The following is a 51,769-nucleotide window of genomic DNA, read 5'->3' on the forward strand; positions in this document are numbered from 1 at the left end:
GGCTTAAAGTAGAGCGAGTTTATAAAGTGCCGAAAGCAGGGTCTGGCACGCACTCCCCAAATGGCCTTGATCATTCCGTATAACCTCCAGCCACGGGTCCAACCAACTTTTCCTGGTGAGCTCAGGGGCTGGGAGTGCAGCTGGAGGAGCTGGGCAATGGTCTGTGCCGGCTAAGTCAGAGGCAGAGTCCAGACTTGTCCCAGCAGGCACCCACACTTGAGGGCCAGCCCCCAGGAGCTACAGGTTTCTTATCTGCTTCCTGGACAGCTCGGCCCTCCAGGTGCTCAGGGGCTTTGAGGAGAGCAGGCAGGGCTGCAGGAGGGAGCCCCCACCGTCCCTGCCCTCTGCAGGCAGCCTGTAGCCTTCCCAGGATGAGGTCCCTACTCCTGGGAATGGAACTGGAGATGGGGAACGTCACGGGAGGGAAGAGCAGGCAATAATAATCCCCATCGTCCAAGAACACCTTCCATTACTGGGCGCCTGGCTGTGTGCCTGGCAGTATGCTGGGCCTTTACCTGAGTCCTTGAATATGGGTTTCACAACGACCCTAGGAGGGAGAGGCTGTTATCCCTGTTTTATAGTTATGGAAGGTGAATCTCAGAGAGGTTCAGAAACTTGCCCAAGGCCACACAGCCAGGATTGAAAGTCTTGTGTGTCTGGTGTCTGAACCTGCGCCCACGACCGCTGCACTCCGCCGCTCCCTAAAACTCTGGGCGTCTTCTTCACGCCCGGCCAATGGGGAGGGGAGGGGAGGGGAGGGGAGAGTTTTTGCCCCAAAGTGCTTCCGAGCCTCCGCCCGGGACCTCCTGAGTGTGCATCCCAGTGTGTCACCGCGCGAGGCACTTTGGGCGCGCGTGTCTGAGAGTAAAGCGTGTTAGCGTGAGGGTGCGGGAAGACGCCTCGCCTCGGTGTGCGTGTCCGACACGGGGACTCCCCCGGTGGTCTGCACGTCCCGGTGTCGCGGGGGCGCCCTGACCGTGGCTCGGCGCGCGGTGGCTCGGGATCCACGTGCGGACGTGGGGCGCGGGCGGGTGAGTGCGAGCGTGCGCACGTGCGGCGGCGGGGTCCGCGGGCCGGTGTCCGCGGTGCGGCTCCGTGTCCCCCACCCCCACCCCCGCCTCGGTGCTGATTGGCTCGGCGCCGTGACGGGCCGGCCCCCGCCCGGGGCGGCGGCGGCGGCGGCGGCGGCGGCGGCGGGCGCGGGTGCCCGCGTGTGCGCTGTGTGCCGGCGTGTGCGCCGGGGTGTGCGCCCGGCCGCCGGGTGTGCGGGAGAGCGAGGGAGCGCGCCGACGCGCCGGCCGCTGCGGCCGAGCTGGAGGGTGCGCGGCGCCCCCGCCCGCCCGGCCCGGCCATGGCCCCCGCCCGGGGCCGCCTGCCCCCCGCGCTCTGGGTCGTCACGGCCGCGGCGGCGGCGGCCACCTGCGTGTCCGCGGCGCGCGGCGAAGGTGAGCGGCGGCGGCGGCGGCGGCGGCGGCGGCGGCGGGGCGGGGGCGGCCGAGGGGCCGGGGCGCGGTGCCCGCTGCCCGAGGCTCAACTTCCTTCCCCTCGACCCGAGCGCGCGCGCATAAGGGGCTGGGATCCCTGGGTTTGGGGGCGGGAGGGGGGGGGGTGACAGGGATGGCACCGCGGGAGAGAACCGAGGTCAAGGGACGGCGCGATGGAGACCGGGGACAGGACTGGGGAACAGGGACCCGTGGGCTGGAGGATGAGGGACAGAGGCCCCCGGGGGTCTGGGGAACAGAGGGCTAGGACTGAGGGATTCGGAGCTGGGAACAGAGAACTGAGGGTTGGACATTGGGGATGATGGAACAGGAGGGGGGCGGGTGGAGGGGGGTGGGACAGAAGACAAGAGGTATAGAGGAGAGGGAACAGGACCAGGGGACAGGGCGGGGACAGAGGACAGAAGACAGGGATACGGGGATACAAGATGAGGTTCGGAAGGCTGAAGAAGAGGGCAGGGGTGGCCTTGAAAGGGGGGACCAAGAACTGAGGACGGAGGAGCAGAGAGCGGGACCAGGTTGCAGGAGGACGAGAGAGGGGCAGGGAGTGAGAGTCTTAGGTGGGAGGGCTGGAGGGCTGGGGAGGTCACAGCTGGAGGGGAGGGGCAGCTCTGAGGGGCGGGACGTGGCCCTGGGCGCAGGGCACAGTGAGGGGCAAGCCGAGGGACTGCAGAAGGGCTGAGGCAGGCAAGGCCTCGGAGAGCAGGGTCTTGTCCAGGGGCAAGGCCTGGGCAGTCCAGTCACCCAGGGGACGAGGGGCCAGGGGGATGGGGGGTGGAGGGTGGGAGCAGGAGTGTGGGCTGAGCGGTCAGGACAAAAAAGGTCTGGGAGGTGACCTCCTGGCAGTGGGTGGGAACAAGGAAAGCTGGGAAGAGGCACCCACCAGGTTCCCCCAACACCCAAGGCCTCACACCTGCACACCTACGCACCTGCACGCACACACTCATACACACACACAGTCAGTCCCACTGAACACTCCAGGTCCAGCCCAGGATGCCACCCTGGATTCTGTTCTGGACCCCACCCCTTGTCCCCCAGGACTTCCTCTGCCCCTACAGCTCTGCACAGAGGATGCGTATCCTGGTGCTCTGTGCAGGGTCCAGGGGCTGATGTCCTGGGTCCAGGGCTGCGTTCTTACCCCGGCAGGATGAACTTCTTCCACCTGCGAGGGAGCTCCAGAGCCAGTGTGCCTCATCCACGCTCAGATATACCAGAGATCCACCCCCTTGCACACGAACAACTCAGAGATACAGCTGTCCCCGAAAGCACACGTGCGCACACAGACACGCATCAGGATTTGCACACATAGACCCAGGCCCGTAGAGACTCGCTTGCATGGACAGCCCCCACCTCCAACGTCACCCACATCAGATACACAGAAGTGCAGCCAGTACACGTGTTCACACACATGTGGGGACAGATGCACGCACATGAAAATATGCACATTTATGGGCAGATACCACGTATGTAAGAGGACCCTCAAACCTGCAGTTATGCCCACAGAAATGCATATGTACATATAAATGCACCCACAGATAAACTTACAGTCTCCAGTGAAAAAGGGACCACGTAGGGAGCAGGGACCATAGCAAGGGAGCTAAGAGGCGAGGTGGTAGGCAGAGCAGGGCCAGCTGGGCGGCTAGCGATGAGGTGCAGGTTCCTGGGACACCAGAAGAGAACTGAGTGAGGGTCGGGCCTGTGAGCCAGGAGGAGGGCGGGATTGGGGCAGAAGGGCCTGGGGGCTCTCGGAGCTACGACCTGAGAAGACAGTTTTCCCAGGTTTGGGTTGGAGGGAGGGGAACAGTTTCTCATCAGTAGATGCCGAGGGGTCCACATCTGGGATCCGGGCTCTGGGCTCTGGGCAGTACACCCTCAACTCCTCTCTTCCATTATCTTCTCCAGGAAGGAGGCAGCACCTTCCAGAATTGCAGGCTGGCAAACCCCAGAGTCCTCCTGCAGAGGTGACTTTGAACAGGCTCACCTGCCGAAGGCAGGCCACTGGCCTGAGAGAGAGGACATGTCCAGGGGAGGGGCAGCAGCTGGGGAAGAGACAAGGTCCACAAAGAGAGGCAGGAGGGAAGTCTTTGTCCAGGACAGGGCTAGGCATTGTCCAGGGGCCAGTGCACGCCGTCCAGTCAATGAAGCAGGGTACCCATAGTGGGACGGAGGGCAGCCACGCAGGTTGGACAGCCTGAGGCGTAGGTTCCACGAAGGACAGTCCTTCCTCCGGAAGGACACGAGTCCCTCCCGGGATCATCCCCGGGCTGGTACAGTGCCAGGACTGGCAAGGGAGACTGTTGGAGCTCCGGGAGGGGCGTCTATTCCCAGCCGGGCTCTTGCAAAGGTGGCAGTGCCCCAGCCTGGCCAAGTGCCCCTACGCCAGGTTCCTGCCAGGGGAGGGGAGGGCCCTGCACCTGCAGAGATGCCCCCCAAGCCCCACCAGGCTCATAGCCCCTTATCACTCTCTGGTGTGGATTATCCACCACTTTGGGGTGATCACCGAGGCGTTCACAGCCTGGCTGACATCCCCTGGCCACCCGAATTCTCCAGCCTCACCATCATGCACCGCGTCCTCAGGGAATGTAAATCAATTTAAGTATTAGTCTCAGCGAAATGGAATGGGGGAAGGTGACAGTGCTGGAGAAAAAAAGAAATCGCATAATGCCTTCCACAGTGGAACAGGAAAGGCTTAGGAATTATCTGCGCTTCTCAGAGCAGGAGAGGGACCCGTTTGATCTCCCAGAACAGCCCAGGCGGGTAGGCCCAAGAGGGATGCCCATAGACATCTTGCAGATGAGGAAACTGAGCACAGAGGGGTTAAGCGATTCAGTTCCCTGAAGGCCCTGAGAGATGGTGAGTTCAGTCCTCCCATTGGCAAATGCGGAGACCGGGCCCAGAGAGGAGAACTGACTTCACAGATGTCACACAGACCCATAGGCCAGCAGTGCAAGAGGCAGGGGGGAGCCCAGGCCTGGTGACCAGAAGGGTCTGAATTTCCAAGGGGACTCGGGCCCGGGCCATGTGGGCCTCATGCTGGAGTTCTCTCCAGTCTGAAGAAACCTCCGGTGGGCCTGGAGCTTTCCCGGACAGACATCCTGCATCCCCACCCCACCCCCGGGCCCCCCTAGGAGGGTGTGCGAGGTAGGGAGGAGGGGCACAAAGGGAGAGGAGAGGAGGGCAGGGTCAGGGAAGCTTCTGGAAGGAGTCACACCAAGCAGCCCTGGAATCCTATAGCTCTTCCTGAATCCGATAGAATCGACTTTTGACTTATCTTTGGATTATCTGAGCCCCCTGGCTGGCTGATCAAGAATCCGCAGCAAATGTGGTGAGGCTTCCTGGGGTGGGAGGGGTCTGGAAAGCAGGGTCTGCAGACGCCCACCCGCCCTGAGAGTCAGGACCCTCCAGCGGGGAGGAGTCCGAGTGGCGGACATTTGTTCTGATTGCCCCTGGGTCCGGGCAGGTCTGAGCTGCCTTCAGGGGAAGCTGGAGAAAGGGCCCTCCGGCTCCAAGACCCCATCTGGAATGTGGGTTGGAATGGGGGAGCCCCCGGGTCCCCGGCCCCGTCATCTCCCCGGACTAGGCTCTGCTAGTCTGGGGGAAACTGCAGTGCGGCCCCCTCCCCCTCCCACCAGCCAGCAGGAGGAGAGAGCTTGCCTGACCCAGTTTTCTCTCCATTGCCTGAGAGGAAGGGAAGGAGGCGGGAGGGCTTCTCTCTGCCTGCGCCCCTGGCGTGGGGCCGGCTGGGGAGGGGAGATCCCTCTGCGGGCGCTGGCTCCGTGGCCTGATCCCACCTGACCCCTGGGGACCCAGGGAGGCGGGCAGAGGCCCGACCCTCGTTCTCCGAGCTCTCTCTCCAGCCGGCCTTCCCTCTGGGGGCTCTGACAATGGGGTGGGAGGGTAAGAGGAGGGAGAAAATCAGCAAATAAGAGAGAGCATCCTCACTCCAGCATTTCCTGAAGACACTTGTCTCCATCTTTGAGGGGCAGGCGCAGAGCTATGCAAATCACAGGCAGAAGGACACCCAGCCTCCCTGCAGAAAAGTTCCAGGAGGGCCCCAGCTTTAACCCTCTGTAACCTGGCCCAGCCAGCCTAGTTGGAAGCCCATGACTGAAGGCTGGGAGAGGGGGTGCGCGGGAAGAGAGAGCGAAACGGAAAGGCGTGGGGAGGTGGAGCCCAAAGCCCTCCGAACAGTCATCACCGGATAGATCAAAGGAAGCAGGGGCCCAGAGAGGGGAAGGGACTTACCCAGGACACACAGCATTTGAGATTCAAACCCTGATTTCTGAACAGGTTAGTGCCGCTTCCTCACCTCAAAGTGAATGGGTAGGTCTGAGGTCCAAGGAGAGAGGCAGGAGGGGCAGGACTTCGGGAAAGGGAATTCGCGTTAATAAGGCATTGACTCCGGGCTCCACGGTTTACCCTCCGTCAGCGCTAGGTATTATTATCCCCATTTTACAGAGGAGGAAATTGAGGGTCAGAGAAGTGAAGGTCACCTGCTACTGTGTAGCTGCATTGGGAGATGAGCCCAGCAGTGTCTGGGTCCAAAGGCGAGCTCTTCTCTGTTGTGGAGGCTTTGCAGGGTCCCCTTGGAGGATCTGGCTTAGAATAGACTCGCCTCCCAGGCCATCACTCCTTTCCCAACCGCGGTGACTGCTCACGGGTCCTGCCAGGGCTGGGGGTGCTGTCTGCGGTTGCCTCGGCAGGTGCCCTGAACACCAGCCCTGCCGGTTCCGCCTGTGGGGCTCCAAGCATGTTCCCGAACTTCCCCGAGGCTCCGTGTTCTCATTGGTAAAGAGAGAAGAATCAACACCTCTCCGCAGTTGTGCAGGTCACAGAGGAGGCGTCCAAAGCGCCCCTCGCAGAGCTCAGCACATAGTAGGTGCCGAGAGGCCGCTCTTACTCCTCCCGATCTCTTCGCATCAGACATGCACGGAAGACTTATTAGGTGCCAGGCATCTCTAGCAAGACGGTGGTGATTGCAGAGCCGGGGCCAGTCCTCCTGTGGGACAAATGACCGCAGAGTGTGAATGTTGGTGGGTGCTTTTGGATGCTGTCGTGTCCCACGAGCGAGACGGGGATCAGGTTGTCCCTCACAACACCCTGTAAGACAGGATCCGCTGTCACACCCATTTTTCACAGGAGGAACCTGGGGCTCAGGGAGGGGCAGGGACTTGTTCAGGGACATACAGCTCCTAAAGTGGCAAGGCTGGGATTCTGGCCCGGGCCTCCTGGACTCCCGAGCCCGTCTCTTAACCATCCCGCTGCATCACCAACCCGGGAAACCCAGCGCTTGGGGCAGCTTGCGTTCTGGGGGTTTGGCCGAGGTGGTGGAAGGAGGCTTCGGGCAAGAGGCACAACTCGAACCGAGCCCTGAAGGAGAAGGGAAATGAGAAAGACCACAGACACAGAGCTGGTGTGGGCTGGCCTGAGTGAAGACCCGAATGGCCAGGTGGGGCTGCTCTGTGGGACAGGGGAAGCGTGTCCCAGGGGCTGATGCTTTCTTGTCTCCTGTTTTACAGTGAACTTGCTGGACACATCAACCATCCATGGAGACTGGGGCTGGCTCACGTATCCGGCTCATGGGGTAGGTGATAGGCAGTGGGGCCAGCGTCATCCTCTATGAGCAGAGAAAGGCTCTGACTCACAGTCTTATCATCAGATAGATCAAAAGGAAGCAGATGCCCAGAGAGGGGAAAGGACTTACCCAAGGCCACACAGCAGTTAGAAACAGAGCTGCTGATTCTTTCCTTCCTCCTCCCTCCCTCCCTTCCTCCCTCCCTCCCTCCTTTCCTTCCTTCCTTTCTCCCTTCCTTCCTTCTTTCTTCCCTTCCTTCCTTCCTCCTCCCTCCCTCCCTTCCTCCCTCCCTCCCTTCCTTCCTCCTCCCTCCCTCCCTTTCTCCCTCCCTCCCTTCCTTCCTCCCTCCCTTCCTCCCTCCCTCCTTCCCTCCCTCCCTCCCTTCCTCCCTCCTTCCCTCCTTTCCTTCCTTCCTTTCTCCCTTCCTTCCTTCTTTCTTCCCTTCCTTCTTTCCTTCCTTTCTCCCTTCCTCCCTCCCTCCCTCCCTTCCTCCCTCCCTCCCTCCCTCCCTTCTTCCCTCCCTCCCTCCTTTCCTTCCTTCCTTTCTCCCTTCCTTCCTTCTTTCTCCCTTCCTTCCTTCCTCTTCCCTCCCTTCCTTCCTCCTCCCTCCCTCCCTTCCTTCCTCCCTCCCTCCCTTCCTCCCTCCCTTCCTTCCTTCCTCCCTTCCATCCATCCATCTTTGCATTCATTCCTACCCTCCCACCTTCCCACCTTCCTGCTTTCCTACCTTCCTACCATCTTCCTACCTTCCTTCCTTTCCTGTGTGCAGACCCTTGGGATTACAGAACCATCTAGTGCTGGGCTGCCAGTCCTTAACTGTAAGGCCCCAAGTGCGGGATCCTTATATCTGGGTTCTGGGCCTACAGAGTCACATATCACAACTGGGCCCAGGGTCGCCGGGGACGTGCCAATGGCCAGGAACGGCCAGGAAAGGGCCCCAGCCAGGCCTTTTACCCCTCACGCCCCTTCCTCGCCAGGAGCTGTCCAGACCCCTGGACCCCCCCACCTGCCTCTCTCTTCTGTCAGAATCATCTGGGTGGCACTGCTAGAACCCACTGTGGCCAAACCCCCAGGCCCATATGGCCTCCACGGTGACCCTGGGCTGAGCCCATCAGGTCTCTGTGGGTTGTGTGCTCTCAGGCAGGGGGCCCCTCCCATCTTCCCGGGGAGCTGGCACGGTAACCTCGGGGTGTCCAGGGACAACGCTGCACCGTCCCCGTCCCTCCACGTCTCTTATCCAGATCCCAGGGTGAGCAGGGCAGTCAAGCCAAAGTGAACCCGTGAGCCTGGTGGAGGCCCGATTCTGCCATCGACAAACGGGTGGCCCTGGTGGTCACCACTTCACTCCCTGAGTCCCAGTTCCCCAGCTGTTGGAAGGGATGTGCCTGTGACAGTGTCATGGGGTTTGCTGCAAGGGTGAGGGGAGGTGACATCTGGTCTGGGCACCGTGCCTGGCACATGGTGTGCCCTCACTGGGCACTGTCATCGTTATTAGTGTGTGTCAGTTACATGTCACATACGTGTCCTCCTGCAAGGGTGCTCGGAAACGCACCCTCACATCCCCGCCACCGACACAGGCACATCTCGTACGCATGACTTGTTTCATGAACACTGGCTTCCACGGCTCTGGAGACGAGGGGAATGATATTGATGATGATGACGGTGATATTGATGTCAAGAGTTAGTGTTCATGAAGGGAGTAGGGGTATGTCTTCACTTTGGGGTAGGGTTTTTGTTTATTTAAGTAGGTTTCAAGCGATAGGGCTTTAGTTTGTTTTAAGTAGGTTTCATGTCCAGTGTGGAGCCCAGCTCGGGGCTTGAACTCATGACCCTGAGATCGAGAGTTGGACACTTACCCCATTGAGCCACACAGGCACCCCAGGGTGGTGTTTTCTTCCGGGTCATTTGTGGCCTGTGGCTGGGGTCAGGACAGAGCCCCCCTCTTCTCTCCCTGGAGGTTTCGTGTCCTGGCAGCAGTAAGCTGAGTCCATTGTCATCAGCCCCCATGCAGCAGGCTTCAGGGAGCTTCACAGGCAGGCCACATGGGCCTAAGAACCAGGAGGGAACTCCTTTCTGCCAGAGCAGGTCAGCCCTGCTTAAGGGTAAAGGCTGGGTCTTTGGGGTATCTCTGTACCTCCCTGGGCCTCAGTCTCTCTTTGTGGAATGCTCCTGTGTGTGTGTCCCAGATGGCTGTCTCCCAGGGGTGCGCATGGGTGAGAAAGGGCTTGATAAAGTGGGCCAGCTCTGCCAGTGGCGGGGGGCCGACCTTTGAATGGGTGACTGCCTGGCTGATGGCTGGGTCAGCATTTCCCCTGAGACTCAGCAGCCAGGAAGGAGTGGGCCTGGCCCCAGGTTGGCTCTGGGTGTCTCTGTCCCTCTGTCCTACTCAGAACTCAGGACTTGGTTTTTAGAGTAACAAGGGATTGTAAAGGTTTTAAGCAGGTGGGGAGCATGACCAGACTTGTCGATGATTTTCTGGAAATCTAAGGCTTGTTTGCTTGCAGAATGCTCTAAAGCATGGCTCAGAGTTACCTTACTTGTTTAGGAGTTAGAATAAATAACGTATATTCACATAGCTCTGAATAATTCACAGACATTATCTCGTAATCCCCACAACCCATCCTGTGAGTAGGTACAGCCACCCCATTTCACGGATGAGGAAACTGAGACTCAGAGCAGCAAGAAATAATTTGTCCCCCATCAGGCAGGTTCCAAATGGTGGTCTCAAACTCCAGTCTCTCCGGTCCGGAGCCTGTGCTGAGTCCCTTGTGTTCTCTTTGGTGTGTGTCCTCATTGTGAGGGGGTGGGAGGCAATCCAGCATTGTCTGCTCAGCCAGGGGCCACATTCCACCTTTATGGGACCTGGAGAATGGGCTTGTCCAGAGAGGAAAGAAGGCTGGGTGAGATCCCTGGGTCCCAAACTCTAGATGTCGAGCCTGTTCCAGGCTAGCAGGTGAGGCATACAGATCCCTGCATCCAGGGGGTCTGGGGAGGTGCCTGGGAATCTTTTGTTTCATGAACTTTCCAGGTGATTCTCCTGCCCAGCTGGCTAGGGAGCCTGTGGATGTGGTCCTTGTGTTCCAGGCACCCCTCTGATTCTGAAGTTTCCTAAACAGCCTGGGAACAAGGGTCATCCAGGGCTGTCTCCAGCATCAGCAAAATGACCGCACGGCCTAGGAGCCAAGAGTCTGGGTCTTGGATGAGCCATTACGCTGCTGCCTTTAATCAGCGTGACTCAGGCAAGTCGCTTACCTCGCCTCCTCCACCTCCCCGTTTATAACACGGGGATGATCGCAGTTGCCATCAATGAGGATGCATGAAAGGGACATTTCCCGGTGAGAAATCGGAAGCCCTGAGAAGTTAAGCAACTCTGCTAAGGTTGGAGGGAGTCTGGCCCCAGGACCCAGACTCTTAATCAGGATGTGCCCTTCCTTCCGCGTTGTTGGGACGCACTCTCCCTCTTCTGGTGAATTAACCGATGATGCTGCCCTGGGATGAAAGTCACCTTCTGTTGTCTCACCTGATCCCCTGGAGTAGGTGGGAGGGGCTGGTATCAGCCCCTCCCCACCAATTTCACAGGAGCACAAGCTTCAGAGAGGGGAGGTGATGTGCCCAGGGCTGCACAGCTGGTCCAGGGCATTCTGTTCCAGACAGAGGACGGAGTTGCAGAGCAGTGGTGGGGGCTGGAGGGGGGCGGGGATGTGGGCGGTGCCGGGCTCATTCCATCCTTGAACCAGCCTCCAGGAATTCGTGCCTCTCTGGGTGTCTCCAGCAGCCCCTGGGGCCGGCAGGGCAAGGCCAGGCCATTGGCACCGGTAGGGCGGCTGGGGCGGACTCAGATGGAGCTGATTAATTTATCCAGGTTCCTGGCAGGAAACAGACAGGGAGCAGCTGGCTGGCTCTTTGGTGCTCCGTTAATTGTGACAATGACTTTAACCCCAGATGTGACACCGCGCTGCCCGGAGGCCCTGGCTGCAGTGGGGGGCACAGGGGGGCCCTGTAGGGGTAGGGGGTGTAGGAGGCATCAACTCTCGGGTGAGGCTGGTACACCGCGGACCTCTTCCCCAGGGGGCTCGGAGGCAGGCGCCGGTGGGCTGGGAAGATGCTGCTGGGTCGGCGTTGTAGGAATCCTGTTCCTCTGGTGCCTTGCTGGGCCAGGCCCAAGCCAAAGCACTTGGCAGCCTACGTCTTTCGTCCTCTCGAGCCTCACTGAGGCGGGCCTGTCTGAGCCCCATTTTACAGGGGTGGGCACTGAGGGTAGAGACCACGTGGCTGGCCAAGACAAGGAGAGATGGAGGGGCTTTTGCCAGACTTCAGACCCCCGAGGCCCCACTCCAACCCTTGTGAATTACTCAGAGCCCCACAGATTCTCAGAACATCATGAGGAGCAGTTTTTACCTCCCACCCCCCTTAAGTAAGAGGATCTCTCGTTCAAGGGCAACTGCCCATAGTGGCCCGAGAAAGGACAGCAAGGCATTGCATCTCTGGCCGAGCCAAGGCAGGGACCCGGAGCCCGTACCCTCCATCTGCCCTCAGCCCCCAGCCCCTCCTTGGGGCCATCAGGAGTCCACTGAACTCAGCCCACAATAACTGCTTCTGGCCAACCAGCATTCTGCAGTTGAGGAAGCTGGGGCCCAGAGAGGAATGGGAGCTTGCCCGAGGTCACACAGCAGGTTAGAGACCAAGAGGTCTTGATCTCTCGGCTCCTGGCTCATTGGATCTTGGAGGTGAATCTTCTGTGTCCAAACTGGGCTATTTGGTGCTCCCTGGACATTGCTCATACTCCCCCTGCAAGAGCTTCCTGCTTCAGCCTGCAGGAAGTTCCATCCCCCTCTGGATGCCCATCCTCTTTGGCATAGAGCGCCCAACCACCTTGTCTGATGCACTGTGAGACGGTCAAGGGGAGGGAGTATTTCTGGCATGTTGCTTTCCTTGTTTTTAAAAAAGTTGTGGGAGAGGCATCTGGGTGGGTCAACTGGTTGAGCGTCTGACTCTTGATTTCGGCTCTGGTCATGATCCCAGGGTTGTGAGATCGAGCCCCGCGTAGGCTCTAAGTGTGGAGCCTGCTTGGGATTTTTCTCTCTCTCTCTTTCTCCCTCTGCCCCGTCCCCCCGTTCACTCTCTCTCTCTAAAACATTAAAAAAAATTTTTTAATGAAGCCGTTGAACTGAGTTTAAAAAAACAATTGTGGTGAAATACACATAACATAAAATTTCCGAACCACATTCTAACCGCTTTTTAAGTGTACAATTCAGTGGCATTAAGTACATTCGCTGTGTCGTGTGACCATCACCACCATCTATCTCCAGAATTTTCATCTTCCCAAACTGAAACTCTGTCCGCATGAAACACCAGCCTCCCATTCCCCAGCCCCCCGGCCCCTGACAACCACCATTCCATTTTCTGTTTCCGTGGATCTAAGTGCCTCATATAAGTGGAATCATAAAATATATGTTCTTTTACTGGCTTATTTCGCTTTGTAGAATATCCTCAAGGTTCACCCATGTTGTAGCATGCATCTGGATTTCCTTCCTTTCAAGGCCGAATAATATCCCATTGTTTGGATATACCGCATTTTGTTTACCCATTCATCCAACGATGGACCCATTTGGGTCATTTCTACCTTTTGGCTGTTGTGAATAATGCTGCTGTGAACATGAGTGTGTAAGTATTTGTTTGAGACCCTGCCTTCGATTCTTTTGTGTATGTGTTCCCAGAAGTAGAGTTGTTGGACCGTAGGGTAGTTCTATTTTTGACTTTCCGAGGAACCTCCTTAGTGTTTTCCACGGTGGCTGCACCATTTTACTTTCCCACCAACAGGGCACAGGGGTCCAGTTTCTCCACGTCCTCACCAACATTTGTTATTTTCTGTTGTTTTGATAGTAGCCATCCTAGTGTGTGTGTGTGTGGAGTGGTATTGCATTGCGGTTTTGATTTGTATTTACCCTAACGATTAGGGATGGTGAGCATCTTTCCATGTCGTATTTGACCATCTGTATATATTCTTTGGAGAAACGTCTATTCAAGTCCTTTGCCCGTTTTTTAAATTGGGCTGTTTGGTTCTTTGTTGTTGAGTTGTAGGAGTTCTTTATATATTCTGGATGTTAATCCCTTATCAGACACGTGATTCGCAGGGATGTTGCCTTTCGCGCTGTTGACTGTGTCTGATTTATTTCTGAATCACTGATAACCTGGCTAGCGCCTGGCCCAGAAACCACCACGCTCAACGTCCCCACATCCTAGTACTCCCTTTCTCAAGGATCTGAGGCATAGTCAGGTTCACGAATTAGAAAGATCCCTCTGGCAACTGATACGGAAACTGGACCCGTTGGCTCCCTGAATCACCCAAACAGAATACCCCCAAAGTGCCCCCCCCGGGAGTGTTTGGAGTTGCCATGTAGAAACAAGGTTGGATTTTGTAGCCTTGGCATCAATTCCAGTACTGGCTCCACCAGTCACCAGCCGGGTGACCTCAGACATGTGGCTCACACGTCTGAGCCTGTCTTTGCTCCAATGCAGCAAAACACGCTTTCCCAGAAGGATGTGGAGCTCTCTAGAGTGCCTGACGGCTGTGACAGTCCAGTAGGAGGTCAGCAACCCCAGGGCAGAGACCCAAGTCCCATCTTCTTCCCCAGGATGCCCCGGGGCCATGCATGTTGCACGTGGCACGTGGCACGTGGCCGGGGCGACCGGCAGGAGAGGGCGAGGTGCTGCCTCTCGCGTCAGCGCTGTGCTCTCTCTGCCCGCAGTGGGACTCCATCAACGAGGTGGACGAGTCTTTCCAGCCCATCCACACGTACCAGGTGTGCAACGTCATGAGCCCCAACCAGAACAACTGGCTGCGCACGAGCTGGGTGCCCCGCGACGGTGCCCGGCGTGTCTACGCCGAGATCAAGTTCACCCTGCGTGACTGCAACAGCATGCCCGGCGTGCTGGGCACCTGCAAGGAGACCTTCAACCTCTACTACCTGGAGTCGGACCGTGACCTGGGCGCCAGCACGCAGGAGAGCAAGTTCCTCAAGATCGACACCATTGCGGCTGACGAGAGCTTCACGGGGGCCGACCTGGGGGTGCGGCGCCTCAAGCTCAACACGGAGGTGCGCGGCGTGGGCCCCCTCAGCAAGCGCGGCTTCTATCTGGCCTTCCAGGACATCGGCGCGTGCCTCGCCATCCTGTCTCTCCGCATCTACTACAAGAAGTGCCCCACCATGGTGCGCAACCTGGCTGCCTTCTCGGAGGCGGTGACGGGGGCCGACTCGTCCTCGCTGGTGGAGGTGCGGGGCCAGTGCGTGCGGCACTCCGAGGAGCGGGACACGCCCAAGATGTACTGCAGCGCCGAGGGCGAGTGGCTGGTGCCCATTGGCAAGTGCGTGTGCAGCGCTGGCTACGAGGAGCGGCGGGACGCCTGCGTGGGTGAGTGTGCCACACGGGGGGGAGGGGCACGTGGGCTCAGTCCGGGCGGGGCGTGGGGGCCGTGGCGGTCGGCAGGGATCCGGGCGGCGAGCTCAGCACCTGGGAAGATGGGTGACCCTCCAGGGTTCGTGGGTCAGCGAATACACCAGGCCGCCTGCGTGCGTGGGAGCATGTGTGTGTGTGGAGCAGGGGAGAGAGAACGGAGGCAGGCACGCCGCAGCCGGGTGGCGCCCTCTGTGGGCGCCGTGGAGGGGTACGTCTAAGCACGCCCGTGTGCTCGGGCACATACCTGTGCGAGGGAACGATTCTAGGAGCTCATGTGCGTGGGGCATCGTTTTAGGCACTTTTCACATATTAACTCATTTAGTCTCCGGGCCTCCCCTGTGACATAGAAGCTACTTTTATCCTGGTTTCATAGACAAGGAGACGGAGGCACAGAGAGGCAGAGGAACTTGCCCGGGGGCACACAGTGCGGGAGTGGCAGAGCTGTGACTTGAACCCAGAAGTCTGGCACCAGAATCTGTGCTTAAAACCCGCCAAACTTGTACGGAGTGGAGGGAAGTGGAACCAGTCCGTGGGTGAATGAGTGCAGTCTGGGGCACCCAGGGGGTACTCTCTAGGTTGGGTGTGTCACTGGGGCACCTGGGCCAGCCTGCCGGTGTTTGGGGGGGCGGGATCTTACCCAGGGACCTGTGGGAGGGGACAGCCAAGGTCCTTGTGAAGGGGAAGGCGGAGAACGCAGCAGCATGGGACCTGTCTCCCCATGAGCATGCTGCTGGGGTTCCCACGCCAGAGACCCACACCCCAGGCTGCGTGGACGTGCTTCACGCTTGCACTGTGCCCCTCTGGGGGCAGTGTCACGAGGCATCCCAAGCACCCGGGTCACCGGGAGAGTCGGCTGGACAGACAGCTGGTGACCCAGCTGTACTGGTCTCCGCCTGGTTGCCCTCTGCCCTTCCTCGGCCTCCCCGGGGGCTGGTCACACGGCAGCGCAGCCACTCAGAGCATAGTGAAGCCTGCTGTTGGGACCACTGGTTCTTCTGGGGAAGGAGGAGGTTCCTGTGCAGGGAGCAGAGAGGCTAGGGCCTGGCCCCAGATAGGAATTGGGACGGGGCCCATCCCTCGGCCCCAGCAGGCAGGCAGGGCCCCTCAGTGCTCACAGGACTGAGGAGGGCACAGGCTGACAATTTCAGGTGATGCTCAAGGTAGTTCTGTGGGGATCAGGATCTCCCATGCAGCCACTAGGCCCTTTCCAGCCCCTCTCGGGGGGCTCTGGTTTCCTTAAGAAGTCCTTCTTCGCACTCCCAACTGCTGTGAGTCTTTGCTTCTCCAGAACCCTAACCCCCAAAGCACCTTCGGTGACATTTGCCTGTTTCTGGACTTGTTCTATCACCTGTGGCCTAGTTGGCTCTCAGGCTCCCAGGCTCCCAGGGTCCCAGGCTCCCAGCCTCTCCTGGCTCCTATCACAGCCATCCCTGTGCTTCTCAACTTCCCACTGGGTAATTACAATAACAAACACCCCCGTTGCCTTTACAGCTCACAAAGGGATGCTCACACATCAGTTCATTTGCTCACTGTAGCAAGGCGGGTATTACCATTCCATTTTACGGATGGGAAAACTGAGGCTTAAGAGGTAGTGTCGCTGCATAGGCCTCCCGGCTGGCGACAGGTAGAGCTGGGGCCTGAGTCAGGTCTGTCTTGCTCGGAGCCATGTGTAGGTGCGTAACCTATCCCTGGCCCAGCACCAGCGCTCTCTCTGCCTGAGCTGGCTTCCAACATCCCCTCATTCTGGTGCGGATAATAAAGTCCCTTAGCGACAATTTGTTGAGCGTTTGTCACGTGAATGAGTGCTTCTTACTCCTCACGGCAGTTACTCATTTTGTTGAGCGTCTAGTGTGGCCCAGGCACGGGGGTTTCGGCACAGGGAGTCCGTGCAGCCGGGGAGTTCACACACTTTCTCATGCTTACAAAAGTCCTCTGAGTGAGGTCGTGTCTCCCCATCTTACAGATGCAACAAACTGAGCCCCTTCCACCTAAGTCACAGAGTAGGGCTCTGATCCCAGGCTGGCTCCCTCTAGAGCCCTCAGCTGCTCCCTCTGTCCCTAGAGCCTTCTGCCAGACCCCACCGCCCTCCTCTCTGGGGTAACATCAGAGCAGTTAGGAACTGGCATAGCACAGGCCATAATAATCAGGCCAGCTGCTCAGCGGATACCTGCTCAAGGTCAGCCGCTGGCCCCAACTCTGGTGCAAGTAAGCCCCTTGTCTGTCCAGCGTGCCGTGGGACACACTTGCTCGTGGGAGGGAGACTGGTCTTCCTGACTGGGGGATCGGGGGTCTCCGGTCCTGCTCCAGCCCCCTTGTTCGACAGGGGTGGGGAGTGGAGCCCAGAGAGGGAGTGTGTTTTGCCCAAGGTCCCACAGCGAGTCAAGGGCAGCACTCCTGGTAGAAGCTCCCAAGTCCTGGGCAGCAGGACCGTCCCAGGGCTGGGAGAGGCTGAGGCCAGTCTCGTTTCCTGGCAGCACTGGCACACTAATAAAAAATAACAAAGAAATGTCAAAGCGGGGTTAGGCAATGGCGGCACATTTCGAATTTTACATCTAAATCACAATACAACATAATTATGCCAGTTGCGAGATAATTACAGGTTTTATAAAAAATATTAATTCCTGGGGCGCCTGGGTGGCGCAGTCGGTTAAGCGTCCGACTTCAGCCGGGTCACGATCTCGCGGTCCGTGAGTTCGAGCCCCACGTCAGGCTCTGGGCTGATGGCTCGGAGCCTAGAGCCTGTTTCCGATTCTGTGTCTCCCTCTCTCTCTGCCCCTCCCCCGTTCATGCTCTGTCTCTCTCTGTCCCAAAAATAAATAAAAACGTTGAAAAAATATTAATTCCTAACGCACGGCAGGCAGTGAGGTTTGGGGACGGGATGCCAGTGGTAGGTGGCACGGGGAGAGACTTCGCTCACTCCTGTCGCGGGTTTCTGTGATGGTCTGTGTAACCTCCTTTGAAGAAGCAACGTGGGTCTGAAACTGAGCCCCCCACCCTGATGCGAGGCCCTGCCAGCGGTCCCCATCCTCACCCCTCCTTGGGTGGGTACCCTGAGAGGCTGGGGGGCCAAGCAGGGGCTGGGAACAGACTGGGGGTGCCCTTCTGGGCTGCTTGAGTTGTCCTCTCAAAGCTGCGGCTCCCTCCACCGCCGATCCACCTGTGTGGGACTCCCTGAGGACCGTGGGCCCCTGGCTTCTCCATCAGACAGTTGTCTCTGAGCAAACCGTTGAGGAGGAAGGCTGGGCCCTGGGGTCCCCCCCTGCCCAGCCTGAACCCTCCACCTTCCTTCTAGCAAAAGGAGAGGATCCAGAGCCTGAGGCCTGCAGCAGGGGCCGGCCCACGGCGATGGCCTCCCTCCCGGCCTCCCTTCCCCCTGGTTTCACCCTCACCGCTCTCCTCAGAAGTGGCCGGGAAGCACTCAGTTTGACAGAGAAGACAGTGAAAGCCCATGGGAAAGGGACCAAGCCAGTCGCCTGGCTCTTTGAGGCCTCACCGAGACCCCTCAGGCCTCAGAGACCCACAGAAGAACGTCAGAGCCAGGCGGAGCTCGTGCAGTCTGCCAGTAGGGAAACCGAGGCCCAGACAGGTGATGTGACTGGCCCAAGGGCACACAGCTAGGGGTGTGATTGCATCCCAGATCGCCCAACTCCTTGAGCAGAGCGGTCCCCTCACAACACAGTTCCAGACCCAGGCCTCCCCCCGCCCCCACCCCCAGCTGGCTGCAGCCCCCTCCCCGCCGGGAAGGGGAGAGGCCTCTCAGAACATCACCCAGCAGAGCAGCAGCCCCGAGTCTGAAGTCCTGGTTGCCGTCCTTCCCGTCACCTGGACGCAGAATACAAACCACCCTCCGAGGCCCTAATCATTTTTCTATAAATATCAGAGCGTCTCGTTTCGGAGGGGGAGCGTGAGCGACGAGCTCTTTTGCCTTCCTGACTGTGTTTAAAATCTGATTTAGAATTAATTTCCTTTGGTCATCCACCGGCAGACACCTTATTTGTCAAATCTCAGGCTCTTGGCGGGGGAGAGGGGAGAGGTGGTGGGGCCTCAGGCAGCTGCCGGCCTGACAGGCGGCCTGGGCAAGGTGCCCTCGGCAGGGGCAGCAGCCCCGCCTGGCTCCCGGCCGACACGCGGGCCACGCAGACTCCGGAAGCGCCCCGGGTCGACGGGCGGGGCCGGGCCCCTGCCCAGGGCCGCTCCATCTGTCTCGGCCATTAATTCCCGGCTCTGCCTCCAGGTCTCCGGGCTCCCCGAGGCCTGGTGATTAGTATTCTTATTAAAGATTATTTTATTTTCATTGCGCGGATTAATCTGGCTCTGACACGTTACAGCCATATGGGTATTAGCAGAGCGCGTGAGAACCGCCCATCGGTGAGCGGCAGAATGGCCAGGCCGTCTCTAAGCCCCGGTCCATGTTGAGAGGCTGGTGGGGGAAAGGCCCGGGCTCCAGAGGCTCCCCCACCTGGGTTTGCATTCTGGCCCAGCGAGGAGCCTAGAGCAAGGCACTCCGCCGGCCGGTTTCCTCTCTGCCAAACAAATGGATTAATGGCAGCCACGTAGCATTGTGGTAAGTGCCAGGCGCTGTCCTGACGTGAATTCACATGCATTTGCTCATGCCATCCTCACAACAGCCCAGGGAGGTGGGGGACTATTATTATCCCCATTTTACAGATGAAGAAACTGAGGCCCAGCAGGCTGCCTAGCGTCCCTTCGCCTAGAGCAGAAGAGGAGCCCAGGCAGCCTGCTTCCAAGTTTCCGCTCTTAACTGACAAGAACCAGATGGACTCTGAACGGCCAGGGGCTCAAGACCCGCAGGCTGTCGTGCTGTGCTTGCTTTATGCCATGAATCACCCCAGGGTGTCACCATACGTGTGCTGTGCGCCTCTCACTGCTCCGACGGCACACTGAGAGCAGGACCGACTCCTCGTATCTCGGCTCCATGGTAGAATCTCAATAAATGTGGGTGAAGGAATAAATGAGGGGAGGAAGGAGTGAATGGTCCCCGAACTGCTAGCCGATATGGATCTGCTATAACTATAGAGAGGGTCACTGTCATTCAGTTCAACAACAGGCTCAAAAATGTTTGCTGATGAAGTGCAGAACCTTCCTCTGCCCCATTCCTGGGCCTGGAGGAAGGCTCCTAGGCTGTGCCCCCGGGCTTTGTCTCCCGGAGGGCTTCTGGGAGGAGGAGGTGAGATCACAGTGTGTCAGCTAGGAGCCCCACAACCCGGAGCTCCCAGCGAGCCCTGAGCCCTCGTGGGTCTCTCCAGGGGGGAGGGAAGAAGTCTCAAAACTGAGGCACACGTTCGCCAACTCTCCAACCTGTGAGCCCCTTCTGGCTCCACCCCCTCTGAGTCTGGGAATCGGTATCATTTCTCCCGATGCCGGGTTTTCTCTCAAGCCTGTAGCGTTTTACAAATTAACTTGATTTTAGCTGTTATAATACACAGTGAACTTCCCGGTGGTCCCTGTTGCAAAGGAAGTCAGGTCCGTGGTGCAGCTGAGGACCACCTGGCTAGGTGGCATTTGGTCCTCCTTGAACTCCCGGGATCTCTCCCTGCTGCAGAGCAGATCACGGCGGGATTAGCTCACTTTGAAAACTTGGCACTGACCGCTTCTGCTCCGAGCCAGACTCTAGGAAGTTTGAGATGAATAGGGCAGCCCTGCCCTTGTTCACCAGGAGCTGCCCACAAGCACCTTCCGGTGTAGGAGGAGGGCCAGACATACCGATACACAAGTACAGCCATAGTGTTATTGGTGGCGATACTGAGCAGGGACTGCAGAAGTGGGGCAGGGACGAGTTGTGTCTACGCACCTGCATATGTGTGTGTGTGCGTACACGTGGAGGTGTGGAGAAAGGCTTCGTTCCAAGGGACAGGAAGATGAATCTTGAGAGTTTGACAGGTGGACAAAAAGGACAAGCCATCCCAGGAAGAAGGCTTAGCACGTGCAAAGGCCCCGACGCAGGAAACAACCTGCTGGGTGTGGGGAGTGGCTGGTCCTTTAGTTTGGCCTGTGGATGGCGAGTGAGAGGTGACACTGGAGGAGGCTGCGGGAGGGCGGTGCCCGCCACGCTTTATTGTTAGGCCGTGAGGGTGTGAGCCGGCAGTGACCAAGTCAGGTGTCGTTTTAGGGAGTTCCGTAACGTAGAATACCCCCACTCCCTGTGTGGCTGACAACTTCTCACTGCTTAGACCCGATCCAAATACCATTTCCTCCCCTGAGAAAGTAGCTCCTCGCACAGTTTACCCTTTGCCACCTCACCCGCTTTATTTCCTTCCTGGCAATGATCACGGCCTCGTTTACTGCACTCCAAGGTGCTGGCTCTGTGAGGACAGAATGAATGGCAGTCACACTGGCAGCTGGGACTGGGGACTAGGGAGGCAAGGCTGGAGGCCGGGTCATCCGGGCGAGAGATGAAGCAGGTGTGGCCGAGGCCGGGGAGAAGGTCACGTACAAGACTGGTCAGTCCCGGTCACGGCGACAGGCTCTGGGAGGGGGCGGGAGCCTGCGAGTCCTGGAGAGTCAGCATTGCTTGGGGAGCTTGGAAAACAGATCCCCAGGCCCCACGCCTGGCTCTTCTAACTGGTTGGCCGTGGTGGGGCCTGGAATCGATATTTTTATAGGGGTCCTATCACCTGGGTCTCTTTTCCACATTCCCACCCGCCCCATTCCCTTCCAGCTTTCGTTCCTACCCAAGTCCCAACCCCAACCCTTGGATGCTGAGCCTCCTGACCCCCACACCCGAGGCAGTGTCTCACTCAGGGCCCGGTGTCCGGTGATGGGCAGATTCAGGCTGGAGACCGGCCTGGGTGGGAAGGGCCGCAGCAGGAGACGTGACCCTGGTTTGAAGAGGCTCTTTCCTGTGCCGACTTCGGGGCCGGGACTCAGGTACCGGGGTCCCAGCCTCAGTTCTGCCCCCGACTAGCTGTGCAACCCTGTGTAAGTCACAGGCCCTCTCTCTGCGCTTCGGTCCCTCCATCTGCAGATGAGGGTAGGACCTGGTGATGCTGAAGGGCTACACCCGTGTCCCTCGGGAGATCCCACTGGAAGCCTTGGGTCAGAGGGAAAGCTGCCCCGAGGCCTGCCAGGGTGGCCCGGCTGGCTCACCTGAAGCCGCCTTGTCCTCCGCAGCCTGTGAGCTGGGCTTCTACAAGTCGGCCCCTGGGGACCAGCTCTGCGCCCGCTGCCCTCCCCACAGCCACTCTGCAGCCCCCGCTGCCCAGGCCTGCCACTGTGACCTCAGCTACTACCGTGCGGCCCTGGACCCACCGTCTGCAGCCTGCACCCGTGAGTACCACCCCGAGCCCCAGCATCCTGGAGATCAAGACCGGGCCAGGACCGCATGCTCCCAGGACTCCAGGGACCCAGTCAGTGCTCTGTGGGTGAGGCAGGGACAGGTGGCTCTCTTGGGCCGGGGGCCAGTCTGGGGTAAGGGGGGTGACTCCGACTGACTCCTCCGTGGTGGCCTTGACCTCTCTGAGGTCCCTACTTCTTGTCACATGTCACCTGCCATCTCTACAGGGAAATCCTTCCTTCCTTCCTTCCCTCAGTCTTTCCTCTTTGCTTCGGGGAGCAGACAAGAGCTGGACTCATGCCCCGCCCGGTACCGGGCGTTTTGGGTCATCTTCTGATCCGGCAGTGATCCTGCTGTCCTGGGAGCTGGGGTGGGCGAGCCAGGGGTTCCCGTGAAGCAAGGGCCCGTCAGAGGAGCCCCCTAACCGCCACCATCCTCGATGGACTGCCTGAGCTGCCTTAGTGGGTGTGGGGTGTGGGGTGAGTGTGTATAGGAACTATGTGTGGCCGCCTGCTTGGATGTGGCATGCGTGTGTCGGATTCTGGTTGTGCCCTGGGAGGCCGGCAGCGATCAGAACACTGTGTGTGTCTGTGTCGGCAGCTGCTCCCGTAAGAGGGCCCCGCATAGTGTTTGTGTGCCTGGGCGCGAGCGTGAGAGTCTCGTGCCCACGTACGCAAAGGACTCTGAGGGGTGCGTGTGCACATGTGGGTCCCTGTAGGGGATTCCCAGGTCCCCGCAGAGCTTGGACGAATGTGCCTTGTGAGCCCAGCGTGTGCCCACGTGGCCCAGCAGGGGAGGCGCGTGTGCCCGGAGAGGGCGTGGTCGCGTGTGCTCATGCCCTGTGCACCTGAGGGGACTCCGAGGGGCTCTGACACCGCGCCTGCAGGGCTGTGTGCCTGGGTGTTCTGCGTGCTGCGGGCGGGGCTGCTTCATCGCCTCCTCTCCTGGCCGGAAGGGGCCTCTCACGCTCCCATCCCGGCTGGGAGGCGTGGCAGCCAGCTCAGCCTACCCCGTTTGCCAGTGCTGGTCTCTTGAGGTGGAGTGAGGGGCACTTGTCACTGGTTTTGCCCCCCAGTCAGTCTCCAGTCTCCCCCTCCCCCCACCTCCATCACACCCAGCTCCCGGGCTCCCTGTACATGGCATGCACACACACACACACACACACACTTTGTCCCTCCCTCCCTCCGTCCACTGTCCTGCCCAGACCCATGCGTTTTCCCCACATGGGACCTGCCGCTACAGAAAGGATGGCTGCGCGATGTGGCGCCTACCATGGGCTTTGCAGGCAAGGTGAGCCCAGCTCTAGGTCACGGACACTTGTTCTCAGCTAGCCGGACTCCAGTTTTTCTCCAAATCCACAATTCAGTGCCCTCAGGTTCTAGAAATCTTACGACTGTAAACGACTAAGCTTTTAGTATTCCGCACCCTTCAGATTCTACTATTCTCTGTGATTTTGAGATTCTACTCTTCTATTTTCTTGAGATCTGAGAGTCTCTGCCTGAGATGCTGAGGCTTGAAATTCTGAGCCCCAGGGCCCACCCCCCTCAGCACCCCCAGTCCCTCCAGACTCGAATCCCCGCCCCCAGGAGCCTACCCCAGCCCCACCTTTCTCTCCAAAACCTCTGCGCTTCCCAGACTGGGGCTCTGGACACACACTGCTGCAGAGACCTCCACTGGGCTTCCCGGAGCGGTGCTCAGCGGTCTGTGCTTTAGGTCCAGCGCAGGGTGAAGGAGTGAAATGCGGCAGGCAAATGACAGAGGCATTTCGCTCCCGCCCCCAGGGTGGCTGCTGTGGGCCCCTCTCCCTCCCCCCCAGGGTTGTCAGTGTGTCCACCTGCTCCGCATGAAAACGCTGGGAAACGCAAACCCCGATCCCTGTAGGTCCTGCGGTGGGACAGGGCAGGGGGTTCTGCACGCGGACCTGACGCCGTGGTCCGGGCTGGCACCGCCTCTGCCATCAGGGGTGACCTTACCCTCGGGGAGCCCCATGTATCACGGGGGGGGGGGGAGTCCCGGCCCTTCCCTGGTGTGTGATGAGCGGGAGGCCGTTGCTGCCCACCACGGCCGCCTGCTGTTCTCTCCTCCCCAGGGCCGCCCTCGGCACCGGTGAACCTGATCTCCAGCGTGAATGGGACATCCGTGACCCTGGAGTGGGCCCCCCCCCTGGACCCAGGCGGCCGCAACGACATCACCTACAACGCCGTGTGCCGCCGCTGCCCCTGGGCGTTGGGCCACTGCGAGACGTGTGGGAGTGGCACCCGCTTCGTGCCCCAGCAGACAAGCCTGGTGCGGGCCAGCCTGCTGGTGGCCAATCTGCTGGCTCACATGAACTACTCCTTCTGGATCGAGGCCGTCAACGGCGTGTCCGACCTGAGCCCCGAGCCCCGCCGGGCGGCTGTTGTCAACATCACCACGAACCAGGCAGGTAGGCGGAGATGCTCCGTGCCCCGGCTTCCCTGGCCCCTGGCCCTCGCAGGATCGGAGCACCGCCCCGTACGCGGTGGTGTTTCGGGCAAGTGCCTGCCTCTCCTGGCCCTGCCTTCCTCCCCAGGACTGGGAGTTGCAGGCTCTCCAGACCCTTAGAAAAGTAGATCCTGCCCCGTAGGTGGGAGGAATACGGCAAGGTCAGAGACGGGCCTCCACGGCCATCGTAGGCCTGGGTTCCAGAGCTTTCTCTCTGCCTCTGTTTCTTCCTTGGTGCACTGGGAATAACAGTACGTGCCTCAGGTCCTATTTGGGGGCTTAAGTGAGAGAAATGAAAACTCCGAGCCCAGCACCTGGCCCAAGGTACCTGCTCAATAAATGTCATTAAAAAATAAAATCACTCTGATTATCATTTTCCAGAACACCTGCCACTGCTGCCCCTGGGAGGGATTTGGTTGCACTGGTTTGGACAACAGCCATTTATCTCTGTGTGTCTAGACAGTTGCTGGGCTGAATTTAGCCCCTGGAGCCCCTCCCTTTCCAAATTCTGGTGAGTCCTGCCTGTCAAGTGACAGCCCGGCCCAAGAGCCCACCACAGTAGCTTCTCCATTAATGGCCACCCCAGCACACATCTAAGCCCACCGTGGCCCCGACCCTGTCTCCCGCCAACACCACGCAGGCCTGGTCCAGCAGTCACTATTCTCACCATGTCACCGAGGAGGAGTCTGAGGCTCTGTGTCACCCCACAGGAAGTGGCAGAGGCAGGATTCAAACCCAGGTCTGCCTCGTTCCCAAGTGAAACAGGAGATCCAACTGTGAGCCCAGGGCACCCTCTCCCTGATGCCAGGCTTTGTCCATTCAAGAGACCCTCTTCCAACTGGCATTTGTGGGGCACGCGCCGAATGCCCAGCTCTGTGCTCGGGGCTGGCGACACAGTGGGGAATAGGCCTGTGTGCCTGGTGCGTGGGGCCCTGCCCTCGGCCACTGGTCTCCAGGGAGACTGGGGCAGGTGGCTGGCTGGCCGGGGTGCAGGTGGAGTAGCACCCAGGGGCATTCCCGACACCGTCAGTACGCTCCATCATTAAAAGAGAAACCCTCCCTTGAAGCCACGCTCCCTTCCAGCCCCCAGACCATTTCCGTTCCCAGGAAACCTTCCTGAAAGAGCTGTCTGTCCTGCTGTATCTGCGTCCTCTCTCGGTGAGCCTCTTTGGGCGGCTCCAATCAGGCATCTTTCCCCACCTGGCCCCTGAAGTCCAATGCCTCCACCGGGCCACACGCCGCAGGGACTTCTCTCCCTGTTCTTTTCTCATTGGTAGAACACTTACGTCTTGCCCCCAAGCCCTGCACATCCCCCATTCTCTGTTCACCTGTCTGGCCTGCCCTTGTCCATCCTGCCAGCCCCACTTCCCCGAACAACCTCAAAAGGCTGGAAGGACCCTGGGCTTGTCCCAGACGCTCCTCCCTCCCCTGTTCAGCCAGGTCCATCTTTTCCGAATGATCTTATCAGGGCCCGTGGCTTAGAATCCGCTCTCAGTGTGACATCCCCCAAATGTACCGGCACGGACCTCTCCCCTGAGGCCTAGCTGCCCACTCCCGCCCCCACTTGGATGTGTTTTAGCCACACAGCACCCCCAGACCTGCACCTCCCAGAGGCCCCCCACCTCAGGACACGGCACCACTGTTCAGGGGGATGCTGGAGCCCCACACCCCGTTGTCAGCCTGACTCTCCCTCCCTCCCTCCCTCCTCCACCACCCGCCGGCCCCACCGGACCTCACTTCAGGTGACCACCTCCCCCTCAGAGTCCTTCCAGTGCATCTGCCTAACTCAGCTCAGGCCGTCGTAGCAAAATACCGTAGGTTGGGGGCTTAAACCCTGGAGGTTTTTGCTCACGGTTCTTGAGGCTGGAAGTCCAAGATCAAGATGCTGGCCAGTTTGGTTTCTAGTGAGAACCCTCTTCCCGGCTCGTGGACAGCTGCCCTCTTGCTGTGTCCTCACAAGGCAGAGAAAGAGAGAAGTGTCTGGTGGCTTTTCTTATAAAGGCACTGATCCCATCATGAGAGTCTCACCCGCATGACCCCCTCTGTACCTAATTATCTCCCTAAGACCCTACGTACAAAGACTACCAGGCTGGGGGGTAGGCCTGCAATATCTGAATTTGGGAGGGGGACACAATTCAGTCCACAGCACTGTCCACACCCCCAGCGTGTGCTGTGTGGGCAACCACAGGGGCCCCCTTCCCCTCGCCCCGTGACGCCTTCTCTCACTGCGTCCTGAATGAGCTTCCCAAATGTCAGCGAGGCCCGGTCATACACGAGCCCTTTACCGGCTTCAGCCTGAGCTCAGATCCCATTCCGATCCTCCCAGGGCCGAGGGACACCCATGCCACCCACCCTACCCGCCTTCTCCAGCCTCGCCTGCCCACTTTTACCCAGCTCCCTCTCTTGCAGCCACCCTGGCTTCCCCCTGCCCTGCCCTGCCCTGGGCCTTGGCTTTACCTCTCTTTCTGAGCGACAGGCCCCTCCCTGTGATGTCCAGTGGCTGGCTCCTTCAGTCTTCGGTTCCACTGTCACCCCTGCCTTGGGGAGGCCCACTCTGACCACCCCCAGCTGAAATGGCCTGACTCCACCTGGCCCCTGCACACAGCGTTCCCTCCATCACACGCAGTGCCTTCTTCTGTCCCTCATGGCACTTCACCAACCTGTTGACTGCACATGGATTTACCTTCTTGCTTTCTGCCTCTGTCATAGATCATAAGCCCCTCGAGGGCTGCCGTGGTCACTACAGGAACCCCAGGTCCTAGCTGGCCACAAGGCATATGGGGAAGGCATTCAGGAAATCCTGAGGGGGCCAGGGCAGACAACAGCCCTGAGCAAATGGGTGAGGTCTAGCCTCACAGAATGCTGGCCCCTCCCCGCTCTGTCCTCCTTCTCCCCTCTCCCTCCTCCCTCTCACCTCTCCCCTTCCCCCCCTCTCCCTCCCACTCTGTCTTCTCGGCAGCCACCTCCTCCTGGAGCCCTCAGGTGACCCCACCCTGTTTCCCTTCCACCTCTGCGCTCTGTCCCCCTGTGTCTGCTCCACTCACACGGGACCTCTGGCCTTGGAAGTTCTTTGGTTTTTAAGAGGCGCCCACATACTGCTGGCACCACGATGGTCTTATCTGATCCTCACCTCCTCCTGGCTGGTGGTGCTTCTAGCTTCTCTTTCTGGTTGGGGAAAGTGCCCCCCCCCCCAGATGGTATCGGTCCCAGCCAGCAAGAGAAGGCCGGGTTGTGAACCCAGGCCTGATTCCCAGGCTGGTGGGGGGCCCCCTGTGCCACACTCTCCAACTTCACTCTGGACTTCTTAATTTTTCACATCAGAGCCACCCAGCAATATTTATTGGGCACCTGCTGTGCGTAGTCCCCGCCTTCAGGGAGCTCCGGGGAGACAGGATGCCCTGATAGGGAGCAAGAACTGGGCGTGGGGGGCAGCCAGGGGCAGCTGGGGGACCCTGGAGGTGTGGGGCCGAGAGTCAGCTTGGCTGCCGTGGGGTCTGTATCTGGTACTTCCCAGCAGACTCACATCAGGGGTAACTGCACAGAACGCAGAAGGAGGGAGGGACTGAAAGGCTCAGTCAGTGAGTAACGGGGGTGCACCGGGGACCTAGCGTGACACGGGAATGCTTGAGCTCAGATGGGCTCAGCTCAGGTCCTTCCCCTGAGTGTCAGAGCTGCTGCAGTCACACTCTCCAAGCCCAGGCGGTGAGGACGCTGCTTCCTTCCGTCCTGCCCCTCCCTTCCTTCTCTTTTTCTTCTTCCTCCTCAGGCACCCCTGAGATCCTGCTCCACTCCAGGCCTTGGGCTCGGGGTGGGAGGCATCGGGGTGGGACGAGGGTGTCTGTTGGATGAGGCTGGCAGGGCTCCAGCACGCTGCCAGGGGATGGGCCTGGCCAGCGGGGAGGTGGAGGCAGTGGAAGCTGGACTAGTCAGGCCTCCTCTGGGTCAAGCCAACCCCAGCGTCCCAGACCCCTGGACCGCAGCCAGGCTGTGCCGACCCCGGGTGACCGACCAGAGCGGCCGCCGGTGATTTGCTAGGAGGATTGGAGGGTGCCGGCTGGCCTAGGGCCGGGGCAGGACTGTTGGCAAGGTGAACACGGCCCAAGCCAGGGTCCCTGGGACGGAGGCCGGGCTCCATTATCACCCACCCTCCCATCTGACCGAGGCTGGCCTCCCGCCCCCAGCCCCGTCCCAGGTGGTGGTGATCCGCCAGGAGCGGGCGGGCCAGACCAGCGTCTCCCTGCTGTGGCAGGAGCCAGAGCAACCCAATGGCATCATCCTGGAGTATGAGATCAAGTACTACGAGAAGGTACCAGCGGGGAAGGGAGGAGGGGGGAGGGGAAGCAGGCGGGAGGACCCTTGGCCGACCACCCCTCTCGTGGGCAGGACAAGGAGATGCAGAGCTACTCCACCCTCAAGGCCGTCACCACCAGGGCCACCGTGTCGGGCCTCAAGCCGGGCACCCGCTACATGTTCCAGGTCCGAGCCCGCACCTCTGCTGGCTGCGGCCGCTTCAGCCAGGCCATGGAGGTGGAGACCGGGAAACCCCGTGAGTGCCGGGGAGGACGAGGGAGCCGGGCCAGGCCAGGGGCCGTGGGGGGTGAGAGGAAGGGGATGTGCTGAGCGGGTGCCTGTGCTGGGTTGGCATTTTCACAGGTGAAAGCCTGAGGCTCAGAGAAGGGAGGTTACTTTGCCCGAAGGGACAGAGCTGATAACGACCCATCTGCCACTGGCTTTTCCTGAGTATCGGTGTGACGTGCAGGCGGCATGGCGCCCTTTGCCAGCACGGTCACCTTATAACCGTCCCAGAGGCCCTCTAGTGCGTTGCCGTTATCCACATCCCCATTTCACAGATGAAGAAAATGAGGATCAAAGCAGTAAAATGAATCGTCCGAGGTCACCCAGCAAGGCAGGATTTAAGCCTGGTCAGTCTGGGGACGAGTTCTGTGCCCCTTCCGAAGTATCCTCCTGCCCCCAGCCTCCAGAACAGTGGTTCCCACAGCGTAGTCTGGGATCAGCAGCAGCATCACCCGGAAGGTACTAGAAATGCTGGTTCTCAGGCCCCACACCAGACCTTCTGAATCAGAAACCCTGGGGTAAGGGCCCAGCAATGCAGCGTTTAGTAAGCCCTCGGGGTGATTCTGAGGCACCTTCGGGCTTGGAAACGCCCTGCCCCTTTCTCCGGCTGCTTGGGGTCCTTTCTCAGCTCTACACTCGGGTACCCTCCCCGGGGTGGTACTGGGATAGAAAGGTTCAAGGCTGAGTTCATGACCCCCTTCCACTGGCACTGCCTTGGCACTCCCGTGCCAGATAGGAATCCTGCCTGGCTCGGTCCCGTTGACTGTGTGACCCTGAGTAAGTTCCCTGAGTTCTCTGAGCCACACCTTTCTTGTCTAAACACAAGATGACCCTGGGATTGCCCTGTGATTGGGAGTGAAACCTGCACCTCTCAGCACATTCGGCTTTGTTACTGTTTGACTATCAGGCAGGACAGGCCCGTTACAGCTGAGGAAACTGAGGCTCAGACAAGTCTAGTGATTCTCTGCGGCTCACAGAGCCCCAGGAAGTGGTGGCACCGGGGCGGGAAGCCAGGAAGCATGGGTGAGCAGGGTCTTGAAAGGGAAGCTTAGTGGAGGGTGGGGGCAGAGGGGGAGGTGGCCTGTGACCGGACTCTGGGCTGACTCACAGCTGAGGACGCTGCCCACCGAGCCCGGAAGAGCCACCAGACCCCCGGGCCTGAGAGGCTGGTGCCCCACCCCGCTTTCCTCCTCTGCAGGGCCCCGCTATGACACCAGGACCATTGTCTGGATCTGCCTGACGCTCATCACGGGTCTGGTGGTGCTTCTGCTCCTGCTTATCTGCAAAAAGAGGTGTGTGGTCCCTGCCCCCAGCCACCCCAAGCCCCTCCTCTGGAGCCCTGTGTCCCCAGCCCGTGCCGAGCCCCACCAAGCCAGCGTTCCCCTTGTGCCTGCGGGCAGGTTCCTCATATAAACCTGCTCTTCTTTTTCCTCCTTCACTTTGTCTTGCCCGCTACCCGCCCCCCTCCCCCGCATGCCCCGCACATCCCCCATTTTCTGTCCGCCTCTCTGGCCTGCCCTTCTTCCTCTCTGCTAGCCCCTCGTCTCTGAACAACCTCGAAAGGCTAGAGGACCCCGGGCTTGTCCCGGACCCTCCTCTTTTCCCTGTTCACCCAGGTCCGTCTTTCCCGAGGGACCTTATCAGGGCCCCTGGCTTGGAATTGCGCTCCCGTGCAGTCCATGGGGTGGACATCACTTCGGGTGACCACCTTGTTTAAGCCTGTGATGTGGAGATCCTGGTCTTGTGTTGCAGGGGAGCTAGTTGGGGACCAGGGACGTTAGGGCTCTTCCACCAGGTAGATGTCAGAGCTGGGACGGGACCCCAGGTCTGCCAAAACTGAAGCCGTTGTTCTCTCTCTGACTCCATCGCAGAGGGAGGTAGCGATGAGGACGCTTGTGTACTTCCTGTCACAGGCAGTGAGGATTGGAAGCATTGTCCTATTTCCTGGAGACACAGGCCCAGGGGAGGGAGGGGGCTTGCCAAGGTGACACAGTGTGGTAGACACCCGAGGCCTCGCCTCCCGGCCACCCCACCAAGGGTGGTTTCGTGTAAAACGGGGCTGATAATGCATAGACTGCTGTGCGGGCCGAGTGCGCTTGACTTCGCAAGTTGTGATTGTCAAAGATGTCACGGTCCAGCCGGGTCGAGAGCCGGAGGGCAGGGACTTCCCTCTGCAGGGGCTGACCCCGAAGGGGAAGGAGCTGGAAGGGAGGCGTTCTGGCCCTGCACGGGGTCAGGGCTGAGGCTAGGGCCGTCCTCCACAGGCACTGTGGCTACAGCAAGGCCTTCCAGGACTCTGACGAGAAGATGCAGTATCAGAACGGGCAGGGTGAGTGCGGGGGACCCAGGGACGTGGGGTCACAGTGGGAACCAGCACCGGCCGGGGGAGGGCACGGGTGGGAGGAGCAAGGGCCCACAGGGAAGAGCAGAGCCCCAGGGAAAGACAGCGAGGTCAGAGAGACTTGGGTTTGCAGACGCCGCTGAGAAGGCTAAAAACCCTCCGCCCAGGGAAATGCACAAGTTTGTGCGCTCACGCACAGTTCTGCACACTGGTGGGGGGCAGGGGGGCATCATATGCTCTTGGATAAGAACCTGTCCTACCGAGAGCTTTCTCAGGACCCTGCAGAAGCCCCAGAAAACAAGGATAGTTAGGAGAAAGCCTACCTCCGTACCGCACTTCTGTGCCCATGGTAGACATTAGTATTACTTATGGTACTGATTCTCACTGAGCTGAACGCAACATCAGAATCCTCCTTAACACGGTCTTCTAGAGAACTACTGTGAATCAAAATTGGCCTTTGTGATGAAAACATTTTTGCTACGTTTCTACCCCAGAATGATTTAGAAAGACCTTAAAGACTCTAGCAGTGACCCCAGAAAACCTAACAGCAGATATACTCAGAACTCACTGGAAACCCCAGTGTCCTCTAGAGACCCCATAGCTTCTCCACAGAGACCCTGTTATCGCGCTCGGTAAGCACGTATTAGGCACCTACTGTTTGCCGCCACATCCTGAGATACCCAGGGATGCTCCTTACCCTCCAGCCCCCACCCCAGACCTCTCCCAGGCCCATAGAACGCTGCGAAAGAAAGTCTCCTGCACCCTCCTGATGGCCCTTCTTTCCTGGTCCCTCAGCACCCCCACCTGTCTTCCTGCCCCTGCACCACCCCCCAGGGAAGATCCCAGAGCCCCAGTTCTATGCAGAACCCCATAACTATGAGGAGCCAGGCCGGGCGGGCCGCGGTTTCACCAGAGAGATTGAAGCCTCCAGGATCCACATCGAGAAAATTATCGGCTCTGGTGAGCCTCGGGGGTTGTGAAGGTGGGGACAGCACAGGGGGGTGCCCGGGGGAGGGGCACCCAGGGCAGAGGGAGAGGGGAACCGAGGAGCCCGTACGGCAGACATGTGGGGCAGGGGGCGTGCCAGGGACCAGGCGTGGAGAGGAGGGTCCCATAGCCCTCCCCTGCCTGCCCTGCTCGGGATCCACAGGAGAGTCGGGAGAAGTCTGCTACGGGCGGCTGCGGGTGCCAGGGCAGCAGGACGTGCCCGTGGCCATCAAGGCCCTCAAAGCCGGCTACACAGAGAGACAGCGGCGGGACTTTCTGAGCGAGGCATCCATCATGGGTCAGTTTGACCACCCCAATATCATCCGCCTTGAAGGTGTCGTCACCCGTGGTAGGTGCCAGGCGAGGCCAGCCTCACGCTGAAGGGCCCCTCCTGCCCAGGACCAGGAGTCTGGGTCCATCCCTGGACTGTCATGCTCTGCCCCTGCCCTGCCCCATCCCCCTGGTTCAGGTCCTTGGATGACTTGGTTGGGAGGGGGCCCAGAGTCCGGGACCTCAGGGGGAACCCTAGACTTTCTGAAGCTGTTAAGTGCTGGCCCACCTCCTAGCAGCTCTCAGAGGGGGCATGTTCCTGGGGTCTCCGATCAGCAGGTCTGATCCCCCCACCAAGAGCCACCCTTGCCTCTGTCCCTCCCCAGGCCGCCTGGCAATGATCGTGACTGAGTACATGGAGAACGGCTCCCTGGACGCCTTCCTGAGGGTGCGTGCCCCACCCGTCCTTCCACATGGGCTGGGGGGAGGGAAGTTCAGTCTGGGTGTTGGGAGATCATGTGAAGCCTCCAAACACCCTCAGGAACTTGGACCCAGTGGACCTGGGGAAGGGAAATGAGGCAAGGGGAGGGGTCTTAGGGTCAGCCAATCAAGTTACCTTTCAGGGCCCCATCACATGAAGGTCCCTCTGCCGCACGGGTCCTCTGCCCTGCACACAGGCTCAGAGGGGTGCCTCTGCGGGGACCCAGGGCTCCAGCCAGCTGGAAGGCATGGTGGGTGCGGTGGAAATCGCTAGACTCCCAGCCCCCACCCTACCATTTATTTGCTGAGCATTCAGGCGCAGGGCTTAACCTCTCTGGGCCTCTGTTTCTCCTTCTGCAAAATGGGTGGGAAGTCATCAGAGCCCCACCTATACTTCGCAAACTGCCCAGAGCCTTCCTGAAGCCCAGACGTGTCCCCCTACAGACTCACGACGGGCAGTTCACCATCATGCAGCTGGTGGGCATGCTCAGAGGTGTGGGTGCCGGCATGCGCTACCTCTCAGACCTGGGCTACATCCACCGAGACCTGGCCGCCCGCAACGTGCTGGTTGACAGCAACCTGGTCTGCAAGGTGTCTGACTTCGGGCTCTCCCGGGTGCTGGAGGACGACCCCGACGCGGCCTACACCACCACGGTGCGCAGTCCACACCCCTTCCCAGGAGGCCCGGGGAGGGGCAAGGTGGCAGGGGGTGGGGGTGGGGGCTCCTCACACGTAGTCAAGTGAAGTTGGAAGTGTCAGGGTCGCCTTCATTCTGGGGCACGTCCTACCTCTTCTCTGCAGCTGTTTCCCCCTCCGGGAAATGCAAGCCGCCATTCCCACCCTTTCTGTACCCCTGGGCGGCCTGGGCAGACACCAGGGCTGGTCTCCCCCTCGTCACTCACTCTCTGGGAGATGTGGGGAGGGGTGGCGTCTCCCTGAATCACAAATCCACTCCAGAGCTGTCTGCAAGGATTGGCTAGAAACTAGCATTTTCAGAACGTGTTCCATAGAGCTGTGGGTTTCTCTAGAGGTACCCTGGGGGCCGCCTTCAAGGCAGGAGGCTGAGTGGGCAGGGACCCAGGCCCCCCGCCCTGCCTCAGCGAGAACCTTCCCTTAGGTCTCACCCACTGAGCGTCCTAATGAAGTTTCACTTAGAGAAAGGATTTTGTGACAAAAACAAACAAAACAAAAAAACACACCAAAACCCCAAACCCAAAAAACCCAACCCACGAAGAAGGAAAGAAAAGAAGAGCAGTTAGGGTGATGAGCGAGCCACATTCCGTGGGCTTGGTCTCTTGCTTAGGCATCAGCCTGTTGACTGATACTTACTGAGCACCTACTATGTTCCAGGCCCGCCACATACTTCCTTTGCTCAGTCTTCACGACAGCTGTGTGTGCAGGTCTCCCGGACCAGAACAGGTGCTCTAGGAAGGTGGAGGCTATGTCTCCCCTCCTGGACTGCCAGTTTCCCAGCCTGGACCCAGTGCTTAGCTCCCCACTGCGGGTTGGGGAGAGGCCCTCAGCACTCCTGTGTGCCTTGCAGGGAGGCAAGATCCCGATCCGCTGGACGGCACCCGAAGCCATCGCTTTCCGGACCTTCTCCTCGGCCAGCGATGTGTGGAGTTTCGGTGTGGTCATGTGGGAGGTGCTGGCCTATGGGGAGAGGCCCTACTGGAACATGACAAACCGTGACGTGAGTGCGGGACCCTGGCTGGGCAGGGGCCGCTGGGGGCCTTGGAGGGAGGGACGGCCTCCAGCCCAGCACTGTGCTTGCCCCCACCCCAGGTCATCAGCTCCGTGGAGGAGGGGTACCGCCTGCCTGCGCCCATGGGCTGCCCGCGCGCCCTGCACCAGCTCATGCTCGATTGCTGGCACAAGGACAGGGCCCAGCGGCCTCGCTTTTCCCAGATTGTCAGTGTCCTCGATGCCCTCATCCGGAGCCCTGAGAGTCTCAGGGCCACGGCCACTGTCAACAGGTGCCTGGTGCCCACCCCAGCTCTGCCCAAGCCCAGCTGCCCTCCCAGTATTTCCTGAGATAAGGCTCAGACTTAGTGTAAGCCCTGACATCTGGACCTCACCCAACCTGGGCCTCAAACCCCTGCGCTGCTTAGGCTCCTGACCCGTCAAGTCTGGACCCCTGATCCCTGCCTTACCTGGGTCCCTGACGGCTATTCTGCCTGGGCCCTTGACCCCTGTCCTGCCTGGGCCCCTGACTGCTGTCCTGCCTGGACCCTTGACCTCTGAGCTTCCTGGGCTTCTGACCCCTGCCCTGTCTGGGCCTTCCTCAGCCCTCTCCTTGCAGCCTGGGGGCGAGCTTCTCAGACCCTCTGCCTACTGCTGAGCCTGGATAGAGGCCGAGGGCGGCTAGTGCGAGGGTCCCTGAGGGAGGCAGAGGCCCTGGCAGGCCACTTACCAAAGACCCCTGTGCCTCAGGTGCCCGCCCCCTGCCTTTGCCCAGAGCTGCTTTGACCTCCGTGGGGGCGGGGGCGGCGGCGGGGGCCTCACCGTCGGGGACTGGCTGGACTCCATCCGCATGGGCCGCTACCGGGACCACTTTGCTGCCGGCGGTTACTCCTCCCTGGGCATGGTGCTGCGTATGAACGCTCAGTGAGTGGAGGGGCCGGGTGGTGGTGCCCGTGGGGGCGGGGACAGGGGGAGAGGGCAGGAGACCAGAGGCAGGCTGGCAGCTCCAGGGAAGGGGGACCTGGCCTCCCAGGCCAACCCGGTCAGCACCGCCCTTCCTTCACAGGGACGTGCGTGCCCTGGGCATCACCCTCATGGGCCACCAGAAGAAGATCCTGGGGAGCATCCAGACCATGAGGGCCCAGCTGACCAGCACCCAGGGGCCCCGTCGGCACCTCTGACCTGAGGCTGGTGGGGCCCAGGCAGCAACTAAAAGTGGCCCCAAGTCGTGTCGGCCACCAGAGGACTTGCGCCGGGTCATGTCGGCCATCAGAGGACTTGCAGGGTTGGCCGGAGGTCGGGCAGCTCCCAGCCTCTGGTCCCTCCTCTCAGGTGCCAGGGAGGCCAAGAGCTCCGCCACAGGACCTGGTGTTAGCCGGAGTCAGGCTGCCTGGGAAGCGGCATTTGGTGCCCAGAGTGGCTGGGACATCTGTCCCCAGCTGAGGCCTCAGTGACACTGAGCCTAACAGAGACATCACTCGCTTGCCTCTGAGAGAGAGCGTGCGTGTGTGTGTGTGTGTGTGTGATCACATGCTGTAGGGGTTGTTTTCATGAGGTCCTGGGAGCCCTTGTGAACATCTGTGATCATGTGTGTGTGTCCACCCATCGGATCCAAGCACGGACGTGTGCCTGTGGTGTGCGTGCTTATCCAAGTTGGTGGGGGGCATACGTGCGTGACCATGGATGGCACGTCATGAATGAGGACATGTGTCACGGGCCTGTGACCCGTGTGACACTGCCCACTGAGCATGGACCCAGGCCCCAGCACCCACAGGGATGAGGGAGAGGCCCATGCCCACCTCCCCCTACACCTGGAGGCAGGGAGTAGGGACTGCTTTGGAACTGCACCAGCACGAGGCCCACCCTTGTCTCCGCCCAGGTGAGCCCCCTCCCGGCTGTATCTCAGGTCTGCGCCCTCCCTCTAGCTGGTGAGGGGCCGCCTGCAGCCTCCACCTGGCTCCCACCGCTGCTTCGACAGGAAAACAGGGTTCCCGGCCAGCCCCTCTGGCCACCTACCGTGTAGGCATCACTGCAGAGTATGCCAGGTGCCCTCAGCTGGGCTTGGCTGCCTGGTCAGGGGCCAGGGGCCATGAACTTCCCTCTGGGCTCTGATGCCCCTCCCTGGCCCAGGGCTCCTCACTTGGAAGACCCTCTGCCAACCTCTCACTGCCCGGCCCTGGCCTGTGTCCCCATCCTAGGATCAGGGGCCATAAGATCCCAGCTTTTCAGCCCCCTGTCCACCCCCTCGTACCACCTGGGGAGACCAAGGCCTAGAGGGGGGTTGTGCCTTGTCCAAGGTCACACAGCAACCAAGTTTCAGAGCTGAGGCCACCTGCCTCCCAGCCCAGCGCTCTACCCCCCCACCCCCCCATCTCACACTGACAGCCGTGGGTAAGAGGGGGCTTCAGGAGCTCCCCCATCCCTAAACTGACCCTCCCCTTTACGGCCCACCAGGGTATGTAAATATCTTTTTTCTACCATGTCAGAATATTTTTTCCTCACTCCTGACAATGCAAAAATGGTCTTCAAAGCACATAAAAAGCACCCAGGGTGAGAAAGCACCATCCCAGGGGAAGCTTGGCGGGCAGGGCCCAAGGAACCCCACCAGGCAGGATGCCTTGGGCCCCCTGCCGGCCCCAGAGGGAGGGGCAAACCCAGCTCCCCACCCCCAGCCCAGCCCTCCCCCTAGCCAGCACAGCTGTTCCGCAGAGACACCAGCACTGAGTCCCCCCTCCCTCCTGCAATAATTTGGGGAGTCTCAGCCCCGCCTAGGTGCCGCGGCCAGCTCTCTGCACCTCTATATATTATATTACTATATAGCCGAGCTGTTCTTTCTTCCTATGGAAGTCGGAAACATGGTCAGAACACGATCCGGGGAGGACCCTGTCTTCCTCCCACCCCCAGCCCACTCTCACCCAGGTCCTGGGCTCTGATCCTCACCGTCGAGGGGGACACAGTGAGCCTGGCACTTGCAAAAGTGTGGCCCCTGCCCCGAGCGTGAGGTAGCCTTGGGGTCCCAGGATCTGCTTCTCTGTGGTCTTCATCCTGAGTCTTGAACGTACCCACAATGAGAATAAATTCTGCCTCATCTTTGCCTGTGTCCCCCATTTTTTTCCGTCCTTTCAACCTTGACGTCACCTGGTGAAGAGCAGCCTACGCTATGCCCCTAGTGTATGCAGTCCATACGTTTTTTTCTGTTCTGGTCTTACCTATTTTGGGAGGTAGGATTCATGCACCCATTTTAGATATAGGGAGACTGAGCCTTACAGAAGTCAACTCGCCTATAAAGTCAAGTTTGTGGGGAGCTGAGTCGGAACCCTGGCGTGTCCAACTCCAAAGCCCATGCTCTTCTAGGAAGCACCCCTACAGGCCCCAAATTCTCCCTCCCAAGATGTGCGGATGGTGCTTAACACTGGAGCACAATCCCTTGCAGGCAGGCATTGCCCTTGCCTCAAGCTCTTTTGTGCAAGAAAGACATTCTCTGGAGGAGGAACACGTAAGGCAGGAACATTTCATGGGAACGACTTCTTTGGGACCAAGGGGTCCCTTGAGAGACCTGGGTGCCACAGGGCAGGGAAGGGACAATAGGATGAAAACATCTGCTTTAGTTACATCAGGGGCTGAGGACCCACCTCTGATCCAGGAAAGAAGGGACAGCAGCAGAGCCAGGACAGTGGCGTCTGAGGCAGAGCAGAGCCCAACTATGTCCATTTGGGGAAGATGCCCCTGGGGGTCCTATTGATGAGCAAGCCCTCAAGCTGAAGGAAGATCTTCATTCCTGCACCTCCCTCGAATTGGAAACGTAGGACCGGGGAGAAAACACGTTTGCTGTGTTTCCTATGTTATCTCACTAATAATCACAGCAGCCCTGTGAGATTGGTAGTATTGTCTCCATCTTACAGTTGGGCACAGCATGCTCAGAGAGGCCAGTGTCCCAACTGGCAGAACAACCGTGTAAAACTAGACCCGTCTGATTTCTAGCCAGCTGTGTTTTTCCTGAAACTCTACAAGTAAACTCTGTTCCGGGCCTCGCCGCCCCCGCCGCCCCAGGACCAGCCATTTCCTATGAGGAAGAACCTGTTACCACACACTTCCTTCCCTAAGGGCTAATCATCAGAGCCTATGGAGCACCTACTATGTGCTGGGTGCCACTGGGGGATACAAAGGTGAAGGCAGACCCTATGCTAAGTGTCCGGGAAAGGGGGCATGCAGAAGGGTTGGAGGAGGTCAGAGGAGAGAAAGCCTGGAGGGCCAAGATTGTCACCAAGGGCTTCTTGGAGGAGGAAGCATTCAGCTGGGCATTGAAGGATGAGAAGGGTTTGGAGGTTCATTTCCCCTGTGTGAGTATGGATGCAGAGAAGAGGAAGAAAGAATAACAGCCACAGAAAAAACAAACAGGGTTCATGCATAGGAAGTCTCGCTGTCATGAAATCAGCTAGTCCCTTCCAGTTTAATCTATATATTTTGTTTCCAATAAACTTCACAAGGGGTTTTCTCTGCAACTTGACAAGGTCATCCCCAAATGTATATGGAATAATAACCTGGAAGAGCCAAGACAATTTTGAAGAAGAGGAGGAAGAGAATGGGAGCCTCACCCTACCAGATATCAATAATTACTATAAAGCTCCAATAATTAAGATAGTTTTATTTGGTTCTGGGAATACAGAAACAGAGAAAAAGAACAGAGAATAAGAATGCCTATGGACGGATCCAAATGTATTTGAGAGTTTGAAACATGACAGGGGTAAAGGATAGTCTAGTTAATGGGTGACATTAGGACAATTAAATACCCACATACAAAAAGATAAAATTAGATCCCTGCTGGTACTATTCACAAAATAAATTCCAGACTGATTAAAGTTTAAATGTAAAAAGCAGACTATAAAACTTTTAAAAGAAAAAAAATAAGACTTTAAAAAAACCCAGGAAGATAACTTTATGACCTTAGAGCAGAAAATAAAAGCACAAATGATAAAGGAAGACACTAAGAAACCTTATTTCAATAAAATTGAGAACTTTTCCATGACATACACACAAAAATAGACTTGTTAGAGCCATGGCCGGGAGAATATTTGCAAGCTGTATAATCAACCAAGAGAGAATTAGCTTCCAAAATAAATTTTTTTAACTTCAAAAAATCAATTTACCAAAACATTTAGAAACATAAGAAAGTGGGAAAAAGATATGAACAGACAAAGAAACAGAGAAAGAAATGTGGATGGCCAATAAAGATATAAATAAGATTCTCAACATCACTGGTAAACATGGAAATGCAAGTTAACAATAACGAGATAGGTATTGCACCAATTTGACTGGCAAACTTAGTCTCTAATGCTGGTATTGATGAAGGTGTTGGGGGAATAGGAATGTTTGTAAACCACTAGTGGGAATGTAAATTGGTGCAACTACTTTGGAGAGCAATTTGGAAACAGTAAATTTTAAGATGAGCAAATCTCAGACCAAACAGCTCCACCTTAGTGTGTGCTCAGATTAGGTTCCCGAAGCAGTGCCTGAGATTCTTGTGCAGGTGATTTATGGAGGGAGAACTCCCAGGTGAAAGAGACAGGGGAAGGCAGAGAGGGTGGGAGGAAATGCTAGGCAACGATATGTTCTCACTGGAGATTATCTTCAATCTGATGCCACAGGGAACTCTGGAGCATTAATAATACCACAGAGTGGATCTGCCTTAAAGCAAGGAGGTCAGACTTGTACCCCGTGTCAGTCATTGATTGCCTATAGGCTGCTCCGTTGCGGGAAAGTGGGTGGTGTTGTATATCTTGTTGGGTGAGGACGTTCCCAAGAAGGGAGCAGCTATGAGCTCTTGGCAGCTAACTCTTACAGCACTTGCAGGTCAAAGGAATCAGGGCAGGGCACCCACAGTGTTTTCTACACATCCTAGAGAAATTCATACCCACATGCAAAAGGATACATGTCCAAGGATATTCATTGCACCTTGGTATATAATAGAAAAATGAGAAGCAGCCTAACTGCTCTCAGCAGGGAAACAGGAAAATAAGCTGTTTTATAAGTACAATGAAATCATCTACCATAGTTAAAATGAACAAAGTAGATCAACATGTACCAATAGGGATAAGGATAACACAGTATGGAGTGAAAAAATAAATGGCAACCGCATATATACAGTATTATACCATTTTTGTAAACGTTAACATTTTTTTATTACGTTTCTTTATTTTTGAGAGGCAGAGAGAAACAGAGCGTGAGTGGCGGAGGGGCAGAGAGGAAGACACAGAATCCGAAGCAGGCTCCAGGCTCTGAGCTGTCAGCCCAGAGCCCAACGCGGGGCTTGAACCCACGAACCGTGAGATCATGACCTGAGCGGAAGGCAGACACTCAACCGACTGAGCCACCCACGCGCCCCATGTAAACTTTAAAAACATGTGTAACAATAGAATTACAGGTTTCTAATCCGTAACTAGATAATGACAATACAACAGATAAACATAAACACCAACTTCAACTTAGTTACCTCTGGGGAAGAAGGGCAAGGAAGGAAGGGGTACTGAGCTGTATTGACAGTGTTTTACTTATTTTCCTTTTTAAAATAGATTTCTAGCTGGTGTGTTTCTCCTGAAAGTCTAAAAATAGACTCTGCAAATTTGGTAAAATGTTAACACCCATTTAATCTTGGTGGGCACATCCGTGTCTGTTACATTACTTTATGAGTTTTCTGTATATTGAAATGTTTTATGATCAAAAATAAAGATTAAAAACCTCAAGGGTAGGGGCGCCTGGGTGGCGCAGTCGGTTAAGCGTCCGACTTCAGCCAGGTCACGATCTCTCAGTCCATGAGTTCGAGCCCCGCGTCAGGCTCTGGGCTGATGGCTCAGAGCCTGGAGCCTGTTTCCGATTCTGTGTCTCCCTCTCTCTCTGCCCCTCCCCCGTTCATGCTCTGTCTCTCTCTGTCCCAAAAATAAATAAACGTTGAAAAAAAAATTAAAAAAAACCTCAAGGGTAGAGGTCTGAGAGTCGCCCTCAGGACGCTCAGTGTCTCCTGAGAAACAGGAAGGGACTTTGGGTGAACGCGCAGGTGTGCGCTATCCGTGGTGCTGAACCTCAATGGCAGCAGCTGGTGTGCTGCAAAAAAAAAAAATCAGCAGGTCTTGTCAGCTCTCTCTCCAAACTGTGTTCCAGATGTAACCATTTATCCCCACCTACCACTGGTCTGAGACGCCGCCACCACCTCTCCCCTGGACATCTTAAGGGGATGGTCTCCCTGCTTCCTCTCTCACCCCCATAATGAAGGAATCTTTTAAAAACCAGACCATGCCACTTCCCTAATTACAACCTTCCAAAAGTTTCCTATCAAGTTTGTAGTAACATCGAAAATCGTGGGGTGTCTGGGTGACTCAGTTGATTGATCAGTCGACTATTGACTTCAGCTCAGGTCATGATCTCACAGATCTCACGGCACGGAGACTGCTTCAAATCCTCTGTCTCCCTCTCTCTGCCCCTCCCTGACTTGTTTCTCTCTCTCTCTCTCTCTCTCTCAAAAATAAGTAAATGTTAAAAAATTTTAAAATAATAAAATAAGATCCTCACCTGGCCTACAATATCCTACATGATCTGCTCCTTCTGGCCTCCCTGATCTGCCTCCAACCTTCCTCTCCCTCCCTCTAACCGTCCTCTCCCTCACTCCTTTTATGTCTTGAACATACCAGGCCTTGGCATTAGCCCTGCCCTTTGCCTGGGATGTTCTTCCATGTCTACAAAAGGTTCAGCCTGAGTGTGGCCACCTTCCATCTGAGTCACATTCTACTATGTTACCTAATATTATTATATTTATAGCGTTTACAGCCAGTTGAAGTTATTTATCATTTATTTACTTGCTTATTTTCTGCTCCCGTAATTCAGTAGGGTCTGAAGAAGCAGGTACTGCATCTAATTTACTCAGTGCTTTACCAACAGTACACAGCACAGTGATGGCCCTCATTCGTGTGCAACAGATATCTATTGAATGAATGAATGTATATCTTCCGAGCACCTGTTCTGTGACAGACCCTGTATTTGGCAGAGGATATGAAGTCTAGAATAAATAAGATCACTCTTGCCCTCAAGATGCTCATAGACTGAAGAAAACATAGAAGCCAAATCACAGGATCATGGAATGTTGGAATAAGTCCCTTTGCTCTTATTATAGATTAGAGGACTTTAGGGGAATCAGCTTGGTAATTCTCCACACGCTTCTTCTTTCTTAAGAAATCCGGCCTTGCCCAGGGAGGGAAATGGACTCACCCAAATTCACATGACATCAGAAGCATAATCTCGCTCTGAGATTCTTCACCTAACTTCCCATAGTTTGTGTTTAAAGAAAGGTCCCCCAAAGCAGTTTCTGACACTCTTCTACCTTCTGGCTCTTGGTTGCCCTTCTAGGCACCACCTGCAGAAGAGAAACAAATTCCCATAAGAGTGATTTGAGGAGTAACAGGAAGTCCTCAGGCAGATGGACGCCTTACCTTTTGATCAAACATAACGCCTAGATTTTCACCATTAGGATCTCATCTCTTTGAAGAAGACTTGCTGTCTTTGGATTTCCCTGAGAAAATGCAAAATCCCCCTAGAAGAACAACTCTCTGAGCCCCAAGTGTGGACAAGTCCAGCCAAACCTTCTTACCCCTATGAGGGGACTCACTGGGAGAAGAGAATAGATAATATGGTTGGGGGTTAGAAGAAGTGTGGAAAGAGGTGGTCCAAGATGCCAAGCAAAACTGGTGCCACCCATGTCTCTTGTCTCATCCCCTGTTCTTACTCCCCCACAAACCCACAGAGGACCTTCCAGCCATGAGGAAATACCTGCAGACTCATAAATACTCTTGGCCCTCTCCCATGACTGTGCCATGTGCCTCTTCCACTAGAGGAATGTTCCTCCTCTCTTCTCACCCTGGGTAATTCCTATTCATGCTGCAGCTCTCAACCTCTGGGGCCTCTCCCTAATTTAGGGTTGGATTTCTCTCCTTTTGAGATCCCACAGACCCCAGGATTCCACATTAAAGCACTTATGCTGCACTGTAATAGATCTTCCACCTTCACTGTTGACTGATTAAGGTCAGAACTGTCCCTATTTAGCCAGAGACCCCCAGTGCCCAGCCGAGGGCTGGATCATGGTAAGGATTCAGTGACTGATAAAGGCACAGGCAAATAATCCTTCCTGGAGTCCTGGGTATCTGCCCTATTGTCAGGCCAGTTTCTTTCTCCTTCCCTACCATGTGACTTTGAGCACGTCACTTGCCTCTTTGAGCTTCATTTAATCACTCCTCACCTGTAAAATGAGGTCAGTGCTTAAACACACTGCACAGGCTTGTCTTGAGGATTAGAGGATAATATGAAGGTAAGACAGAGGGATAGTGCCTAGTGTTGGTCACTACAGCAAGAGGAGGGGTGACTGGGTGTCTCTGGGATGGTGTAAGGGCAAGGCTGTTGGTGAGTGCGGGTGAAGTCTTGGAAGCAGGAAGGGGTGGAGAGCCCCAGTAGCTTAGAGTCCTGCCTTCCAGGACAGCCCTCACTGTGTGGTTCCTCTATCTCTCACATCACCCAGGGGGTGATGACCTAGACCCATGGTCACCTCTCATACTCCACCCCCAATGCCCAGGCACCTCATTAGGGACACCTCCATCTCCCCCACCTCAGGCTGCTGGAGAAGGGTCAGCTGCTGGTGTGAAATTCACAGTCCTTGGAGAGTTTGTATTTCCATGTCTCCTGTGTTGGGGCTGGTGGAAGGTGATGAATAAAAGATGGGAATGGGGGGAGGTCCTGTGGCTTTAAGAGAAATGTGACGAGCATTTAGAGTGGAGAGATTAGCACAAGAGCTCCTCTCTGAATACCAAAAATAAGGGGTCCAGTATCAAATGCAAAATAAACCAAAATAAACCAGAAAGCCACCATTCTGCTTTGATATGTCAGGGCCCCAACAGAAGAAGGGGACCTGGGGACCTTGGGTAAATGTAGAGAGTCAGGTGAAGGAAGCTGGGAACCATCAGGAAAGAAGTTCAAGAGGACCATGGCCAAGGTGACCTAAGGGCTGAGAACGGGACAGTGAGGGGAGGAGATTCCGGGTGCAGCCCCCTCCCTCCCAATGCTGACATTCTTTTGGGATGCTGAATGTAACAATCACCCCCAACACACACACACACACACACACACACACACACACACACTCCTGTGAAAAGGACTGTGAAGAGAAGGTTGTCTGTATGGCATTTAATGGGAGCCTAAGTGGGTGGCTTATTGTTATTAATAATAATGAATCACTATTTACTGCACTTTTGTCATGTACCAGACAGTGACAAGTGCTTTCCGTGCATTACACCTTCCAGTCCTCACAGCAGCCTTATGAGAGTGTTATTATTACTATTCCCTTTTCATTAATAAGGAAACCGAGGCACTGAGAGGTTATGTAACATGCTCCGTGTTACAGAGATAATGAATGGTGTCTAGGGATTTAAATGCAGGTCAGCCTGACTCCCTGGGGAGTGGTAATGGTGGGTTGTGCTGAAGGGAATGGTTAAAAATGTGGGCTTTGTCCTAAGCTCAGGAGTCACCAGCAGTTCACTCCTGTATCTGTCTTCTGGACAGTTGCTCCTGGGGGAAAGCATCTAAGACTCCAAGACCTCATTGGCCATAGAGGATGAGTGATGGGATAAAGGGGTGAAATCTATTGCTGTATATTTTTGCTTTGATGTAAGTGGATGACCATGAGAGGTTGTGTGGACATTTTTGTTCACTTGGTGGCATATGGCTGTAGAAAAGGGCACATGTGGCTTTGTCTTCAAGTGTGTGTATGACTGTTGGTATACGACTGCATGTGCATGTGTCTGTGTGAGTATGACTGTGATGGGTAATCATATGCTATGAAACTGAGGATGGCTGAGGTTTACAGATATGTTTTTGTATGTAGAATTCAGTGATTAACATACATAAAATGCACAAATATATGTGATTGGTATAGATATATTATTGTATATACGTTTGTGTGTGTGTGAAGTGTATAAGCATTTCCATGACTGTAACATGAGCCAGTGTGTGACATATGAGTGGTGTGCCTATGTGTAGAGGGAGGTAGGATCATGTGTGTATGTGTGTGTGTGCCAAGACCAGATGGTCACCTCTGATACCCTCCCTCCCCCAGTCTCTTCCCCAGTGACAGAATTGAATGTCTGTCAAAATGCTCAAAATAGAAGTCATTTTGCCTCAGTATAAGGATTCTCAGGGGGGCATTCTGGACATGGAATTTTTAACTGCAGATGCACAGCAGAGTCCCAAAGCCCTGCTTAACCCATGCATTTGGCTCTTCCCTTGAGGTCCTCCCAGTGTCCCTCCCAGGCAAGGCAGACACTCCTGGCTCTATTCTCAAGAAAGACCAAGCCTTGGGGCACCTGGGTGGCTTAGTCAGTTAAATCCTACTGGCTCAGGTCACGATCTCACAGTTCATGAGTTCAAGCCTTGTGTTGGGCTCTGGGCTGACAGCTCAGAGCTCAGAGGCTGCAGCCTGCTGCAGATTCTGTGTCTCCCTCTCTCTCTCTGCCCCTGCCCCACTTGTGCTCTCTCTCTCTCTCTCTCTCTCTCTCTCTCAAAAATAAACATTAAAAAACATTTAAAAAAAAAAAAGGCAAGCCTCAGAAGGATTGTGTGTGTGTGTGTGTGTGTGTGTGTGTGTGTGTGTGTATTCTTCTTATCCTTTCATAGCTGGAGAAACTGAGGCTCAGACAAATTAAGACTCTTGCCTGCAACTTTAGGTCTAAGTTGCTTTCCCCAAAATTAGCTTCCCTAATTTCCTGAGCTTTATGCTCCATAATTTCGCCTAACTCTTGTCCTGGTGAAATGAAGACAACCACTTACTCATTCAACAGTTATTCAACACTTCCACCATGTGACCAGACGTCAGGGTCTGTCAAACTATAACCAACTCTTTGAGGACTAGGCAGTCATCTTCCCCAGACTCCCTTGAGCTTCAAATCCAAGGGGGTACTCTCGCAGTCCCGCAATGGTATGGAGCTGTCCTTGGTACTGAAGCTTCACATCGGGCGTCTTCCAAGGCCTGATCTGGGATCACCTCTGGATTTGGGGAGGACCTGAAGCTGAACTATTGGAAGCATAGAGACATGATCAGGACAGGTGATTTTCCTGCCATGCACCATTCTGGCCTGGCACATCTAGAGCCTCATCTATCTTCTTGTCTGAATATTTCTCATGGAGCTTCTTAAAGGCTGGATAAGGCTGATGCAACCCACGTCTTGGTTCAATGGTATTTGCTGGACTGTGCTAAAGGAAAAACAAAACAAAATAAAACAAAACAAAAACCAGGCCCTTGAGTGGGCCCATGGGAGGATACCATGGTGGAGGTGGTCTGGGAGCCATATCAAGGGGAGACCCTAGTGAGGATGTTGGAGCATCACCAATCAATTGTCTTTAGATCCTGGAGAGACTGGCCTGGGAAAGAGACTCCAGACTAGCTTTTCCAAGAACCAGACAGTGGTGACTTCAGGAAGAGATGAGCTTCCCAAAGGTGAGAAAGACAAAACATTCAGTTTTTCTGGGGTAATCATGACAGCAGACCAGCCCTTAGGCACAACGATTACCATTTATTGAACACCTATCATATGCCTGCCACGACCTAGAGAAATATATACCATTAGCCCCGTGTTACAGATAAGGAAACTGAGGTCCAGAGAGGGGAGGTAACTTGTTCATGATCATGTGGCTGGCAAGTAATTGGGCTGAAATGACACCCAGGCACATGATCCCAACCCTGTGCTGCTAACCTCTGTGCTACAAAGGCTCCCTGAACCTATCCAGAAGGTGTGGAGTTCCTACCTTCTCCCTCATGTCTCCCCACAGCCTTCTCTCAACTCCTTCCCCTCCTTCTCCCCTTGGGTTGAGTTTTAAAGATGAAATAAACTCAAAAGGGATGAGGCACCCAACCCAGAGTGTGGGGCCTGATCCGATTAACACTGATGTTTCTTTCATGAGGGAGGGGACAGTGTTTCTCACCTCCAGCCCAGGGCAGTAGAAGAAGCTGCCTGCAAATCATCAAGGCCTCCTGGCTCTGCAGGCCCTCCGAGCCACCCTGCCCCACCACCTGCCATCACCTTCCCCTCCTCCCATGTTCCCCATGGCCCAGCCACAGCTCTCAGACGCTCCACCAAGCTCCAGCTGCAACTCCCAGACATCCTGGGGCAGCAAACCAAGCCCATACTTGGGATCAGACCAGAGTCTAGGAGATCCTGGCTCTGCCTCTTCCTAGGAGACCTCAGAGAAGCCACGTAAGCTTTGGCTTCTCCTCCAGTAAAATGGGGAAGATGCCTGCCTCACAGAGCCTTGGCAAGATGAGTTAATATATCTAGGGCTTCGAACATAGCTTATCTTCTCTTGGATAATGATCAACAAATGGTCATTACTGCTACTACTATCATTGGATGGATGAATGGAAGCATTTCTTACCCTGAGTACTGATGACCAAAACAGGACATGGATGAAAATTAAGGTGGTTGGAGGTGAGGCCCATCCATAGAGGAGACGTGTACTCCTAAGGGAAGCCCCCAATTTCTCTCCACCAGTCATGTTTGCCAGGGGCACCAGGGGGTGAGCAGCAGAGATTCTGATGGACCAGGCCCCAGTTACTGGGGATTTTCCCAGTTATTGGCCTGACCTCGTACCTGATATAAGTGGGAATCCCTCAGATGGAGACCAAAGGCATCTTGATCACTGGAAAAGCTGATGCCGGACAATGAGGCTTACATCTTAGGACTAGTAGGTTTCCTATGGTGAACCCCAGGGTCCCACAGACTCAAGGGCACTGACCCTAGCAGCCCAACCAACCACAGAGGAGCAGGGCACACATGGGCTTCCTGTGGGCAGCCTGGCTCCCAGAAGAAAAGATCCCGCCACCCTCCTGCTGAGAGCCCTTGGCTTGAGCACTTCCCCTCTCTGAGCCCCCGTTGGCTTCTCTGTGAAATGGGGACAATAACAGAACCTACCACATAGGGCTGTAGCCAAGGTGACAGGGTGCAAATGAGGCAGGGGAGTAGCAAGACAGACGGCTCCCTCCAAGTCTTCCCGACCCCCACCTTCCCAGGGGTAGGGCCTTTCACTGGGTCTGAACCTCCCACAGACACCTGGGCACAGGTGACCCACAGAGGGGTCCAGGAGTTGCCCCCACTCCCCGACCATGGAGCAGCTCTCAGCAGTGGCTCTGAACCTCCCTGCATCGCGTGCCAGACAACGCATGGGGCTGTGAGGAGGAGGAGGAGGAGGAGGGGAAGAAGCCGGGAAGCCCGAGGCCCAGGGGAGCACCCCGCACGCCAGTCTCCCTCACGTTAAGGGGCTTGACATGCAATATGAAGGCATCTATCAGGCCTCTTCCTCCCTCTTCCCCCTCCCCCTAAGCACACCTAGGGAAGCTCCCCAGCCTCTGCTCCAACCCCAGCCTCTCTTCCCTGACGGTCCATCTGTCCATCTGTCCTCTCAGTGGGTAGACTGGTTGCCTGCTCCTCCTTTGCTCTGCTTCCTAGACTGTCACTACACCTGTCGGTCTGCCTGTTGGTTGTCAGGCTTCTTGTGGGTCGGACTGGCTGTCAGTCTGTCTTTCTGTTCGTCTTCCTCTCTGTTTTCCCATTAAGTTTGTCCTGTCAACGGCCGGACTGGCCTCCCATTTCTCAGTCTACCTGTAGCCTGTCATCACAACTGTCAGTCTGTCTGCTTGTTAGCTATTCTTTTATTGGCTGGCCTGGTTGCCCATCTGTCTGTCAGTTTGTGTTTTCCTCTGTCTAGGCAGTTGCTGTGTCCTGCCTTCCTATCTGTCTGCCTGTATCCACCTGTGATCTCCACCCCCATTTCTCTCCCATGTGTGGAGCTGGGTTCACTCATCACCAAAAGCCACCTCGCTTGGCCACAAACCAGGGCTGGCTGTCCCCAGCAAAGCAGAACAGTCAGGCTGGCAGGCCCGGAGCCCCCTCCAGCCCTCCAGCCCTGGCTTGCCCCTCCCCCAGCCTCCATGGCACAGCCTCTCCCTTCAGCCCCACCCTCCTCTCTCCAGCCCTGGGGTGTTAACAGATTTATTGAAAGGTATTTGGGGAAGACTCGGTTCAAATTAATGGTGAAAATAAGGTTTTATGATTCCATTTCAGCTTTATTCCTCTACTGATTTTCTCCATTATCATTGAGCATCAATTGAGAATGGCTGTTCTCCGCAGTATTTATGGTAATACAGGTTAATGTCTGAGTTCGAGGAGCTCAATTAGCAAATTCATGGACAAGGGGGCCCGTTTGCGTTTCTCTTATGAGCCCGATGATTCATTAGCCACAGGGAGATGCTGGGTTTCATGTCCGCATACAAAACGCCAGCCTCTATTCTCTCCCAGGCATGTGGTGCCTGGCTCAGAGCTGGTGTTCAGGGAACAAGTGGGTCTTTGTTCCCTGTACCCATCATAGGCCTTGGCACAGAGTAGGCCCTCAATATTTGTTTGGCACTCAGCCCAGAGCACATGGCAGACATCTCTAAACATTAAATAAACCAATTAATCACTTTCTCCCCGGTGCCAGGCCTAGAGCCTAGAACAAAAGAGGTGCTTACTATTTGCTAAAGAAATTGATACACCCCGATCTCCTGTGCCTAACATAGGGTTGCCACATGGTAAATGCTGGATGAATGTTTGTTGACTGACCAACTGATTGACAATGAATGAATGAATGAATGAATGTCACTGGTCTTTTCCAGCAGCATGGCTGCCTAGATTCCCAGAATCATATCCTGAGAGTAACTAGAAGAAACAGAACTTCAAGGAGGGGGTCCTAGTACGGAAGATCTAGGGCTGGAGGAGACATGTGGAGTTCCTGTTCCTTCCCTAGGGCCAGACTTCAGGAGGTGGAGCAGCGACTGCCAGGTTCATAGCTTCCGGGTTTGCTGGGCTGGGGCGTCCAGGCTGAGCAGAAGTGTCGCAGGTGGCACCCGCCCATCCTCAGCTAGTTGCCCAGGCCTGATCCTCAGGGCGGGGAAGCTGCACAGAGAGAGAAACCTGGTTCCCATAGTGCCTTCCCAAGACTGCTCTTGCTGGAGACTCATCTCTTGGTGATGTGGGGCTGGGTGATTGGTCTCATTTTTGCAGATGTGGACACGAAAGCCCAGAGAGGGCAAGTGCTTGTTCCAAAGTCACTCAGCAAGTTAGTGGCTGAGTCAGAATTTGAGCACAGGTCTTGTGTGTTCTTTCCTCTGCTTCCTGCTGCTCCCAGGCCCCACCCCTTGTCCTCTCTGCGCCCCTGATTTTCCACACCCTCCCCTACTAGAATGTCAAGTCAATGAGGGCAGGGATCCTTTCTGTGTTCACTGATGTCTCCCCCATGCCTGGCACTGGGCGAGCGAATTATAGTAAGTGTGCAACAAAGCCTTACTGAATAAGGAGTGAATGGTGAGCCCCATGCCAACCCGTGAGGGCAAGAGCGTAACAACATTCATAGCACCTCCCACTTACGATGTTCCTCCTGTATGTGTTAGACACTGGCATTACTCCAGCCTTCTCTGTGGGGAGAGTGTGAATCCTGTCCTCGTTCTCAAAGAATCTGAGCTTAGAGCGGTGACTCAGCTTGCGCCAAATCGCACAGCTAGTGAGTGGTAGAGTCAGGGACAGGATTCTGACACAGTGCGTTCTGTACCTGAGCCCCGAGCCCGTACCCACCGACCACCCGCCCTCTGCACCCCTTGCTTGAAGCTGAGCCCACCCAGCTGCCCACTCACCAGCTCCAGTTGAGGCCGGCCCCTGGAATGACGGCTCCCTGGCCCCAGGCAACCTTCGGGGTGGCCTCCTGGGGCTGAAGCCAGAGCTGTGACAGGGAGACCAAGAAAGGGCAGGCCCAGGGGGGGCGAGGCGAAGCCCCGGGCCGCTCCCTGCCCACACCGCCTGCCTGGGGTCTCATCAGTGTCAGCAGAGGCCTCTCCATGAGATGAGGTTGACACTTCCTGCCATGGGCTGCCTGTCTCTCTCAGGAAGGGGGCTCTAGTGGGAGGGGGTGTGGCGTGAAAGGCAGGCATGACAGCCAGGCCCCGGAGACCGGCCCAGCGTGCCCTCCTTCTCCAAGTGCTTACCGAAGGAAACAGATGCAGTTCCCGCCCCACGCTAAAGGCTCACAAGAGT

The 51,769-nt window shown here is 56.7% G+C and overlaps 1 protein-coding gene across 1 annotated transcript; it reads left to right on the plus strand.

Moving 5' to 3' along the window:
- Window positions 1-1,351: 1,351 nt before the first annotated feature.
- On the plus strand, window positions 1,352-37,719 carry EPHA8 (EPH receptor A8). The gene is made up of 17 exons (XM_003989639.6): window positions 1,352-1,445; window positions 7,019-7,083; window positions 13,824-14,487; window positions 21,664-21,819; window positions 23,916-24,251; window positions 28,471-28,595; window positions 28,673-28,835; window positions 30,063-30,156; window positions 31,129-31,193; window positions 32,001-32,165; window positions 32,356-32,541; window positions 32,849-32,910; window positions 33,387-33,596; window positions 34,486-34,635; window positions 34,728-34,918; window positions 35,376-35,549; window positions 35,692-37,719. The coding sequence occupies exons 1-17, from the start codon at window positions 1,352-1,354 to the stop codon at window positions 35,804-35,806; spliced, it is 3,015 nt and encodes a 1,004-aa protein (XP_003989688.3). The 3' UTR covers window positions 35,807-37,719.
- The last annotated feature ends 14,050 nt before the right edge of the window (window positions 37,720-51,769 follow it).

This window comes from Felis catus, chromosome C1 (genome assembly GCF_018350175.1).
Source record: "Felis catus isolate Fca126 chromosome C1, F.catus_Fca126_mat1.0, whole genome shotgun sequence".
Taxonomy (NCBI): Eukaryota; Metazoa; Chordata; class Mammalia; order Carnivora; family Felidae; genus Felis; species Felis catus.

Coding starts and splice junctions, on each gene's coding strand:
- EPHA8 (XM_003989639.6), top strand. CDS start 1,352: ATGGCCCCCGCCCGGGGCCGCCTGCCCCCCGCGCTCTGGGTCGTCACG. Junction 30,157..31,128: donor CTGCTTATCTGCAAAAAGAG/GTGTGTGGTCCC, acceptor CGTCCTCCACAG/GCACTGTGGCTACAGCAAGG. Junction 33,597..34,485: donor ACGCGGCCTACACCACCACG/GTGCGCAGTCCA, acceptor TGTGCCTTGCAG/GGAGGCAAGATCCCGATCCG.